General features: G+C 41.7%; 1 protein-coding gene and 1 pseudogene across 6 annotated transcripts; both read left to right on the forward strand.

Annotated features, from left to right (window-relative positions):
- Nucleotides 1-33,831: 33,831 nt before the first annotated feature.
- Nucleotides 33,832-58,133, forward strand: LOC147436992 (uncharacterized). Of its 6 annotated transcripts, none has more exons than XM_086486397.1 (8): nt 33,832-34,138; nt 34,212-34,738; nt 34,992-35,139; nt 35,219-35,308; nt 35,395-35,449; nt 57,346-57,468; nt 57,556-57,612; nt 57,699-58,087. In XM_086486397.1, the coding sequence occupies exons 2-8, from the start codon at nt 34,233-34,235 to the stop codon at nt 57,848-57,850; spliced, it is 1,131 nt and encodes a 376-aa protein (XP_086342523.1). In that variant the 5' UTR covers nt 33,832-34,138; nt 34,212-34,232; the 3' UTR covers nt 57,851-58,087. The 6 variants fall into 6 exon arrangements, with proteins under 6 accessions (XP_086342523.1, XP_086342520.1, XP_086342518.1 ...); XM_086486394.1 differs by having other exon boundaries at nt 33,861-34,138; nt 57,343-57,468; nt 57,699-58,133; XM_086486392.1 differs by having other exon boundaries at nt 34,049-34,738; nt 57,343-57,468; nt 57,699-58,133.
- On the forward strand, nt 52,067-53,070 carry LOC147436993 (uncharacterized; annotated as a pseudogene).
- Nucleotides 58,134-71,706: the final 13,573 nt, after the last annotated feature.

Raw genomic sequence — 71,706 nt, forward strand, 5'->3', positions numbered from 1 at the left:
GTGCATCCAATTTACTGTCACGCAAAGTGTGCACCATCCATTTTGGCATACCTCTAGCCTGCTCATTTTCAGCCCTTTCCTCATCAAATACATCATGTACATCTGCATCAGTAATAGACTGATCTGTAACATTTTCAGAAACCCCCATAGGTTGTACATTTGCCTCATTGGAAATTACATTCGTATTTCCACCACTGAAAAGAGGCAACAAAGTGTCATAAATGTCCTATGAGCTTACATTACTGTCTCTAGTACATGACAGCAAGGGCTGAACAAAATCTTCCACAAACACTACATCCCATGAAACCAGAATATGCTTTGTTTGCGGCACCAAAGCATATGCCAAACAGCCACGAACACGCATGTGCTCAATAGAAGGCTTTCTATCATGCCATGCTTCATATGGAGTAATAGACTACAAAGCTTTCGTAGGACACCTATTAAGTACATAAGTGGCACACATGATGGCCTCAAGCCAAAAAGAATGCGGCAAAGCTTGACTTTTGACCATACATCGTGCCATTTCCATAAGTGACCTATTTTTCCTCTCAGCAACACCATTTTGCTAAGGTGTATAAGGCACTGTATATTGGTGTTTTATCCCACAACTAGCCAGAAATGCATTAAATTCATGAGACATATACTCCCCCCCTCGATCGGAACGGAGGGTGCCCATAGTACATTTCGATACATTTTCAGCCATAGCCAGAAATTGTTTGAAGCACATAAAAACTTCGGACTTCGCTTTAAGTGGAAATACCCATGCATGCCCGGAGTAATCATCATTGAAAGTCACGAAGTACTGGTAATTGCCCAAGGACGGAGTTTGCATGGGCCCACAAACATCACTATGCACAAGCTGCAACCTGCATGTGGCCCTGACTGAACCATCCTTTGGAAACTTAGAACGCTGCATTTTACCCAAAATACATCCTTCACAAACATGTTTGACAGGTGCTTCAAGAGGCGGCAAAGAAGCAACCATATCAGATTTCTACAAACGCAGCACATTGGAAAACTTTGCATATGAAATAGCCCTTGAATCTGCAACAGCATTTGCAAAATTTTGTCCACACTTGTCATACAAAGTGAGCTTATACATCCCACGGCACAAAAGGCTAGATGCAACAATTTCATCACCAAAACTGAGATCATGAACTGTACATCTGTCATCCACAAATTTGACTACAAGTCCAAGTCTAGCAAGTGCGGATACAGACAACAGATTCTTGTTGATCCCAGGTACATAAAGTGCATCAACAAGTGTGAAAGAACTTCCATTTGCAGCAGTAAGCACAATCTTTTCAACAGGCATTGTTGGCACAAGTGACTGAATTATCATGAGGGACAGACTCGAGAAAGGTGAACAATTCACGATGTGAGGTAATGTGCTTTGTGGCACCACTGTCGAAATACCACACATGTGAATCTGCAGCAACTGACAAGCATACATCATGGATAGCAGGATTGTAAGTGCACTTGCAACAGAACCATAAGAAGTGGCCGCATTGCTGTTACCACCCTTTCTTTGAGAAGCAATAAAAGACTGTTCAACTGCACGCTGCCTAGTCCTGTTTTTTCTAGAAAGTGACTCTTGCAACAGCAATGTGCATAATGCATCAAACTTGACAACTTCAGGATTTCCTTGGGTCATCAGTCTCCAAGTACTAACAAAAGTCTGGTAGGAATCTGGTAAGGCATAAAGAACAATCTGCACAAAGGAACTGTCTGAAATGACTCAACCTACAGAAATAAGTTGCTCATTGATATCCTTGACACCAGCAAGGAAAGTGTCCATATCATCTTCCTCATGCATAATCTTCGACTCCAGCTCTTTACGTAGCAAAGCAATTTTAACCTCATTGCGACTTGCATAAAGACCAGCCAATATATCCCAAGCTTGTTTTGTAGATTTTTCTGATTGGAGGTGAGGAACAATGGTGCGCTTCACAGAAAACACAATCAATGCATGAGCCTGCGCATCCTTTACATCCCAACGAGCTTGTTCTGTCGTAGGCAAAACAACTCTAATAGCAGCAATCCTTGCAGCAAGACTTGCAACATCCTCAACATCGCCTACATCCTCAAAACAAGGACGTACATCAATGCCCTACACAATATTCTAGACACCCTTTGGCACAAGAACATGTTGCATCATATAAGCCCACATAGGGTAATTGTTCCCATCCAACCTGTCCTCAGCAGCAAACATCTTGAACACATCTGTGTTGTTGTTGTCAGCCATGGTAAATGTTGCACCTGATGTGAAAACTGCCTAAAAATAGGAGAAATAGAGTGGGAACAACACGTGCTATATAGCGCAAACCGTAGAAGACTATAAGGCACCTGTTATGCAAAAAACGGCACTGACAGAAATTTTGCACAAAATGACAAAATAGCATGTGCAGTACTGCCTGTAGTGGAAACGGAGGCCAAATGAGCCCGCATCAAAAAAAATTGTTGACCTGTGAATGCTTGCCAAAGCTCACTGAAATCAGAGAAAGTGATCAGGCGTGTGCTGGAGCAGCTGGTGACTAAGTCCGGGAGGACGCAACCTGCTCTGATACCAATTGTTGGAATTAGGATTGCAGAGAAACGCACACAGCTTGGAGAAGACGAAGGAAGCTCAAGGCATACGATAGAGAGTGTGTTACTTAGTGTGCAATGGAAAGATAGATAGCCCTAGAGTGATGGGCGTATATACAATGCTCGAGGGAAAAAACCTCCTAAAGAGGGAAAAAATGCCCCGGCGGTCCTAGTGTATTTAGACACATCACTACCACATGTATATGATGTATATGGTAACATTTCTTGCAAACGATGCCAAAGGCAAAGTTCTTACTGAATGGAGAAGCTTAAAGCTGTCTCCCTACGAATCTATCCACAAGTATGTGGACAAGTTTTGGGATTTACATCTCAAAGCTATTATCTACCAAAAGATAGACTTTGGAAAATAAAAACAACAATTTTGTGTTGTACTATTTGAAGACATGGCATAGTATGTCAACTCTCAAAGGCCTAGGACCATTACTAAATTCATACATCATACCATGGTAGCTTCACAAATTAATTTCCAACAAGGGGCTAAGAGGAATTCTAAGCCCATGGAAACAAAAGACCAAAATGAGCCTAGAGGGAAGAACAATGCTCAAAATTCTGCAATTCTAGCAACAACAACAACAAAGATAAGGAGAAATGAGTTTACAAAGGTAAGAATAAACTCTCTCAAGAAGAGTTATAGCATTTTGCAAAGACAACAAATGCTTCAAGTGCATGGAGCAAGGACATGGCTACCGCACTTGCCCCAAAAGAAATGCATGCAATGAGCCACCTAGGGCTTCTATGGTTGAAGCTCCAAAAGAGGATATTCATTGCAAAGGATCACCCCTTTCCTATGCTTGGGAAAAGGCGAGAGAACATGATGGCTTTATCCTTTTCTACCCTGGCTCCACTCACACCTTCATACCGACGGAGTTGGCCACTAAATTAGGCATACAAGCTCATGAGATGGGAGACACTATGAATTCTGATGGAGCTTTCAAGGGGCAAGAAGGTGCAGTTACTCCCTTGATTGAGAAATTGAGGCTTCATGTCCAAAATTATGTCGACAAAGAGAACTTCTTCATCTCCCCTCTCAAGCATGAAGATGTTATCTTAGGGGCACCATGGTTTAATTGCATGGCTGCCAATATGAAGTTCCTTGAAAGGAGAATATACTTCAAGTACATGAAAAAAACATGTACATAGATGCTAGTGAGTCGGGTCGTACCATACCCCTTGTAAATACACCCGCTTTTGATAAGTCAATGAAAAGCTCAACTTTTGCGTACATGATTTTTGTTAAAGAGTCCATAAATGATCCTAATGTTTTACAAAATAAAAATGGTAGGAATCAAGAGGAATTAGAGTCGCTTAGTTTTATAAATATATTCTAAGATTTTTTTGTCGATGATATCCCTAGAGAGCTACCTCCAAAATGAGGAGATGATGAGCATGCAATAGAGCTTCTACACGGAATCTCACCGCCTAATAAGCCTCCTTATTGAGAAGCCTCCTTATCGAGTTTCACAAGCTCAACAAGAGGAGATCATGAGGCAAGTGTATGAATTGGTAAATAAAGGGATGGTGAGGCTTAGCTCTTCTCCATTCTGTTCACCAGTCCTTCTAGTACAAAAGAAAGACAACACATACCGCATGTGTGTCAATTATAGAGCACTAAATAGGATCGCTATCAAAAATAGATTTCCCGTGCTGCAGGTAGAAGATCTATCGGATAAATTACAAGGGTCCACCAACTTCAGTAGGATTTACCTTAACAGGGGTTATCACCAAAAAAGGATAGTCAATGAAGATGTTGTAAAGACCACTTTTTGCACAACGTTTGGTCTTTATGAATATCGTGTCATGCCTTTTGGATTGACAAATGCTCCAATCACATTCAACCGCTTAATGGAGAAAAATTTTAGGTCCCAATGCAAGTTTATAGGAGTGTTCTTTGATGATATTATTATCTACCCCAATTGGCTTGAGGAGCATAAGCAACATCTCTAGGTAGTTATGAGAGAGAATAAGATTTTCATTAACAAAAAGAAGAGTGAATGTTTCTTACAAGATATCCAATACTTAGGTCACATTATCTCTCAGGATGGCATCTGTATGGATCCACCAAAGTTAGAGGTAATAAAAGGATGGCCTAATCCAGGGAACTACATGAGCTACAAAGATTTATTGGTATGTGTGCATAGTATAGACGCTTCATAGAAAATTATTGCTAATAGCAGGACCTTCATATGACTTAAGGAAATAGAACGTTAAGTATACATAGATTACAAAAGTGCAAGATGCTTTTGACAAGCTCAAAGAGAAGCTTATCTCTCAACTTGTGCTTACAACACTGGATCTCCCAAAGCCATTTGAGGTCCAATGTGTGCTTGTGGTGATTGCCTTGGAGCAATTTTTCTTCAAGAAGAGCAATTTTACTACATACGCTTCATAGAAAATTCTTGTTAATAGCAAGACCTTCATATGACTTAAGGAAATAGAACATTAAGTATACATGGACTGCACAAGTGCAAGATGCTTTTGACAAGCTCAAAGAGAAGCTCATCTCTCAACTTGTGCTTACACCATTGGATCTCCCAAAGCCATTTGAGGTCCAATGTGTGCTTGTGGTGATTGCTTTGGAGCAATTTTGCTTCAAGAAGGGCATTCCATAGCAAACGAGGGTCGAAGATTCAAGTCCAATGAGGCGAGAGTCCAAGACTCAAGTCCAATGAGCGAGTATTGGGTATATACAAAAAGTAGCTACTAGTTGTTCTACACGCCCTAGACTCATGAAAGCACTATCTTTTGGGGACTCCATTCATCCTACGAATAGATCACCAAAGCCTCAAGTACTTCATGACGCAAACCAAAATGCAAACCAATCTCTTTGACAAAAAAAATGAGGTCGGTAAATTTTCTTTTCGTAATTTCATTTTCATATTGCTCACATTGCTGGCAAACACAGTCAAGTGGCCGATGCACTATTACGATGGCCAAGAGAAAATGCAGTATCTATAGAAACTCAGAATGATCTATCTTCAATGATAGATGATTATGCTATTGATCCCAATTCCAAGGATGTGATTTTAGCCCTTGCAATAGGAAAGAAAGAGGAATCATTCACCTTGCTGGATGGTTATCTTCAAGCTCGCAAGATCCATTCCTCCATTGCATCCCTCTCTCAAGCTCCATCCCTCTCTCAACTTTAAAGCTCCATCCCTCCATCGGACATCCCTCTCTCTCGAGTTTCAAGTCTCAAGCATCAAGCCTCAAGCGCCATCAATTTGGCACAAGCTTCCGCATCACATGAAGGTCCCTTGATTGTTAAGAGAGGAAATAAGGATGAGCCTTCATGGTGGGATAAGGTGCATTCCAAAGTCTTGGGCAAAGAAAGTGGTGAAAGATCATGGACGTGCAAAGTATGTCGCTTTCATCGCAAATCCGAGACAAGCAAGGTTCGAGCACACCTCCTTCACATAGTGGGGGAGCAAGTGAATCATTGCAAGAATGTGACGGCAAGAAGAAGAAGGAGCTTGAGATCAAGGATGCCATTATGAGAGCCAAAGCAAATGATCGACCCGAGCCATAAGCCATTGACCACAATCACCTGGTTTTCCTTCTTCTACCACTCATTCACAAGCTTTCATTGGAGGTAGCAGTGTGGCAGCTCAAACATCATTTCAAACGATTTCATCCTCTCTTCACACCCATCGTCAACGAAATCTAGATGCGTCATGGGATCCAAAAAAGAAGGATGATGTGGATGTCTCCGTTGCCCGCTTTTTTAATCATGACCATATCCCTTTCAAAGGCTCGGTAAGTTCCAAGCTCTCAATGCTCATACATATTATGACCATACTTAGCATGTCCATTGTCCATTCAACATTTTCTTGACTCTTGACCTTTGTGACATGTACAGTGTATAGGTCGGACTACTTCAAGGCCATGTGCACAAGGATTGGGGATTACGGACCACGTTACGTGCCACCCACTTCAAAGGACCTAAGTATTACTCTTCTTGATAGAGAGAAGACCGTTGTGGAGATGGCAGCCGTAAACATGAAACGACAATGGGCCAAGTATGGAGTGGCACTCATTGCAGATGGATGGAGCAACACAAGAGGAAATCCATTCATGGGCTTGTGGTTTATTGCAAGGGAGAGGTGTACTTTGCCCACTCACATGATGCCATAGAAACAAGGTAATCCACCGGTGTGCTTGTAGGAGAGTGGGCATCTGCCATAAAGATCATTGTCCCAAAGGTGGTGTTGTAACTTGTCAGGGATGGGGAGGGATCAAACAAGGCAATCGGTGCCATTTTGGAGGGCATATATCCCCGCATCAACGTGTCATTTTTTATGGCACATTGCCTTAACAACCTTTTAAAGGATATAGGGTGCCTACCTTGGATTGAGACACTCATTACAGATGCGTCCAAGCTAGTGTCCTTCATCGACAATCACAATCTCCTTCGTGCTACATTCTTGAAGTGGTCAAGGGGCAAGGTTCTCTTGAAGTATTGTGAGACCCGCTTTGCCTACAACTACCTAATGGTTCATCACCTACACAAATGTCAGAGTGCATCGCGGAAGACCCTCATCAGTATGGAGTACACTTCCTCATCCTACGCAGGTTCAATCACAGGGATGTTATGTGCAGGCAAGTCAGAGGATCCACAGTTTTGGGAGTCATTGAAGACTATAGACAAAATGGTGCAGCCTGTACTCCACTTGCTTCAAGTAGTTGATGGCATGCAACCTTGCATTGGTAAGGTTTATCCGGCCATGGATCGCATGGAGGAGGCCCTCCAAACACTTGAGCTAGATGCAGACAGGTTTGAGGAGATTAGCCAGCTTTGTCAGAGCAGAAGGACTCCTATGCTTTCCCTTTCCATGGGACGGCTTTTGTGTTGAATCAAGAGTTTGAAGATGTAGGATACGAGCATGATGGGGAGGTGACCAAGCAATGGAACGAGATCTTGAGCAATTTTCCATGATCGAGAAGAACGCTGCAAAATCAAGGATCAGCTTGCTATGTACACGGGTATATGAGGATCATTTGGGCTTGCCGATGCCCAAGTTGATCACACCAAGATCTCCTCAGTTTTGTGGTGGCAGGACTATGGCTTAGATACGTCAGAGCTTCAACAACTCGCTATACGCATCCTCAGCCAAGCGGTTAGCTCCTCTTGCTTGGAGCAATTGTGGAGTGTTTACAGCCACGTTGCATCCAGGAAGACAAACCAACTTGCTGTGGAGGAGAAAGCAAATAATCTTGTATTTGTGAGTGCAAACTTACGTATGCTTGCAAGTCAGCATTCAAAGTATAAAATCCCTTTCGACTGTGGGAGATGGAGGCAGAGGTGGAGATACTTGGGGAGGGAGACGGATCTACAAAAGTTTTGCATAAAGTGGATGATGCAGACGAGCCTGTTAGGGATGAGGATTGGAATGACATCCATGATCTCCACACCACCACTACAGACTGATAGACTAGTGGCTCTTCTGGTCCTTCACCCTTTAACATGTTTCCATTTTGGCAATTTGGCATCTATGTATTGAGCTCTTGAGTCCCTAGTGGCTAGTCTTGACTCTTGAGCCTCGACTCTTATCTTTCTCTGAGTTCTCAATGCTTACCTTTTTGTAGCGCCTTGGCTAGCCTTAGTATAGTCATGGTCTTTTTACTCTATCTTTTTGTCTATTGAGCTCTTTGAGCTTTGCACTTCCTAGATAATGTTATTTGTGATGCGCTTAGTATGCTATGAGGTGTCTCATTACAATTTACATCCGTAACACTAACACTCACAACAAGCGACAACTAAAACATGCATGAACATGATTCTAATTGTCAAACTAGATGTTAGAAGCTTTGATTATAGTTGTTTACTAACTTATAGACTGTTTTAAGGCTAATTTCATCGTTTTTTTGTGGACCGTTCCGGCATTCCCGTTCCGGTCCCCGCCTCTCCATTCTGGTACCATTTTGGAGCCCCCCCATTCCCGTTCCCCATTCCCGCTCTAAGTAACTTTGGATGGCACATGCCTTCATGAGGAAAGCATGGTGATTTCAATTGGAGAGATTCCCTTGCTTTACATCAGCTGAAAACACCCCAGGCTTCTTAGCCCTACCACGTTTGGCATACGTGTCAACCAAGGAAATGCCGAGCATAATGTTTTCTCGATAGCTGCTGACTAATGCTATCATCATGAGTTCTATTGCCAATCTTCCAAATTTCCACATGCCTTCAAGATGCAAGTATAGATGATTGCATTTGGGGAGATGTGCTTGCTTCGCATCAGCTGAAAACAGTCCACAACTTCTTGTATGGAATGTTGACCGAGGTAATGCCAAGCACGACTCCTTTAGTCAGCAGCCCTTGATTGACAATATCCTCGTGAATTTTGTTGCGCACATTAGCTTCTTGCGTAGTGCAACATGTCTTAAAGATGAAAGCATATGTGATTGCATATGGAGCAATGTCCTCACTTTGCACTCGCTTTGCATATGCTAAAAACAGCCCAGGGCTTCCTGGCCTACCCCATTTGGCATACATGTCGACCAAGGCAGTGCCAAGCATAATTTTTTCTTTTTTACATTCCCTGACTAACAATATCATCACGAATTCTTTTGCCCATGTCAGCATCTTCCAAATTGCATGGAGGTCTCTTGGCTCCACTCCTCCAAAAACACCACAGCCTGTGAGCGGCCCCCCACTACCCTCGTAGGCCGCTCCCAAAACACCACCGTCTGCCACACCCATATATCCAACACAATGGTGATAGCATGAGGTCTTGCACTCAACGAAGGGAGAGGAACTAGAGCCTGTGGTGTCAAGACCCCTCAATTATTGCCATTCTCTTCTTTAGGCATTCGGCAAATGTTTCCTGCTTCTCACTGTTCTGGGTAAGGTTGTTGTTGCTTTTCAACGTGCTGTGCATAATTAATGCGTTGTTGGCTTTTTCAACATTGGACACTTAAGGTTGTCCAATTTGAGTGAAAGGCAATGGCCTAGATCATGCCAAGCGGCCGCATGTAATCTCAAGGAACCCCAAGAACATATTAGGCTTACCAAGTAAAGATGACATTTTAAACAGAAAGCATATCAAGAACTTTATGTGCTCTTGTAAGGGCACCACATTTTCTCAAAGCATTGCCTAGCACGACATGTTCCTCCAGCAGAGCTTGATCTCATCGTGCATTCTCTTACCGATGTGATGGTCATGGATAAGGTCACATGCCTTTAAGGTTCAAGCATAGGCGATTTCATTTGGCAAAAGGCCTTCCCTTTGCATTCGGTTGAAAGAGCCAAAGCTTCTTTCCCATAGCCATGTTGGGCATATCATGCCATTGACCTGTTCAACAAGATGACATTTTGGACAAAAATCTCATAAAGAACTCTATGTGCTTTCACGAGGGCACCACATTTGATATACATATTCATGAAAGCATAGCAAACATAGCATGCTTGTCCATCGCATCAAGTATCCTATCACCCATGTAAGGGTTTTGGATAATGCCACCTGCCTTCAAGCTTCAAACATGGTAAAAATTCTTTCCTTTTAAAAATAGCCCAAAGCTTTCTTCCCACAGCCATGTTTGGCATATCCTGCAATCAACGTGTTCCAAAAGATGAAATTTTGAATAGAACTCTCATCAATGACTTAATGTGCTTTTGTATGGGCACCTCATTTTGATATACATATAGACCAAAGCATTGTGAAGCACACCATGTTTCTCCAGCAACCCTCAATCTCAATGTGAATTATGTCACCCATGTGAGGGCCTTGCATAAAGCGACACGCCTTCAAGGTGCAAGCATGGGCGATTGCATTTGGCAAAAGGCATTTGCTTCACATACGGTTGAAATAGCCCATAGCTTTCTTCCCATGTGTTGGGTGTATCTTGCAATTGATGCATTGCCAAGCACAACATGTTTCTGTAGCAGATCCTGATCTCATCGCCAAGCATGACATCTGTCTCCAATAGATTGTGATTAGCAATCTCACCGTGAAGATGTCAATGCCTTGTGTAAGGCCATGATTACATTTGGAGAAAAGCCTTTCCTTTGCATCCAATGTGCTTCATTGCCAGAGCCATGTTGAGCATATCATGCAATCAAGGCGTTTGAAGTGATGACATTCCAGATAGGAAGCCCCATCAAGTACTTCTTGCATCTTGCAAAAGAGAGGGATCGATACCACAACCTAATGCGGATGCCAATAATCATTGCGAATGAGAGAGAGGGACTAGTGCACTGATCCTATGAACCGAACCTGCTCAACAAATGCACAGCACGCGGCCCCTTCTCGGGTCAGCTAGTGCCCATGACCAGCCCACGCAAGGCGCCGATGAAAAGCAGCCCGCGCCGACATCCAGCAAGGGGCTCTGATCTGAGTGCACGTGCGTGCTCCTGATTTCCAGAACGCAGGTTACGTCACATAAAATTGAGCTTTGCAGCGTTGTTGATTCAACACCATTGATTTGGACAAATGCCAAGCGGGCTCAAGAAACCACCAAGGCACATTAAGCTCACCAAGTAGACAAGGGCAATAGCCTAAATCATGCCAAGCGGCCACTTGTGGGCTCAAGAAACCACCAAGGCACATTAAGCTCACCAACTAGACAACCTCCTTCATAATAAAAAAATTCTCCACCATCCATGCTATTCTTCCCTCTAAAAGCAAGACCGGAAACAAGGAGAAACACAAATGTGAAGTTTCAAATTCAGGCTTCTCTAGGCTTTCTATCCTTGATGATGTAGGGAGAATCAACGCTTTGCAAAAGGAGCTTGATCATGATGCTAAGTAGAAAGAAGAGCAACAACATGGATCATGGCTACTTCTTGCAGCTTGTGGTCTTTCATGATTAAAAGGAAGGGATTGTGCATATATTGCAAATTGCCACACGTATGATCAAGGCACATGACTTAAGGTTGTTCCCATGTTTAGAAATAAAATATGTAATGGAAATGGTCTATGAACTTTGAAAATAGCGGAATTAGGAGAATTAAAGAGAGCTTTTTTGTGAGACTACTTTGAGAACATAGAGGGTGAACTTCATTGATGGTAGCAACATAATCATAGTACTTAATTAACTTGGCATGAACAATACTTTTGCAAGAGAGAGAGTTTAGAGAACTTGACAGCAATTGAGGACCGGATTTATGTGGAGTCGGTCCCCCCTCCAATAGGCTTTTGTATTATAGATTCTCCATCAAGAGAGACTTGGTACAATACAATCTTTGTGTTCCTTGTGACATAGGTGATGCAATGAAAATGGAAAGCTCCATCCATCACGAGCATAACATAGACTTTGTAAAAAACATTAACCATCCCAGACTCGGTCCCAAGACCTCAAACACCTTCAAAGGTGGAGAGAGCTAGAAGGGAATGAGGGTAGGGAAGAGGAAGAAGAAACAATCATGGAAGAAAGAAGTAGCTCCTCACTTATCATCACTCTTCTTGCCAGCATACATAATAGTATAGTAATGAACTTGGTGAAGATGGCAAGCTTAAGCATTGAATAATGGCTCTTGGTTGGCTTTGCATTCCATAGCCAAGAGTGTTGGTGTAGGCTATCAACTTCTCTACTAGCTTGGAGAAGGAGATGGAGCTCTGCACTTCACACAATGAGAGAGAGAGAGAGAGTGTGTGTGTGTGTGTGTTGTGTGTGTGCGCGCGCTACAGCCGGAAGCATGGAGTTCCTTGCAAAATACCTGAAATAGCATACTACAAACCATAGAATAGACTAATCGACATACCTGGCAACCACATAGACGCATAATCGACGATATACAGGAACAAAGAGAGATAGAGAGCGGGAGAGAGTGACAGAACGCGTGTAGGCGCACCTCCTAGAGCGGAGTGCTACGCCGGCACGGCGAGAGAGAAGAGGGGAGAGGAGAGAAGAAGTACACAGACACTGGGTGCAATCTCCCCCCGTGCAAGAGTGGCCATTTCCCTCTTGCACGTATTTCATTTATAGTTTTCTTGAATGGTCAAATTGGTTACAAACTGGCCGGTCGGTCATAAATGGCCAAAGTTCATATAGAGCACTTGAATAATCAAATATACATAAAATATAATATCCTTCTGTATAATCCATTATCTGCTAATGCTTTTGCCACCTGTCGGCTATAATAAATGGATAAATGTCAATTCCATAACATACCTCTCCTTTGGAAAGCAATTGTCCTCAGTTGTTGCGAAGATAAAATCTACAAACAATACTTGTCAAAAACAATGATTAGAAATTTGTATCAAATAGTAACAAGATTCATAAAATTAGACAATATTGCTTATGCCTGCCGTCATCCACATACTACCTATTCTAGTGTCCCATACCACTAGAATAAGCAGTATACGTCATACCCTGATGAATCAAGATATCATTGGTCACACTCATCATCAATTGCATAATGTCAAGTCTCATCACATAAACACTGCCGTGATAAAGTAACCATCAGATACCAATTCCCAATCCAATTCCAATTCCACAATATAAGTCCAAATCCAAATCACTTTCATTATGTACCGGGGTAACAAAATCATACCAGTTACAGTGGTGTCCAGCCATTGCAGTATGATCTTATGATCGGTGTTGCCTCAACCGGCGAGTCTACACCAATAAGGCGTGCTGCCTAAATCGGCGAATCTGCATTTGTATTGTTTAAAAATCGTGAATCTGTAGTTGGTTGTTGTGCTGCCTAAATCAGCGAATCTGCACCAGATGAGCATTGACACACTGCCTAAATCGACGAATCTGTGTGCATGTGACCAATGGACCAGACAAGACATAAAAGGGGAAAAAATTTTAAAATAGCTACTATCTGTTTTGACACCACTTTGGAGTATATCAAAGTACGCACAAAGTTTTGGGATTATTGAAATACCTCAGCTCGTCTGAGTATGGTCATAGCTTAATGTCAAAATGCTCTCCATAGCAATTCAATTTAGTTCAAACTGGATGATGTACTACATTTGAAATATATACTAGTTTGTGCGCGGGAAGAGAGGTATAAGTAGGAGAAAGCTGAAACTATCAAACTTACACCAAATTATAGTTAAAAAATTCAAAATGTGTTAATTTTGTTTGACTGATTTGTCATGAACTAAAAGAATATGCCATCCTGATTAAGGTATGATAAGTAAACAATGACTTAACATCTAGAGTGGTACAACTGTATATATAAAAACTCAAAACTATTACACATGGGACGCTTTTATGACTGTTAATATCAAAATTAAAAGGACAAAAGATCATAGACACCTGCAAACGAAGCTTTCGGAGATAGGAATGACTTTCAAATCACTAGAATGAAAATATGAACTTTGTTTTATACAAATTGAAGCTGATACTGAGAGGTGTTAATTTTATAAAAAAAACTCATCACACAAAGTAGCCATATTTTTATTTAATTTCTATATAAAGTAATTATCCTTAATATTAAGTGCCGACATGAGAGATTAAGTAGTCATGGTGTGTGATAGACATAATAAAATAGAAGGAACGTGAATTTGAAACGGTCTATTTGTAACTATTTTAGAGGTAGCAGGTAGAAGAGGAAAAAGTAGTAAAAATGAAGTAGTACGTCAGGAGAATTTATAAAGAGAAAGTACCACCTTACCCAAAAATAAAATAAATCAATGATTTGTTTATTTATCATCCTCCAAAATACTATAAAAGGTTGACACTCTAAGCATGAGTACTAAAATTTTGTTGTATGTTGTACTTTGAAGCCATGTGATTTCCATTTTGCGAGTTTGACACCATGAAAAGTACTCCAATGAATCCTCTCTACAGCCTTCGAGATTATCTGAGATGGTTGAAATCAATAGGACTCGGCTCACCCCTCAAAATCAAGTGGATACGCAAGCCTTTAAGCAAGGAAGAGTGTAGAAGAGCTAATGAGATGCTAAGGCTATTGTTGACGACCATCTCTTTTGCAATGAGTAACTCCATATGACTGTCATACTCAATAGTTACATTGCCTTCAGCTGCCTCCTAGCAAAGGATAGTCTATTGTAGAGGGAGAGCGAGAGAGTTACTGGTTGATTGAGATCCGGGAGAGGGAGGGGGGATGGATGGTTCATGTGCTAGAGGGGGAGGTTTGGCAGTGCACATGAGCGTGGTAATCTGTATGATGTAGGTCGAAGAAGTGGGCGCCAGGCCAGCTTTACTACGGTGCATTGCACAGTACATATGCACATTCCAGTGGTTGGGGATCTACTGGTTAGTGTATCCTGGCGAAGATGCTGCATGACAACAAAGGGCCATGTTCCAAAACTAATGACGCTTTGGATGCGATTGGCCATCCATACTATGTCAAAGTTCACTAACAATTTATTTTTGGGTACAGTGAGGAACCTAATGGTCGTGACTCTAATGCAACAAACCAATTAGAATTTATGCCTAACAAGACGCAAAAAACTATACTATTTTTATCATAAAACTTTAATTTTCTTTTCGTAATTATTACACACATGATTCTGCTTCTTGCTAATGCATAGCACCTTGCTCGATAACGGCCTGGATCTCCATATCACATTCCTGTAGCAGTCATATTATGTATCTACTAATGACATACACTGTAAGAAATAGGAGATGTGCCTTATATGTTAGACTCGTAGTATATATCTAAGGGAAATTCGAGGTATAGGACACGGAAGATGAAGAAGAAGCGAACTTTTACGTAGTAGGGACAATCCCAATAGACCTTGTAGACATGCGCAACAAATCTCATAACTTTCGACCACTTCCTCGAGAAGGAATTGAAATAATCAAGACCATTGTACAAGGAGAACAACTACGCAATTTTCCACTTAGTGGGAAAGCACCCACGCTGTACACTTAAGCCAACTTTTTGTTTTATTTTCCACTCTCTTGTGTCGAGCTGCAAGAATAGCGCCTATAGAGCCGTCTGACCTACTGATTGTCACTACATTATCAAGAACACGAGCTGGCCAATCTTCCTTCCACCATCGCCAACAATCTTGTACTGGCCCGGTCTTGGAGTGGCCAAGTTTAAGGCTTATACTTGATTAGGCAGAAGCTCATAGAAGCATCAGAGACATTGATTTTAGCTTGGACTCTGCTGAGGGAGAGAGATTTGGTTGGCGTGACCAAGCTCGTGATGTAGCTATTGAACTTATATGTGCAGAACTCAGCTTGTTAGTGTTATAGAGCATATCTATTTTGAGAGCGAGGACCGAGTTGTCATACACCTCTATACGATTCCATGAGTAAGCATGGTGTAGCGTCAGCTTCCACAGAGAAAGATAAAAATTGCAAGAGAATCATCTTATACTGAGGGTGTTCCAAAGTACATTTCGAATGGCAAAAGTCTCTCTGTTTATAAATTCAGTCTCATCTGATGACAAAAACAATAACCGATAATTTGTGGTCGATCTCTTGTGACTCGAAGTTAAGAAGCCTTACAAATAAGGTCAAAAAGCATTACCTGCTTTCTTATTTGTTAGTGTCATGCATTACATCACTCGAAGAAATTTTTAGCAGAGCTGCGTCATTAGGCTTTTCGATCGTGTGGTCAGGGATTAGCATGCTAGTGATGTCTAGCAGCCAATGCATGGTGGTGACAACTGAAGAGAGCCAGAAAGAAGTGTTTCTGGTTGGCGAACTGAGAACTGGGGCGACGACTGCGAGAGAGAGAGTGGGTTGGTGGGTGGTATACCACCAAGGGGTGGCTGCCAACTAAAGGGAGAGGGAGAAAGAGACGGCGTCCATGAGAGAGAGAGAGAGAGAGAGAGAGAGAGAGAGAGAGAGAGAGAGAGAGAGTTCAACTGATTTTGTGTGTGTGTGGGAGAGAGAGTGACTGCGATAGTGGATATTAATAGAGAGAGAGCGCCAACGAAGAGAGAGATTCTGACTGTGTGTTGTTGGCACAAGGAGGGAGAGAGAGTTGGTATGGAGCCGCTGATTGTGATAAACGCCTTGAGATGCTACGAGATGTGCATGCAATGATGCAAGCCGTAGAACTGCATGAAGGCGGTGGTTGGTTGGAGAGAGAGAAAGAGAGAGAAAAGAAAAACAGGTACTACCCGCCTGTAGGAGAGAGAGAGAGAGAGAGAGAGAGAGAGTTCAGTGGGTGGGTGCATGCACAGACCACCCCCACTGCAGTTGTACTCAGTGGATTGCGGCTTTCAGCGGATTGCGGCTGGTGTACTTGCGTAAGGCAGCAAGCTGCCGCTCACAATTAGTGGCAGCCATCTGATGAGAGAGAGAGAGAGAGATTCTAATGACGTGTGGATCACTGGTTGCAGTGAGGCGGGGGGGGGGGCTAGAATCCGATGCAGAACCTGTTGCACCATGAGGCAGTTGCACCGATCTGTGTGTGCAGATAGCTCTGTTTTGTTTAGTTTTGTTTTGTTTTTGTTTTTGTTTTTGCTATAGAATAAGATAAACATAGGATAGGTTCTCATGTTGACTCAAGGCTGTCGAGAGGTCATCTTTGAACTAAGTGTGCGTGAAATCACTCTCGAGCATCTTGACGGGAGTACTCTTATGGCCTTAAGTCTTCTCTACTACTACGACCACTTCTTCTTCTTCTCTTTCTGTACTTACTCTATTACAGAATTCGATTATACTTCCTATTTACAGAGTTACATCATAGGTAAATACATTTTTTGTTGCTATTTTTGTGTCTACATTCACAGTCTAATCCACGTTATAATCTCTCATCATGCGAGTATAAATAGCCTTAAACATTAAAATCCACTTATACTTTACTAAAATAGTTGCGTTATGTTTAGCGGTTAACCAAATCAAAAAGCCACTAACTATCTAATGCGTTTAGCACTAATTTTATTTTTAACAAGTTTAATCAATTAAACGCATGTGCAAGCAAAAAAATATCAAAAGGAATGAAATACTTAGCTTTTGATTATCAAGATCCTCAATCTTTGTAGCGTAGCCTGGCTCTGATACCATTGTTACAGCCGGAAGCATGGAGTTCCTTGCAAAATACCCGAAATAGCATACTACAAACCATAGCATAGACTAATCGACATACCTGGCAACCACATAGATGCATAATCGACGATATACAGGAACAAAGAGAGATAGAGAGCGGGAGAGAGTGACAGAACGCGTGTAGGCGCACCTCCTAGAGCGGAGTGCTACGCCGGCATGGCGAGAGAGAAGAGGGGAGAGGAGAGAAGAAGTACATAGACACTGGGTGCAATCTCCCCCCGTGCAAGAGTGACCATTTTCCTCTTGCACGTATTTCATTTATAGTTTTCTTGAATGGTCAAATTGGTTACAAACTGGCCGGTCGGTCATAAATGGCCAAAGTTCATATAGAGCACTTGAATAATCAAATATACATAAAATATAATATCCTTCTGTATAATCCATTATCTGCTAATGCTTTTGCCACCTGTCAGCTGTAATAAATGGATAAATGTCAATTCCGTAACAGTGTGTGTGTGCGTGTGTGTATATGTGGGAGAGTATACACCCAAACATAGCTCCCTTCTTGCTTTGGTCAACCCCCTCTTCTAGCACTCTCTAGCATTTGATTGGACCTCCTCAAGCTTGGCCAATCACAGGCCTAGTGCATATCAAGCAAGCATGCTAGCTTTGGGACAAGTGTCTCCCTTTCCCCTTTGAGAGAGAGGACTTGATAAATGTAAAAATAATTAATTTAATTAGCTAATTCCTCACTGGACCTCTCTAGGGATCAACAATAGGATTTGGACACTCCTTGAGGGCAACCTAGCTAGGGCCTTGACATGTGTCCTACTTGCCTCTTGAGCAAGGGGAGCCCTTTGGGAGAGAGAGAAATCATCCAACCACTCCCCCTACTTGCATGGCTCGCCCCCCTTCTTGTAGGGATCTTGTTGACTTTTGTGACACCTCAAGACCTTCAACCTTGGGCCCAATTCCCACTACAAGCTTGGCCCTTAAGCCCCTCAAGCTTGGGTTGGGTTCCCACCTCAAGTACAACCCAAGCATGACAAGCACCTCAAGCATCTCAATCATCAAGCACCTCAAGCACCACAAGCATTTCAGTCATCAAGAAGGACAAGCACCTCAAGCTTGGGCCGGGTTCCCATGTCATAAAATCTAATATCTAATATCTAACCAACCCAAATGATTTTTTCATATTATACTGATCACTTAATGTGGGAGAATAAACGGGAACAAGGGTTAAGATATAGATATGTGCTTATAGATCTATCTCAACACGGGGCCAATGCCCAAATGAGAGATGGTCTATCAAAGAGCAAGGCGCGAACCAATGGAGCATAAGACCTTAGGGTTAGCTTCATTGAAGACCTCCAATAATGTGTGTAAAAGTCCTTTGACCTTAGGTAAGCTAGGGCTGAGCTTGAGGCGCAAGAACCCGACCCAACTCGAGGTGCTTGTCCTGCTTGTAATTCTTGATGACTAAGGTGCTTGAGCTGCAAGGTGCTTGATGATTGAGATGCTTGAGGTGCTTGACATGCTCGAGATGCTAGGGTTGCACTTGAGGTGAGAACCCAACCCAAGCTTAAAGTGCTTAAGGGCCAAGCTTGTGGTGGGAACTGGGCCTATGCATTAGGGCTTGAGGTGTCAAAAAGTCAAATATTCAATCCCTACAAGGAGGGGGCGAGCCCTACATGAGGGGGGATGAGAGAGAACACCCACACACTCACACAAGGGGTGCATGGTACAAAGAAAGCAAAAGGGACACTTGTCAAGTTCCTCCTCATGTTGCCCTCATGGTGTGCCTGAAGCCTATTGGTTGGCCACCCAAGGGGTCCAATGATAATTTAGGAGATTTAATTAATTGATTTTGCATTTATCAAGCCCTCTCTCTCAAAGGGGAAAGGGGGACACTTGTCCCAAGGCTACCCTTGTTGCTTGTAATGCCTCCTGCTTGTGATTGGCTAGGCCTGGAGGGGTCCAATGAGCTACAAGGGGGGGTCGACCCAAGCAAGCTAGGGGGTTGCTTAGGGGGTATACTCACCCACACGCTCTCACAAACACTCTCATTGTGTGCTATGCAAAGTACAAGAGCTCCCTCTCCTTCTCCAAGCAAGTAGGGGTTGAGAGCCTACACTAACACTCTTGGCTATGGAGTGCAAATCCAACCAAGAGCCATGCTTCAATGCTTAAGATTGCCATCTCCTTCTTCTTCATTACTATGCTATTATGTATGCTAGCAACAAGAGCTATGATAAGTGAGGAACTAATTCTTTCTCCTATGAAATGTTTCTTCTTCCTCTTCCCTACCCTCATTCCCTGCTAGCTCTCTCCACCTTCGAAGGTGTTTGAGGTCTTGGGACTGAGGCTTGGGATAGTTAAAGGTTTCTTCAAGTTTATGTTATGTTTGTGATGCATGAAGCTTTCCCATCTTCATTGCATCACCTAGGTCACAAGGAGCACAAAGATTGTATTGTAACAAGTCTCTCTTAATGGGAGAAATCATAATACAAATGCCTATTGGAGGGGGGACCGGCTCCACATAAATCCGGTCCTCAATTGTTGTCATGTTCTCTAAATTCTCTCTCTTGCAAAAGTATTGTTCATGCCAAGTTAACTAATTGTTATGATTATGTTGCTATCTTCAATTATGTTCACCCGCTATGCTCACAAAGTCATTTCTCAAAAGTACTCTCATTAATTTCTGCTACTCTCAAGTTAAATAGGCCAATTCCATTACATTGGTATCAGAGCATTTGGTTTCTCTTTTCTTGCTTAAGAAGAGAGGTCCTTAAGTAGCCTATAAATGGTTGATGTTGTTAATTATATTAGGTTTAGTGGAACTGGGATCTATTATTGGTTTTGTTGAGCCCACTATGTGGGATATGGTGCACACCTCGGGAGCTTTGGACTTAATAATGGAGTCTTTTTAGACTTGCCTACGACTTTACCATTATTGAGCCATAAGAAGTCCGAAAGGAGCTAACCCTCGGCAACTCTGCTATGTTAGACCTACTCCACTACTCTCTATAATTAACCACTTCGAGCCGTGGGTGTAGATACTTAAGAGCCAATTTTCAAAGGCTAAGAGGAGTGGCAACTAAGGTTTTAAATTTCCAAATCATACACTAAGTACATACATAAATTTTGTTAACATGGCTGACAATAATCAAGAGAGTAGAATGAACATTGATAACTTTGATTTTGCACATGAAGGTGCTAATGATGATGCTCCCATGTTTGTGAATTATCTCGTTACTAGGTTGCAGCAATCTATGGGCAACCCTGCTTTGCAAGCCGAAGTTACTCAACAACTTCGTGCTTATGGAATTTACCTTCCTCTCCAAGAGGAGAGAGAGCTTAGGAGGCCTCTTGAAGAGACCCCCAAAAGAAGACTCTCTCCCATTCGAGAGGAGGAATCCAAAGAGCAAGAAAGCAATGAAAGTTTAAGTTCCTCTGAAGATGTGGCTCCACGAAGACGGCGGTCTAGACGATCCCCCACTCCTCCCAAGAGGAAAATATCAACACATAGTCCTTCTCCTCGTCACTCCAAAAGGGAAGAGAGGAAACAAAGGAAGAAAAGGGTTAGGAAGAGGTCACCCTCTTCTCCTTCTTCTTCACCTTCCTCCTCTTCCGACGAAAGCTATGGCTATTCTCCTAGAGAATACAAGAGGGGAGAACATCGCAAATCATTTCCTGCATGACGAAGGTCACAAAAGCTAAAGAAGTTCAAGGAGGGAGGAAAGAGTATATCTTTTCTCACCTATGATGGCACCTTTGGTGCTACCGACAAAGTGTTGGCCTTCATCCAGCAAGTTGATGCGGCCTTTGGAGATGAGGGCTTCACAAAGTCCTCCAAGCTACGCCATGTAGCTATGCACTTCCAAAAATCAGCTCGTCAATGGTGGGCTAGACTTCGTGGAAATGGTGAAGCCCCAAAGCATTGAAAAATCTACGAGTTTCCATCATGAAGCAATTCCTTGCAAGCGATGCAAAGAACAAAGTGCTTACCGAATGGCGCAGCTTGAAGCTTCTCTCTCATGAGTCTATCCACAAGTACGTAGACAAGTTTTGGGATTTACATCTCAAGGCTACTGTCTTTTAAAAGATAGACTTTGCCGAGAAAAGGCAGCAATTCTGTGCAGGATTACCTGAAGAGATGGCCGAATACATTGTTAGTGCTTGGTCTCTCAGGGCATTCAGGATATTATATTTTGAACTGTAACTAAGACCTTTAACTTTTGAACCTTAGGGATATGTGGACATTGAATACCTGTTAGGGCTATGTGCCCCTAACATTTGGCGATCCTGTTGTGCGTGTCCTAATCGACATGGGAGCAAATTATAGTAATCTCAAAGCAAAACGATGAGTCGGTTATGATGCCAAGTTTCTTTCTCGTGCTCTAACCGCCACTTTCTCTCTGAAGCGGTTCTTGCAAATGGTTTGAATTCAGCCTGAAGCATATGGCACTCAAGAATTCAAGAGGTTCTTGACATGTTAGTCGACCTCGACCACCTGTAGGAATTCTTGAATTGTGTAACCCTGCAGAAATTGTCTGAGGAACATACATCAAAGTTATTGGAGGATTTCTTCTCGAATCTGCCAAGGGAAATCAAAATTACAATTGTTGACAAGTTGCAAGTGTTTATAGGGGTTCTTGACAGTTTTTGTGCAGTTTTTGTGCAGTCTGCAGTTTGCATTTTGCAGTTTGCAGTTCAACTGTTTACATATTGCAAATTATAGCATTCCAGTTTGCAATATGCAGTTTCAATTTTTCAGTTTGCAGAATGCAGTTTCAGTCTTTCAGTTTACAGACTACAGTTTCAGGTATTTCAGTTTGCAATACAGTTTAAGCAGTTTCAGGGTTTAAAGAGGTACAAATGCTCTCTATTCTTTTGATGGGTGATTAATGGCAAAGAAGAAGAAGAATAAAAAGTGTGCTATTTGTCAAAAAGATGGGCACTGTGCAAAGCAATGTCCTTACATGTGCAAGCCATGTCAAAAGGAAGATGTATGTGTCAAATATTGTATGCATAAACTGTGCAAGAAGTTGTATCGAATTGTCGGATCTTTTCGAGATGCATCAGATCATGAGGAACTATGTGATGCACAAGAGGATTTGGATGATTTTCCTAATCTGCTTGACAAGGCGGAAGACTGGCATGAAGGTCATGGAGGAAAAAGAAGAAAGTCATGCTCTAGTATGCGCAGGATACAGGTGTTACAAGAAGCAGTTGAAGGCTTGACAGAGAAGTATGAAGATCAGTTTCAGGAGGAAGATGAAAGTGATGATGAGTGGGGAGTTACAACACCAATGTTTCCCTTGGTTGGGAAAAATCAGGTACAATCATGTTTAACTTCTCCAAATGCACTTGGTGTAAGTTCGAAATCAATGAAAGAAGCTCAAGCACAAAGCCAACCTGAAGAAGTTAAGAAGGTGATGTTGGAAAGGGCAGAAGAAAAGGAGCATCCTGAGAGCCAAAGAAGCCAAAAGGATCACTTAGTATCCCAAAACCACACTCCAGATAGACTCAAGGGTTTGCACAATGTTGAAGTACCAATAATTTTTCAGGCACCTACAGTTTCAAAAACTGAAGTTTCAAAGCTTGAATTTCAATTTTCAGTACCTGAAGTTTTTCAACCTGATTTTGATGTTCTTGAATATGGGATCAAAGTTGTAGATACTCAGATTATTGAAGAAAAGAAGTTGATTCAGGAAGGAGAGTTTGTTCAATGCAAGGGAAATATAGTCCAAAAGATGATGAAGGAAGAAGGAGGAAGCCAGGAGCAACTCATGAGCCAAAGGAGCCAAGAGGATTGCCAGCTATCCCCAAACCTCACATCGAAGAGACTCTCCTCTTTGCAGGAAGAGAAGACGAGTTGCCCAAAAGAAGAATTACTGATTGAGAAGAAGGGAATACAAGTGGGAGTGAGCGAGAGAAGCCACCAATATCCCATACAAACCCATATACCAACATTTGGCATCAATCTTGAAGAGGTTGAAATTCAGGGAGACATCAGATTTCAGCGTAATGCAATGGAAGAGCTGAAGATACATAAAGACATAATGTGTGCTACTGATGAGGATGATGTGATGAATCAATTTTTCATGAATCTTGATGAGGAGTATTCGACAGGTGACAGTCCGGAAGGTGTTTGTGTTGATGGAGAAGTGTTTTTTAGTGTTTTGAAGACTGAAAGCCAATTTCCAAGAGCGGATATGAATTATTCAGGTTGTGAAGACAAGGATCTTCAATTTCAGGTCCCTGAATTACAAGTTTTGATACCGAAGGTTCTCGATTTGCAGAGTTTCAGAATTCAGGTCCCCGATCCGCAAAAAACTGATTTGCAAAGGAGTTCAGTACCTGAATTTGCTGAATATTGAAGTCTTGCTATTTCTCAAGCGGAGATGATCAACAATCTCTCATTAGAGTTGGATAATGAGAGGCATTCAAGTATGGTTACGGCAAATGAAGCGCTTTTCAAAATCATTCAACTTCAAGAAGAGAAGGCATCATTGATGGTGGAGATTTCTCAAGTTCAAACTGAAGCCGACTTGCATATTTCTTACTGTTATGAAGTTCATGTTGCTCTTAAGCAAGTTGTTTTGAACAAGGATAATCAAATTGAGGACTTGAAGCTTCAACTTACTCAAATCAAGAATGTGGAGTTTTCTTCAAATCTTGATGTTACAGAAGGTTTCTTGAATGATGATGTTGTTATCAATGATCTGTATGATGTTGGTTCTTTTACAAATTCAGTCAAGGATATTGGAAGTTCATCTGTTTTCAAGGAAGTTCACTTTCTTGATGATATTCTTGATAATTAATACCAAGTTTCTGATGTCAATGGTTTTTTTGATGCTGAGGAGATGGTTTTGACTGATGATTATGCAAGTATTTTGCAAGTTCCCGATGATGGTGAAGTTGGTTTTCCTGAAGATGGTTCTACATTTCTATGTGATGTTGTTGATGAAGGAGATGATGTTGATATTCTTATATCTCATTGGTTTTATGTCTTCATGCTTGATGACATAAGGGAAGTTTTTCAAGGAGCAAAAGTCAAAAGTTTTCAGTTTCAGGGAGATATCACTGATTGGACAGTTTTGCAGCTACAAAGTGGATTTCTTTCTATTTTCAAGGACAAATGTGAACAAGCCATCTTGGTGGTGTTTTCTATGTGTAAAGAAGAGTTCACTTTGTTATTTTTAAGCCTTGAATCAGATCAGTTTGATGAAGAAGCAGATCAATTTTGGTTTTTTCTGAATCAAGATTTTCAGGGAAATCAATTGTTTTGGCATGCAGAGTCTAAATCAGGTCTTCGAGTGTTGCATCTACATGCAGAGACATTGGATGTGTTCAAGAGACAGTGTCTAATGGTTGCAAAGTTTACGTCCTACCTTGAATCTTTCTTCATTCTTCTTGAAGGGAAAACTGACCCTGAACCTAAACCTGAACCTGAACTTGCTACTGAATTTGGATATGTATTTGAATATGAAAATGGGCCTAAAGACCTAAAATCACTTGAAGAAGAGGAGATTTTTCTACTCTGTAGAAGGTATCTCAATTCAACAGATGTGGAGAAAATGAAGACTGAAGTGATGGAGTACATGAAGGGAGTTTGGGAGAAAATGAAAGTCGTGGTGTATGATGTGGTGAGTAAACCATATCAGATGTTTGCAGAGGAGGAGATGAAGAAGGAAAACTTGTTTATGGAGAAGCAAAATGCTGAACTGAAGCAGCAGTATACTGACCTGAAAGAGAAGTTTGAGGAACTGAAGATGCAGTTGCAGCAACAAGGAGGCCAACAATCTGAGTAGGTGTTTGTTCATAAAAATTATGAAGTGTTTGCAGGAACTGATGTGGCAGCAGGAGTTCAAAAGCATATTACTGAAGACACAGGGAAAGGTGCAGCTGCTGCAGGACAGGCTAAAGATGTTGCAGAGGAGGACATAGAAGCTGCAAGAGGAATTCACAACTTAAATGATCCAGTGCAAATGATTGTGGATGAGAAACTCTGTCAGGAGACTGAAAGTACTAATAAGGTAGTTACAGTTCAGGTGGATGCAAAAGTTGAAGAACTTAACAGGGAAACTTCAACTGCAGTAGCAACCTCACAACAGACTGAATTCAAGGATCAGCTGGTGGATGAATTTTTTGATCAAGGGATGGGTTCTCACAATGTTTGAGAAACATTGCCCACCAGGTGTGCCAAGTGTTAGTGCTTGGTCTCTCAGGGCATTTAGGATATTATATTTTGAACTGTAACTAAGACCTTTAACTTTTGAACCTTAGGGATATGTGGACATTGAATACCTGTTAGGGCTGTGTGTCCCTAACATACATCAACTCTCAACAGCCTAGTACTATTAGCAAAGTAATCCATCATACCATGGTTGCTTCACTCATCAATTTCCATCAAGGGGCTAGACGTAATGTCAAGCCCATGGAAAACAAAGACAAAAATGATGCAAAGGGGGAAACCAATGTTCAAAATTCTTCCCAAGTCACTTCCAACAACAACAACAATTGGTCCAAGGAGAAGGGAGTTTACAAAGGTAAAAACAAACTCTCTCCTGAAGAGCTTGAAGCTTTTCGCAAGGACCATAAGTGTTTCAAGTGTGGGGAGCAAGGACATGGCTATCGTTCTTGCCCCAAGAAGAATACTCGCAATGAGACTCCTAGGGCTTCCACCATCGAAGCTCCAAAAGAGGATGCTCATTGCAAAGGATCATCACTTTCCTATGCTTGGGGAAAGGTAAGAGAGCATGATGCCTTCATCTTGTTTGACTTTGGCTCTACTCACAACTTCATATCAATGGAGTTGGCCACCAAGTTGGGCATTCAAGCTTTTGAGATGGGAGATATGGTAATGGCTGACAAAGCTTTCAAGGGACAGCAAGCCTCCGTTACTCCCTTGATTGGGAAGTTGAGGCTTCATGTCCAAAGCTATGTCGACAAAGAAGACTTCTTCATCTCTCCTCTCCAACATGAGGATGCTATCCTAGGGGCTCCATGGTTTGATCGCATGGCTGCCAACATGAAGTTCACTAAAAGGAGAATCCACTTCACCTACAAGGGAAATAACATGTATATAGATGCTAGTGAGCGTGGTCGCACTATTCCACTTGTAAATCCTCTTGCTTTTGATAAGTCAATGAAGAGCTCAGTTTCTGCATACATGATTTTTGTTAAAGAGTCTCTAAAAGATACTAATGTTTCATCAAATGTAAATGGTAGGAATCAAGAAGAGTTAGACTTGTCTAATTTTCTAAAAGGATTCCAACATGTGTTCATCGATGATATCCCTATGGACTTACCTCCAACACGAGGGGATGATGACCATCGCATTGAACTCCTTCCAGGTAGCTCACCGCCTAACAAACCTCCTTATCGAGTCTCACAAGCTCAACAAGAGGAGATCATGAGGCAAGTACAGAAATTGGTAGACAAAGGGATGGTGAGGCCTAGTTCCTCTCCCTTTTGTTCTCCAGTCCTTTTAGTGCAAAAGAAAGATAGTACATACCGTATGTGTGTGGACTATCGAGCACTAAACCATATCACTATCAAAAACAGATTTCCCATGCCTCGGGTAGAAGATCTGTTTGATAAGCTACAAGGCTCTACCTACTTCAGTAGGATTGACCTTAAAAGTGGCTATCATCAAATAAGGATAGTGGATGATAGCCACTTTTAAGGTCAATCCTACTGAAGTAGATAATGATATCATCAAAGAATACTCCAGTGAATTTGCGATAAGGTCTAAAATTTTTCTCCATCAGACGATTGAACGTAGCTGGTGCATTAGTCAAGCCCAAAAGCATGACTAGATATTCATAAAGACCAAATGTTGTACGAAACGCGGTCTTTAGGAGATCCTTATTTGATGATAGTCACTTTTAAGGCAAAAGAAAGATAGTACATACTGTATGTGTGTGGACTATCGAACACTAAACCATATCACTATCAAAAATAGATTTCCCGTGCCTCGGGTAGAAGATCTGTTTGATAAGCTACAAGGCTCTACCTACTTCAATAGGATTGACCTTAAAAGTGGCTATCATCAAATAAGCCAAGGCAATAGTACTTTGACCGTCACAATAAAAGAACTGGTGTACACTGCTCCAATCCAAGATCTTTCACTAGGCGAGCAAGCCAAATAGCTTCTTTGCATGCTTCACTCAATGCAACATACTCTGCCTCTGTGGTAGAAATGGATGTACAATCTTGAAGAACAGATCTCCAAGAAATAGTAGAACCAGCAAATGTGTAAATCCAACATGTTGTTGATTTACGACTGTCAACACAGCCTGCATAGTCACTGTCTACAAATCCCTAAATAAATGACTCTCCATGACCATAGCATAATTGTCTATCTGCAGTGCCACTCAAGTATCTGAGAATTGACTTGATAGCATCCCAATGCTTTTTACCAGGGTTAGACATAAATCTGCTGACAACTCCCACTGTATGTGCAATGTCAGGTCTTGTAGCCACCATGGCATACATGAGACTACCACAAGTTGAAGCATAAGGAATTTTAGCCATCGCAGCTTTTTCCTCAACAGATTTGGGACAATCGTTCTTGCTGAGTTTCAAATATGCAGGCAATGGAGTACTCAAGGCCTTCCCCTTCTGCATGTTGAAACAATCAAGAACCTTGTGCACATACTCTTTTTGAGAAAGGTACAACAACCTCTTCTTACAATCACGAGTAATGCGCATACCAAAAATGTGATTGGCTTCACCCAAATCTTTCATGTTGAATTGACTTTTCAGCTTGGTTTTCAAGTCAGCAATGTCCTTCTTAGAATGACCAACAATAAGCATGTCATCTACATAAAGGATAAGCATAATAAGCTGTCCATTTGGTTATCTTTTCATGTAAAGACATGGATCCTCATTACTGCGCTTATAGCCTAGGGAATGCATAAATACATCAAACTTTTGATACCATTGTCTGGACGATTGCTTCAAGCCATAGAGACTTTTTAGAAGCTTACAGACCAAATGTTCCTTGCCCTTGAGCACAAACCCTTCAGGTTGCTGCATGTAAATCTCTTTCTCAAGATCACCATGTAAGAAAGCTGTAATGACATCCATTTGATCAAGCTCCATATCTTCAGTGGCAACCAAATCAAGCAACATTCTTAGCGTTGTCATCTTGACCACTAAAGAAAATATTTCCTGGAAATATATACCATATTCTTGCTTGAAACCTTTGGCCACTAAACGAGCTTTGTAATTCTCAACATTGGATGCAATCTTCTTCTTGTAAACCCATTTACAAGGCAAAGCTTTCCTACCTTTTGGCAATGGAACAAGTTCCCATGTTTTGTTCTTTGCAATACTGGATAGCTCCCTCTTCATAGCATGTTCCCACTGAACCTTATCATTGGCTAGCATAGCCTCTTTGTAACAAGAAGGCTCACCACTATCTGTCAGCAACACAAAGTCCACGCTTGGAACAAACCGTTCTGGCGGATGTGATACTCTTTGAGATCTCCTCGGCTGATCAGAGCTTGTACTAGCCTGTGTTGTAATTGGCTCTGGAGCTATATGTGCAGGAGGTGATACATCGAAAAATGTCACTTTCCAGAATTCAACCTCTTTCGTTGGCTGCCTATGCATCTTGGTCTCATTGAAGACAACATCACTGCTACGGATTACTGATCGAATTTCCGGATCCCATAAACGATAGCCAAATTGACCATCTACACCATAGCTAATAAAGATGCATTTCTTGGACTTAGGGTCAAGCTTAGCATGCAACTCCTTGGGTACATGTGAATAAGCTTCGCAGCCAAATGTACGGAGTTTTTCATAAGACAACTTATGTCCTGACTATAACTCCAAAGGTACACGAAACTATAATGAAGCATGCGGTGATCTATTGATCAAATACACAGTAGTGTATAATGGTTCAGCCCAAAACGCTTGCGGTAAATTAGCCTGTGATAGCATACACATAATCCTCTCTTGGATGGTCCTATTCATTCATTCAACAACACCATTTTGTGCAGGGGTATAAGGAGCTGTAAGCTCGCGCTTAATTCCCCTACTTGAACAGAAGTCTGCAAACTCTTTGGAGACATATTCTCCACCATTGTCTGAGCGTAAAGCTTTCAACTTATGTTCAGACTGAGTTTCCACACTAGTTAAGAACTTTTTCAAACAAAAAAAAGTCTCATCTTTAGACTTCATGGCATAAACCCAAACATGTCGTGTTGCATCGTCAATGAATGTAACATAATAAGACGCACCACCATGGGATTTAGAAGGCATAGGCCCACATAGATCACTATGCACAAGCTCTAAGGGCTTTCTTTCTTTGTCAAAAGACTGTGTACGATGTGCTCGTGTTTGCTTACCATATTGACAGTGTTCACAAAAGGGAAAATCAGAAAATGATAAAGACGGTAAGTAGCCCAAACGAGAAAGAGTTTCCATTCCCTTCTTTGACATATGACCTAACAGGCTATGCCACAAAGCAACAATTGGTAGCTCGGTTACAGAAAGAACATTGTTCTTGTCAGATACATAAAGAGGATAAAGTGTACCAACTTTAGAACCATGGGCTAAAATAAGATGACCTTTCGCGATACGCCAAGACTGCTGATGAAAAGTGACTTTGTAACCCAAGTCATCAAGACGTCCAACCGAAATCAAATTTCGTGTCAAAGCTGGAACATGACGCACATTATGTATGGTAAACCTCACCCCATTTGCATAACCATAGCAATATCACCTATGCCCACAATGTCACAAGAGTAGTTGTCACCTAGCGTAACAGTGCCAATGGTTTCCTCATATGTAGTAAACGAATGCCTATGAGGTGTGACATGCAACGAAGCGTCCGAATCAAGAATCCATGTATGGGACACCTCACCACTAACAAGTAGCTCTGCTTGCATAGAACTCTACAAAGATAGAGTTTCTTGTGCATCATAAAATACATCATTATTTTCAGTCAACATATGATGTCTTGTGCATCACAATCATCTTGCACTATGTTCAGTTCTTCAATCTTAACCGAACTCTTTGGTTTCTCCTCTTTATCATCATTGTCTTTGCCTTTGCCTTTACCTTTGTCACGCTTCCAAGCATAACAATCCTTCTTTATGTGACCAAACTTATCACAATAATGGCATTGAACATTGTGACGACCAGGAGACTTTGATCTACCCTTTGAAGCATCTCTATTGCCCTCTTTTTTGGATTCACGATTCCAAGAACGACCTTTACGTTGTTTTCCATCCTTTTCCACATAATGAGCTTCGCCATGATGCGAGCTATCCATAGCCTTGCGGCGCATTTCCTCTGACAAAAGAGAACTAGTGACATCAATGTACACTAGCGTACCATTAGGAGCTGAGTTAGTGACAGTTGTGTAAAAGATATCCCATGAGGGCGGCAACGAACAAAGCAAGAAGATTGCTTTCATCTCGTCATCAATATTGATCCATTGTGCACGAATCTGGGCAAATAGAGAATCAAAGTCATTGATATGACTGGAAACACTGGTTGACTCCTTCATGCAAAGGTTACACAGTTTTCGCATCATGAAAACCTTATTACTTGCCGTATCCTTCTCATAAGTGTTGCATAACTTTTGCCATAAAGCATAGGTAGATTCACATTCTAGCACTGAAAAGTACACTGACCCAGCAAGGTGCAATCTAATAGTAGATCTGCATAGCTCATCAAGCTCCTCCCAATGAAACTGAGTCAAATTCATCTCTTCAGACCGTGTCACATAAATAATAGGCAATTTCTGTTTCTTTTGGACAAGCACATCTTGCATCTGATTCTTCCAAAGCTGAAAATTAGTGCCATCAAACTTCTTTATGTCATAAATGTCACGGTCTTTGCTAGTAGACATGGTGACAAAACTACCAAAAGATTGGGAAAATTTCGGCAGAGTCTCCTTTGTATTTGAGACTATGTCAACCAAAATACGAGACAAAATGACCAAGTATGTCACTCACAAAGCATAGAAGAGAGCAATGCCTCTCAAAAGCACACTATATAGAGACCAACTGAAGCGCATAAACAGTCAAACTGGCCATAGACCGCCAAGTCGGCGTCAAAAGCACCTATACCACTCTATACATGTCCTGTCGTACTAGCCAAAAGATGGCTCCACAAAAGCGTACAATGGCAGTATCCACAAAGACGTATAAGTTTGTCAAGACGCTCAAACAAGTGTCAAAAGCATGTGCCTGCAACTAAACATCCCTGCGGGGAGTCAATTCGCTCTCAAAAGAGCTCAAACACTGTCAAAAGTGTCAACATATGCATGTACACATAAACAACTGCTCCCACTGGAACCATAATATCGCAAGCACTGAAACCTGTACCTGTAGTCAAAGAAGACAATGCTCTCAAGCTCTCACTCTATGTGTGTGTATGAGGCCACTCCGAAAGAGGCTACACACTCCCGAATGAGCCATGGGCTCTCGTAGATGGAAGAGACTGCAACAATGGTACCTGTAACTGGCTATGGAAGCACTGCAACACAAACTACCACTAGAGGGCTGAAAATTTCAGCTCTTGAATCGTAGCTCGAATGGGGTTTCTGATGGCTCGAATGGCTCCGAAAGGGGGGTAAAACCCAAGGACACCTGATGGAAACGCTTCCGGGAAGCTGAACTTGCCAATGGCGAAATCGGAATCCTGTTTGCACTCTTGAAAGTGCGTGCATGCGCGGAAACGATTTCGAGAATGAAACCGCTCTGATACCAGATGATGGGGAAGAGCTGGGAGCACAACGGAAGAAGAATACGCACGCACACACTCACACACACACACCACCATAGCCACACACAGGTTGAAGGGGGAGAGCCAACGTACTGTATGCCCCCTTTCTTTCTTCTCTTATCTTATGCACTAAGGCACGATACACATTGTACTTAGTGTTAGTGGCTCACACAAGTGTATACCTGTACACTTAGGGTTAGTGGCAGTTAGTAATGGACGATCGGCCACATGGCCATTAAACCTAACATCACCTAGTTCACAAGGAACACAAAGATTGTGTTGTAACAAGTCTCTCTTAATGGGAGAAATCATAATACAAATGCCTATTGGAGGGGGGACCGGCTCCACATAAATCCGGTCCTCAATTGTTGTCATGTTCTCTAAATTCTCTCTCTTGCAAAAGTATCGTTCATGCCAGGTTAACTAATTGCTATGATTATGTTTCTATCTTCAATTATGTTCGCCCGCTATGCTCACAAAATCATTTCTAAAAAGTACTCTCATTAATTTCTGCTACTCTCAAGTTAAATAGGCCAATTCCATTATATCCCACCTCAAGCATAGCCCTAACTTGCTTAAAGTCAAAGGACTTTTAACACTAACCATTGGAGGTCTTTAATGAAGTTAACCCTAAGGTCTTTTAAGCTCCTTTAGCTAGCCTTGCTCTTTGACAGACCATCTCTCATTTAGACCCCTTTACCATTGTCCCTGTGTTGAGATAGACCGTAAGCATGTCTACATTCTAATCCTTGTTCCCATTTATTATCCCACATTAAATGATCAATTTAATATGAGAAAATCATTTGGATTGGTTAGATATTAGATTTTATGACAAAATTAGCCTTTGCATGAAGGAAGTAGACCAAAAGATAGGGCAAGATCATCTATTGATGACAAGAAGCTCGTTGGATGAGGAATTCGATCCCTCTTTTATAAATCAGCCTTCCAATAGGTTGCAAAGGTCTTTATGGAATTATCATCATAGGCTAGGATGAAAATGGATTTTCTAGCTGACCATTGAAGAGAAGAAGTTCACTTGAGAGATGGGAAGCAAGGAAAACCGTAGGTTACACATTTTCTAACAGAAGCAAAGGTATAAAAAATGTTGGAAGAAATGATTCCAAGGCCCTAAGAAGAACATCAAAATCAAATGGACAATTTTTGTGAATGATTTTTCCTCCAATTTTGCGCTAGGTCACATACATGACCCATGACCTATACTTTCTTTACAATCAAGACAAGCTTTGCAAATAAAAAATGAGAGCGTTTAGAAATCAACAGACAAAACCGTGCTTCAACACATCACAAAGGTTTTTTATCTGCATCCAAAACTCTATGTCTATGTGTTTGCTTGAAACACAACTTCCGTTCCTTATAATTTTTGGGGAGACACAATTCCAACTCTTCACCATAATTATGTATGGCACTCTGTATGATGTACACTATACATAGTTTATAGTTGTGTCATTTTCTCATTGCATATGACGAAAAGTTTAACTACTTGCAACAACATTCGCTGCCTTGCAAACTCGATTAGCATATCAGTAGTTCATTTTAATTTTGATCTAATATCTAATATATATGTACATACAAACTACTAAACCCAGCCAGGCCAACCTATCATCCTCTGTGCACGGGAAGCCCATCGACTCGGAGTTACGTTGGTAGAGCTCCGGAAGCCCACCATCAAGGGTTGACCGGTAGACATAACAGGGGCGTCGTGTCCCACATAGTTCGACCACCACGCCAGCAGGTTCGCTATCAAAACCAGCATAATGAGGCAGGTCATGCCGAAAATTTGGTCTTTTCAGGGTCTCTTTGGCAGTACGCAAGGTGCCTCTCAAGGCGATCTTCTGTTTATGCATCTGAACAGTATGCATCAATTACAAAGTTCTGTATTTTGAGCCAGGTATTTGCTTTACCGCCCATTGTAACTTGGTTGAGTTGCGACAATGCTCATTGCTAAATCGATGTTCTCTCAGAACGCACATTTCCTGAGTAGGATGGCACCCCCCAAGAGCTTCCCTAAAGTGGGGTTGACTCCCAAGGGCTCCTTTGGTGGCTGTAACCAGCCAGGTTCTGTCACACAATCTGGAGTAAATTATAACTCAGGAAGTGCTGTGGCATCCCTGTCATCTGATTCCGTGAAATTGTCATTACAAGATGAGGATTTTCCACCATTGGGAAAGGAGGACACTTCATCAGGAGCAAAGGTTGTAAATAATTCTCAAAAAACCATGATTCGAGGGTCCCCTCCCAGAATTCAAACACAGGATGTACCCCACTCTTCATCAAGACCATGGAATTCTGCCTCAAGCTCTAGACAAATTCACCGTGGTGCAGATGAGGATGATGATTGGTTTCCAGGAGCAGATGCAGAAGACCTTGCTCCAAGAAATTCTTCAAGGAGCAAGAAAAAGGCTTTCATCAGAAAAAAACCAACTGATGTGGGTGCAGGAGAGAGGGCCTCTTCAAGTCAAGATCGCATATACTTCCTGGGTAGACTCTTGTAAGCTCTTATGTCCTTCCATAGTTTGAAACATACTCGCGTGTTTGAGTTCTAGATGTTTGCAAATGCCATCTTGACAGTATATGGTTTTGCGAGGATTACTGTTTTTCTGGTGACTTGGTTTCTGCGTGCTACCTTATTGCTGTATATTGCTATAATCTTGGCAGCTGTAGGTTTGTGAGGATAACTATTTGGAATGTTTCTATCTATTTGAAATGTTTCTTCTCTTGCTCTGTGATACTGTTTTTGGCAGAACAAGTATTCTGAGACACAGGGCAGTTGATATGAATCTGGAAGTTCGTAGTGATGGATATATAGTCGTGAATGATCTTCTCAAACTGCCCATTAAAACCAGAACTGGAATTCCTTTGAGTGTTTACACTGTGGATGACATATTGAAGGTCCTTTATGTCTTTCATGCTGTTCTTAGTGTTTGATTGAAATTTTGTGTTGGAAATAAGGCTGGACATTTGCATGCAGGCGGTAGAACGAGACAACAAGCAACGATTCACTCTAGTGACAGAAAAAGGTGTTCTGCTGATTAGGGCTAATCAAGGACACAGTATCAAAGTAAGCCAATTTTCTCTCCTATCTATGGTATCTTTCATGCTATTTCTTTGCTGGAGTGTGAATTCTTTTTCACCTTCTTGGTTCAGACTATTGAATCTGAGAAGTTGCTGAAACCTATCCTTTCTTCGGAGGAGATTTCAGGTGCCTTTCTTTGGTTCCACTCTTAGTGTATTGAGTGCATATCTGTGCTTGTGATGTCAAAGTCGACGATGCGGAAGCGTAGAGACCAAGGGGGGAGAGAAATGGAATGAAATGTAATATTAATGTCTTCAAGAGGCCAAAATGACCTATGAGACCAAAAGGTTACATGTGGTGAATCTAATACCAGGTCTGGGTACAAAAAGTACAAAGAGCTGAAAAGAAAATAGTGGGTAGGGGTGGGGTGAAAGCTAATACAAGGGGAATACAAAGGGGGGGGGGGGAGTGAGCTGATACAATGGAGCTCTCTGACAGTCGAGGCATCGTATACATATACATCAATATACAAGAGGCTATAGAGATTCAATGTCCTCCAAGGTATGCATTTTGGTGAGACGGCTCCTATGTCGTGCCAATATGTATGGATCCTCTGTCGCAGTCTGCGTCGATGTCGAGAGGGCCCCCTCATCCGTGGGCGACGGGACCGTCCCAAATCTATTGCCCGATCAAGCAGTATGCCTCTGGTGTTGTTATGCTGTCGTGGTTGCTTGGACTCCTCTGTCTGCGACTGAAAGAAATCTGTAATCTTCCGTTGTTGCTGGATCTCTCTCATTGTGCCCCTCTTCGAGAGGTCCTCTCTGTGTTTGCGAATCTCTAGTAAGTATAATCCGAGGCATCTCTAAACTTGGTATCTCACTATTCTAGAAAGTGGCCCAAAACCCTCTCTGAATAGACAGTGAAAGCGGCCTCGTATCTCATAGTATACTGGGCAGTGACATGTAATGTAGCTCTGTCTCTAGCCTATCTGGCACACCTGACAAATCCTGGACTCCAGCGAGTACTCTAAATCTGCTTGTCTCGATCTCTAGCTGATGTGAGGATATGCGTATCTGACCAATAGCACATCGGATTCCGTGGGATAGATGAGTGTCCATGTATCCTGGTCTGATCACAAAACCATCCTCCGTGAGTTGGAGAAGATGCTCTCTATAGAGACTATCTTTGTACCTAGTTCATGTGCAGGTTGTATCCATGTCCTCTTCGTATCCAGCTGAATCAAGTCTTGTCTGATGAGCCTAGTAATCTCTGCCCTAGTGAGGGAGATGGAGGGCGCATTCAGAGAGTACTGAAATGGGGGTGGCCGATCCATACTAAAGCCATGTAACTGAAACCAAGATGCCATCTCTGCATATCAACATGATCTATCTCCCTGCAATGCCAAGTGTCGCGAAGATTCTAGTGCTAATCGAGTATATCTGTCTCTGGGGAGAGCCCAAGTGCTATGCATAAATGAAACTAATAGATAGATAGATAGAGAGAGAGAGAGAGAGAGAGAGAGAGAGAGAGAGAGAGAGAGAGAGAGAGAGAGAGAGAGAGAGAGAGAGAGAGAGAGAGAGAGTCCTGAACCAATCAACCTTGGCAATGAATAACTGATGTACAGTACAATGGTGGTTGAGGGTTGCTTATATACCAACCTTAGTAAATTGCCCTACCTAGACTTTGACAAATAAGTAAAATAAATACCTAAAAGGCAAACTAAATAATGGGATCACATAGGGCAGTTCACTTGAGATGCCTGTTCCGTGTTTCTAAGGTACTCTAGCTGTTCCCTTTGCTAATATAAGTTGTGCAACCAATGTATTGTCTGCCTGTATAGTTTGGCATTGCTATGTGTACATGGACCTTTGCATTCATGTGCATATATCTAAATGCTCGTGATGCCAAATACCCACCAAAGTGTTACTGTCACGGGGACGTGGCAACTGTTAACTATGTCACAAAGATGTGGCAATTGCTAACCTTGGTCGTTGGTTTCTTTCCAATGGGGTTTTGTTTTATTTTGTTTGAGACCCTCTTTTTGAAGTAGCAAATGGTCGGACATTGCATGGCCAATGTGAACGGTAGTTTCACCCACAGATGGGTAGTGGTCAGCATTGGAATTCGTATGGTAAGAGGATGTCTAGGCTCAGAGCAAGATCATATAGGTACCCCCGTCGCACTTAGCAGGTTGGTGGATACTAGGGAGTGAACTCAATTAAGGCGTAATGTAACAGACTTGGACACTCTAAGTCAAAAATCAATCGCGACAGCACCAAATAACCACTTCAAAACAATTAACAGATCACAATAGATTTGCACTGGGGCCCGGCGGAGTTCCGTGCCTAGAGATATTGGCCCCAAAGACTGGCGCCCCTTTCGGTATTTCTTTTTGTATTAATCAATCATCAAAGTACAAGAGAGTGGCTCGGGGTTCACTCTCAGACTCTGCGTCTAGATACCGTGAGAAGTGAGGCCCTCACCACTAATTTAAAGGTTACAAGGGATGCTCAAAAGCAGAGCCCCAAAAGCTTCAAATCAAAAGCAATTGCTTTCTCTCTCACAGAGAGTCAAAACTTGAAAGCAAAAGCATTCTCTCTCTCTTTCTCATTAAGTAGAGAAAATGCGAAATTTGTGTCGCTCATCATTTTCATTTAAAAAAAAGCCTCCGCGATTTCCGGAAATTAGGGTTTTTGGCAGAAATTAGGGTTTGCAGGAATTTTAGGGTTTCTGTTGTCCGCCACGTCATCACTTTGTGACATACCCCCCTCTTGAAAGCATTGTAATCGACCGCGATTACGCCTGCAAAACCGACAAAAGCCATAAACCGTCTTAGCAGACACTGACTGTTAGTACCTACGTACTAGGAACGCACATCTAGCACATGTACAAAATCGACAGTCACATCACACGACATCACAGGACATCACCAGACATTACAGGACATCACATGACATTCAACATTCATTCGGATCTTAGACCATGATTTATCGGCAATGTAGCTAGCAATCACATCTAGGTCCAATCGGGACCATCGATGTCCGATTGACTAACCCCTATTGCAACCATGTCTATTCGAGATCAATCAGACCAAAATGCTGCAGTCATTTCGGCTATCAGTTCTTGCACTCACAAGAAGTCAAGAACAAATCAGTATCATAATCAGGAATTCCATTTCATAAAGTCATCCAGCAGAATACTGTCAGCTCTCAGTATCTCTGAAGCTCAAAGAGACATCAGTGACTTTAGTATCAAAATCAAGGCATCTGTTGACAAAGGAGCGGAGTAACTCCCCTCTTGTGCATCCCACTGCACCAGATCTTCGGCCAAGCTGAGTTTCTGGGTTCCGTTTGGAGTAGACTATGCTAAACCAAAAGATCAAGGTAAAGTTTCACAATCCGAGGAGTATCTGCTAGGTCCTCCTCCTCCATCCACTTCGCATAAAATGCAGGAAAGTTCTTGAACTAAACCAAGAACCGCCTTCGGACTTTACCTTTCTTCGTGTCGTTATGTGCCAAAATCTGTTCAGGAACAAGGATCTCCTCGTTTTCTTCCACTTCGGGTTGCTCATCAGGCTCCCCATCATCAAGCACATCACCCTTAACAGGTTTCAAGAGATTCACATGCAATGCATTGTGAATCCTCCAAATATCTGGCAGCTTCAATCGGAAGGAGACATCATTTATCTTTTCAGTTATCTGGAAAGGTCCGTAGTATTGCATACTAAGCTTTGGAAAAAGCCTCTCCTTTCCCTTTTTCTTTCGTAGGCGTGCCTTCTCAAAACGTAAGAGCACCCAATCATCCTCTTTCATTTCGAGTCGCGACGATGGCGATCCGCTGCCTTTTTCTGTCGTTCTTGAGACTCCTGCAAAGTCTCGCGAACCTTGGCAAAAGCCGTATCCAAATCTCGCGAATATTCATCCGCTTCAAATATCTAATCTTTCGTGCTCAGGAAGGATGGAACCTTTGCAGCACTTTCAACAATCTCACATGGCGTCTTCCCCGTCGAAGAGTGTATCGTGTTATTGTAGGCAAATTCCACCAAAGGTAAGTTCTTTTCCCATTGAGTCTTCTGATCCGAGATACAAGACTTCAATAAATCTAAAATCATTGAATTGGCAATCTCAAATTGCCCGTCAGTCTGCAAGTGGAACGATGACGAGAATTGCAACTGCGTGCCAATGTTCTCCCAAATTGCCTTCCAAAACAAACTCATAAATCTGGGGTCTCTGTCAGAGACAATCATCTCAGACGTGCCATGTATCGGAAAATCATCGTGATCATTCTGTGTTCTCGGGAGATCAAAAATGAAATCCATTTCAATACTTTTCCAGGGGCGGTGGGTATGGGTAAAGGGTGTAACAATCCTTGTTCCTTATGCCTGTCAAACTTGACCTTCTGGCATACTGTGCACAACTCTTCCTCGTCCTTTTTGAGTCACGGCCAAAAGAAGTATCTCTCTACCCCTTTCATGGTGGTAGCAATGCCGCGGTGACCCGTAAAAGGTGGACAGTGGCATTCAGTCATAACCTTTTCCCTCAACGGCTGTGTAACGCACAACATAGTCTTTTTGATCAAGTAGCCTTCCCGAAGGGAGTATCCAGCTACTGTCTCCCCATCCCGTATCCGTGTGAAAATATCTGCAAAATCTGTATCTGTGGCATACTGATCAACCATATCCTCGAAGCTCCTATGATGTATCGCGGAAACAGCCAGAACCAACGGTTTCCGAGACAAAGCATCTGCCACCACATTCTTCTGTCCCTGCACATGGACAATCTGGAAGTGGAACTGCGACAAGATGTTCGCCCACCGCATCTGCTTTTCCGAAAGCTGCTTTTGTGACAAGAAGTAGCGCAAACTCTGATGGTCTGTAAAGACAGTAAAATCCGCTCCGAGTAGGTAATGCCGCCACTGAGTAAGAGCATGGATAACCGCCAAAAGCTCTTTCTCATAGATCTGTGTTGTCATCTCCGGCCTAGAGAACCAACGGCTCTCGTAAGCTATGACATGGCCTTCTTGCATCAAGACCGCACCCAAACTACGACCACAAGCATCACAATATACTTCAAATGGCTTCTGCAAGTCCGGCAAAGTCAAATCTGGTCTTGTAGTCAATTTCTCTTTCAATGTCCGAAAGGCAGTCACCTCTGTGGGTCCCCACGAAAAAGGTACTCCTTTCTGTGTCAAGGTATGCAAAGGGGAAGCAACCTCTGCAAACTTTCATATGAACCGCCTGTAGTACGAACACAGTCCCAAGAAGCTTCTAACTTCATGGACATTCCTCAAATCGGGCCAATCACGGATAGTCTCTATCTTGGCCGGGTCCATTTGCACTCCTGTTGTGTTGACACAATGTGTCCCAAAAAGTGTCTCTCTGGTAGGAAAAAATCACTTTTCTTTGCATTAATCAATAACGTGTGATATCGTAATGCCTGAAAGACTTGAAGCAGATGATCTCTGTGTTTTGCCTCATTCTTGGAGAAAACAATGATGTCGTCAAAGAAAGTGCCAACAAATACCTTGTACTCTCGAAAAATCCTGTCCATCATCCTGTTAAATGTCGCAGGAGCATTGGTTAAGCCAAAAGGCATCACCAAAAACTCAAATAACCCAAAAGTCGTCCGAAAAGTTGTCTAGTAGACATCTCCTGGCGCTATCCTGATCTGATGATATCCACTCTTCAAGTCAATCTTGCTAAAGCACGAGGATCCCTGTAACTTGTCGAGTATATCATCGATCCTAGGAATCGGAAATCTGTTCTTGATGGTGATTTCGTTGAGTGCTATAATCGATGCACATTCTCCAAGATCCGTCTTTCTTCAAAACCAACAACACTGGAGAGCAATACGGTGAAGTACTAGGCTGGACAAGACCCTTTTCCAAGAGGTCTTTCACTCGGCCCATAATCTTTTCATTCTATACTTGGCTCACACAGTAAGGTGGCCGATTCGGTGGTGTGCTTCCAGGTATCAGATCAATGGTTTGATCTTCAGGCCCTCTGAAAAGCAATCGGCATGAGTGTGGAGAAAAATCTTGGCGTTCTTTTGATCAGGTCAAAACATATTCAAACTTTATTCAGCGTTCAGTTCTCTCCCAAAAGAATGAGTAAGAAACTGAAGTTCATCAAGTACAATCTCTAAGCCCTTCATTTATCAAAGTCGCTCTCTCTGCCCGGTAGTCAACCACGGCGTAGTTCTTGTGGTACCAAGGGATCCTGAGTAGAACGTCACTCGCGTGCCCTGAACACCCCTGTCATTGCAAACAAAGTTTGCCAATGCTCGGTGTAATGGCAACATCCCATCCGGGTGCCAGTCGAACTACCTCTGCCTGTGGCGCCAGTCTGTCGGGCGCAATTCCAAATCGAGCCGCCAATTCCAAGTGAAAAGAAGTTGGCCTTGGCTCCTTCAAAAGAGCTTCCTGATCCTTCACTTTGCCCCAAAAAGCGGCAAAGGTTGTACTTCCATTCATTTGATTCAGTGCAAGTCCCACGCCATGTGGTACCAGTTCTGCTTTTCTATCTGCCTTTTCTGCCACATTCCTCAGCTGCTCTCGAACTCTCAGGCCTGTTGTCGTCTTTATCATTCTGTTCTTTCTGTGCCTTATTAGGGCACTTCGCGGAGATACGTCCATGTTCCCCGCAACCAAAGCACTTACCCTCTCTGATGAAGCGAGCTCTCTCCTCAGGAGTAAGCTTGGGTCGTGCATCCTTTTTCTCTGGGTTGCTCTTTTTCTTTCTACTTTCATTCCCGTAAGTCTGTTCGGCTCGTTGTGTCATGGCCTCATCTGTGGGGTAGGTCAAACTGCCAGAGTGAATGGCAAAGCCCTGCTTCGCATGACTCATCAACTCCTAAATAGAAGCTGACTTCTATTCCAAGCAGTGATCTCGGATCTCTGTAGGTAGACCCAAGGTAAACCGCTCAATCTGTTCTCTGAACGAGATCTTCTTGAATGAAGAGGCGGGTAGAAAAGAGCTCCAAAATCTTTCACAATAAGCATTGATTGTATCTTTCTTGGTCATCCGAAGATGGTTCCAAGCAACTCGTACATCTCGTTCTTATTCTTGCGTCAACCAAGAAGAAATAAAAAGCTTTTTAAATTTCAGCCATTTAACTGGTGCAGTCTTGTTTAAAAGAAGCGTGGACCACCAAGCACGAGCATTCCTCTTAGAGTAAGAGGCAGCTCTCCGAATCTTGGAGTGCTCTGAATAGCGTCCTCCCGCGAAAGCGATGTCAAACTGTTGTATAAAAGACAAAGCCTTCGAAGCATCTGAGTATCCTGAAAAAGTATCAAACTTGATCGAGTGGCCACCTTCCTTAAACTCTCGGACTTTCTTGCTTTTATCTTCGAGAAAGTCATACTGGTTAGCTTTGTAAAAAAAAATTCTTCTTGTTCGCATAAAAGTTTCCGTCATCGGAATCTGAGCTGTCTGTAGACGAGTCGTCGTAGAACTGTCAGTCTCTGGGCGAGATGTAGCCTTCTTTGCCTTTTTCTTGCCCTTTCCGAAGCTTTGTTTCTTGCTTCGCTTTTTACCTTTTCTGTCTTCTTCGCTCGAATCCAAGGAGCTAGAAGAACTATCAGAAGAAGAAGAAGAAGAAGAAGAAGAAGAACTGGGTACTCCTTCAAATCGAACACGCTTCTTCTGTTTCTTTGCCTTGTCGAATGTCGACCGACGACCCAAATATCCCGGGAAGTTAGTGCCTTTCTTCTGCTTTTTGCCGTGCTTTTTGCCTTGCTTTTTGCCTTTCTTTTGCGCGTCAAAAAGCTGAGCAATCCGTGCATCAACCACGTTCTCCAGTTCCTTCTCTGTATATTTTCTTGGAGGCAGAAGGTTTCTTGAGAGTGGGTTTCGAGAGTGGTGTTGTGGTTCTCTGCCACTCCATCTGTACCTCTTTCAAAGAGGTCTGGTTCATATATTTTGCCATCTTCGGGTCCTTGGCAAAATTGAGCATCATCTTTGTTGCATCGCCGATCAACTGGCGACGCTCCGCCTGAGTAGGCCAAGCCGGGCCATACTCTCTGTTGGAATCTTCGTTGTGATCCCAGCCCGCATCTCCAGATGCAGATGGAGTCGACTGATCATTGCCTGAAGTCATAGGTGCTGCGGAAAAAAAAGATTCGCGACAGCACCAAATAACCACTTCAAAACAATTCACAGATCACAATAGATTTGCACTGGCGCGGCGGAGTTCCGTGCCTAGAGATATTGGCCCCAAAGACTGGCGCCCCTTTCGGTATTTCTTTTTGTATTAATCAATCAGCAAAGTAAAAGAGAGTGGCTCGGGGTTCACTCTCAGACTCTGCGTCCATATGCCCTGAGAAGTGAGGCCCTCACCACTAATTTAAAGGTTACAAGGGATGCTCAAAAGCAGAGCCCCAAAAGCTTCAAATCAAAACCAATTGCTCTCTCTCTCACAGAGAGTCAAAACTTGAAAGCAAAAGCATTCTCTCTCTCTTTCTCATTAAGTAGAGAAAAAGCGAAATTTGCGTCGCTCATCATTTTCATTAAAAAAAAAAAAAAGCCTCCGCGATTTCTGGAAATTAGGATTTTTGGCAGAAATTAGGGTTTGCAGGAATTATAGGGTTTCTGCTGTCCGCCACTGTGACACGTAAAGTCAAGGTGGGACTACCAACAAAAAGTATTCGACAGTTGGGCCACATTGCACTTTTGGATGCGGTCCCAATGAGGATAGATGGTCAGAAGACCAGTGGGAGCCCAACGGAAGCATCTCCTAAAATTTAGGGAACTGCTATTTTGGGCCGTGAAATGTGTTCGCGTCATTACCTCCGGTATGACTAGGGGAACATTTTACAACTGTGCCGCGAAGTCAACTGGGCAACCGGTCAGGATATTTTTAAGCGGCGAACCCGAAACGGGAAAATGATTGAAAATGCGCCAAGTGGCAAATCCTCATGCACTTGCCTCTTGCAGAAAAATGGGCGCTGATTTTTAAGCTGGGAGAGGCCTCATTATGCAATCTGTCATAGGTTAAGAGCTATGGAGTGCTTCCTTTCCCTCTTATGTACAGTGCGGTGCCAGGAGTGATGCTCTGCACGCTACGCACTGCCCTCTCTCTCCCCTACGAGCAGTATGCTATGCCCCACTAGTGGGCTTTTCATTTGACCAATGTACAGTTATGTGGGTTCATGCGCGATTGCCGAGGCAAGAGCCTCTTGCATAGGTACTGGATTAGCTAGCGGCTAATCCCCCGCAGGTACAGGTGAATTCGGAGAGGTTTCACGCCAGAAATCTCGTCCGATTCAAAGGGCAAGTAGCCCTACAGGTGCGGGAGCTCGAGGTCTTGCTTCTGATGCGACCGGCACACGAAACGGAGCCCAAAACAGGGAATTACAGCCTGCTGTGTATTTTTGATGGTTTAGGGTTTCGGCCCTAAACGGACCCTAATACCCCCAGGAGGTTCGGGGACGCAAGGGGACCACTGTACAGGTGAACTGACGCATTTTTGGGGCAGAAAACAGAGAATTCAGCGTGCTGCAGATTCTTGCCAGGTTTTGCAAAGTGTCCGTATGCGTCGGGAAAGTCACCTATTGCGTGGGGATACTGACTGTGAAGCGTCCTAGTACAGTTATGCTGCCGAAATCGGGCCAGAACAGGTGTTTCTTAGCCTAGATTGTGCGGGGCAGCTTGTGGGAGATCACAGGTTTTATTCCCTTTGATAAAGAATAAAGAAATACCGAAAGGGGCGCCAATTTTGGGGCCTACAGGTTGTCGGTGTCTGCTCGGAGCATTCTAGCTTCCGAGCCGTGTGTGTGATTAAGTGTTAATTCCCGCTACAGGTCTCCTTTGCGAAGTGCTCTGTGTGTGTGTCTAAAGTAAAGAATTACGGGTGAAAGCCAACGCCTACCGCCCCCACGGGCCGGTGTCATGGTTCCATCGCCGAGACATCAATCACTTTTTCCTTAAAGAGTGAGCCTGGATTGTTTTGGGATAAAGACACAGAGTGCAGGAACGCGGGGATTACACTATGGCCGACAAGGGGAAGGGAATATTGGAAGAGGGTTCCTCTTCAAAGGACAGGCAGGAGATCCTTATGGTTTTTGAGATTGGCGAGAGCTCACGGCCGCGTCAGTCTGTACCTCCTGTCAATGTGAATGTCCATCCAGTAGTACAGGGCTTTATGACAGGGCAACTTGAGGATGATGCATTCAAGACTCAGTTAGTTGCCGCGGTGAATGTCTTTTCGCAGTTGGTGCAAAATCCGAGGTTTATGGAATTCTTGCAAGCGCCACCAGTGCAACAACAAAATAGGCAACCTACGCCGCGTACGGAGCTTGTTGATGCTCAAGCCCAGGTACTTCATGTGGCGCAAGAGGAAAGGGAACACTCGCATGTTGCGGAGTCGGGGGCTCCAAAGCAGGTTCCTCCCGTGCTTGAACATGTGGCTAGAACGCCTATTCCACAGGTTATGCCAGTTCAGCCCGCCACCTTTCAGAGCCAGCATGCTGTTTTGAATGGACAGGGAGTTGGATACCAGGCAATGCACTCAGTTTTTCCACCACCCACGGTACATCTTGGGTATTTCGGGGGTGGATCAGTGTTCCAAAGTATGGCTGGTTATGCGCCTGGAAGTCAGCCGTACATGCCAGGAACAGTGTTCGGGGGTATGCAAGGCATCATGCCAAACCCCATGTATGGTAGTATCAGCATGCAGCAAGGTTTTCATTGCAACCAGGGCCAGTTTGGGGTGCCACAGGGTCATTTTGGCATGGCTGGTTTTTCTGGACAGCAGCCAGATATCGCACCTCTGACGCAAAATGTGAATTGCCAACACGTGCCGATCATGCCTACTACAGTGCCCATGTTGCAGACCATTCCGTATGACAACTTGGGGGCACTAGAGAAGCCGAAGGCTTACAAAGAAGATGGTGCAGCAGTAAAGTTCAGTACCTTCAGTGGTTTCGAGGATAAGACAAAGGCACTCACTTTCCTCCAGCAGTTTGATACAGCTTATGCGGGAGGGAATTTTACAAAGGCCTCGAAGGTCAGGAAAGCTGCCACTTTCTGAAAGGACAATGCCCTTACATGGTGGACGACATTGTTAATGCAAGGACAGGCACCCGCCACTTGGGTTTACTTCAAGCAAATGTTTGCATCTGCCTGGCTATCAAATGAATTTGAAGCCGATGTCATGACAGATTGGACCAGCTTACTTCAGCTTCGTGCAAGAGCTTGATGGAGTACAATAGGAGGTTTTGTAAAGCATTACTCTCAGTGACCTCCTACAGATTTGTGCCACTGACAGAGCAGATAGAGAAGTACTGTTGTGGGCTGCCTAAAGGGCTTCGCGATTACTGTACAAAGAACAGAGTGGCTACTCTTACTCAGCTTATGGAAGTTGCGAACACTGGTCTTGCCTTGTTGAAAGGAGAGGACAGTGGATTTCCGAGTAGTGACAAAGGAGGGCAGCAAAAGCAAAATTCAGCGAAGAAGCCCTTTGTGAAAACGGCTCCTGATGCGTCACAGGGGTCAGAAAAGGCCACCAAAGACAAGGATTCAGTCAGGACTTCTGGAGCGCAGGCAAAGAAACAGAAAAGGAAGCCTTTTGTGCGCAAGTCGCTCAAGGAAAAGAAGGTCCTAATGGCTGAGAACAAATGCTTTATATGCGAGCAGCCTGGTCACTTTTCTATCAATTGTCCACAAAGGAAAAGGCCAGCTGACTCATAGGATAAAGAAGACCAGAAAGGCAAGAAGCCAAAACCCACAGCAGGTTTAGTGCCAGACATGGTGGGTGACAGGCCCAACACAGATGCCAGTGAGTTATGCAGGGCATGGGGTAAAGTTAGGGATCAGACGGCACTCATCTTCTTTGATCCAGGTGCCAAAGCCAACTTTATCTCACCAGAGTTAGCTATGAAGCTGGGCATGAGAGCTGAGGAGATGGGGTACACAGCAGAGGCAAGGTTGGCATGTCCTGGCCACTCAGAGTGTGTTACTCCCATCATTGGAAAACTGCGTCTGCATATTCAGTCGTATGTGGACACTGAAGAATTTTACATCATGCCGCTGGAAGGTTGTGACGCCTTGTTGGGGATCCCATGGATGTTGTGAGTGCATGGAGTCTTGGATGCCTACAACAAAAAGATCACTGTACAGCATAGGGGCAAAACTCACATCTTGGATGTAAAGCTTAAAGGAGAGTCAGTCCCTATTGTATCTGCTTCTGCTATCACTTCTGTAATAAAGAATCATCTTTCTGTGTACTTGATTTTTGCACGTGATGTCTCAGATAGTGATCTGTCAAAGTTATCTGTGTTAGATAAAGAAAGGTCAGCATTTTTGCTAAAGTTTAGTGACTGTTTTTCTGATTCATTACCGTCGCAATTGCCGCCAGAGAGACCTGAGGACCATCGGATAAATTTGGTGCAAGGGTGTAGCCCACCAAATAGACCTCCCTACAGGGTTAGTGCGGCGCAGCAGAAAGAGATTATGGGTCAGGTTGAGGAGTTATTAGAGAAGGGGCTGATTCAGCCTAGTTCTTCACCCTTTTGCTCCCCAGTGCTCCTAGTGTAGAAGAAGGATGGCTCATGGCGCATGTGTATTGATTACCGTGCGTTGAATAAGAATACCATCAAGAATAGGTTCCCTATTCCTAGAATTGATGATATTCTCGATCGTTTAGAGGGTGCTGCAATTTTCAGCAGGATAGACCTTAATAGTGGGTACCATCAGATTCGTATAAGGCCAGAGGATGTGCACAAGACTGCGTTTAGAACGACATTTGGTCTTTATGAGTTTCTAGTGATGCCGTTTGGGCTAACAAATGCTCCTGCCACGTTCAACAGAATGATGGACCGGATTTTCCGCTTGCATCAACAGTTTGTTGGAACGTTCTTCGATGACATGATAGTGTATTCGAAGAATGAAGAGGAGCATAGGCGTCACTTGACCATTGTGTTCGAAGAGCTGCGCAGTCACAGGTTACTTGTCAATCCTAAGAAAAGTGAATTCTTCCTCGAAGAGATCCACTTTCTGGGCCACATAGTCTCAAAGGATGGTGTTAGAATGGATCCCGCAAAGGTCGAAGCTATCAAGACATGGCCAGACTTGAAGACTGTGCACGATGTCAGAAGCTTCTTGGGATTGTGTTCCTGCTATAGAAGGTTTATCAGAAATTTTGCAGAGATAGCATCGCCTCTTCACGCATTGCAAAAGGAAGAGGTCACTTTCAGATGGACCCAAAAAGAGATTTCAGCTTTTAGTCTCCTAAAGGAAAAGTTGACTTCAGATCCAGTTATTGTTTTGCCAGATCTCAGGAAGTCATTTGTGGTCCAGTGTGACGCGTGTGGCAGTAGCATCGGAGCAGTGCTAATGCAAGACGGACGGGTAGTAGCTTATGAAAGCCGAATTTTGCAAGGGCCAGAGAGGACTATGCAAGTCTATGAGAAAGAGCTCTTGGCCGTGATTCATGCGCTTTCTAGCTGGAAGCACTACCTCTTAGGTGCTGATTTTGTTGTCCAAACAGATCATCAGACCTTGCGATACTTCTTGACACAATCAAAGTTATCCGAAAAGAATATGCGATGGGCAAACATTCTTTCCATGTTCCACTTCCAGATTATGCATGTGGAAGGCAAGAAGAATGTTGTGGCTGATGGGTTATCAAGAAAGCCACAAATTTCAGCTGTGTCAATTCCTTATCATCATGAGTTAGATGACATGAAGGAACAATATACTGCTGATGAAGATTTTGCAAGGATCTTTGAACAGTTACAAGAGGGGCAACATCACGAGCACTACCTCCTCAGAGATGGTTTTATGATGATGCATGGCAGACTTTGTGTCACTAGGCCACTGCGACATCAGGTCATGGAAGAGAGTCATGTCCCACCGTATGCAAGGCATCGTGGCATTGATGCGACAGTTAAGCGGTAGAGACGCTCTTCTATTGGCCCACCTTGAGGAGAGATGTGGATGCCTTTGTGCGAGCATGCATAGTTTGCCAAAAGGTCAAGTTTGACAGGCAAAAGGCACCAGGGTTGTTACAACCACTGTCGATTCCGGATAAGCCATGGGAAAGCATTGCTATGGACTTTATCTTTGATCTTCCAAGGACGCCAACAGGGAATGATGGTATATGGACCATTATCTGTAGGTTCAGCAAGCAGGCCCATTTTATCCCTGTCAGGAAGAAGATAAAATCTGATCAGATGACACGCTTGTTCATGCACAATGTGTTTAAGTACCATGGTATGCCACAATCGATTATCAGTGATCGTGATCCTCACATGACCAGTTTGTTCTGGAGAGGATTGTTTGAAAACATGGGCACTACGCTCAAGTTTTCGTCTTCGTTTCATCCACAAACTGATGGGCAGTCAGAAGAGGCTAATTCTACTGTCTTAGATCTACTGAAATGCTATGTGTTAGATAATAAGGGCAAGTGGGAACAGTATTTGCCTATGCTTGAGTATGCGTACAATAATACGATGCATTCGTCTACTGGCAAAGCACCTTTTGAGATTGTTGAAGGCGGCAAAAAGGTTCCTCGCATTTTGCATACAAAGGACAAGATCTTTGAGGCAGATCGATATGTTGAGAACATGGATGAGATGTATAAGAAGATTAAAGTTGCCTTGGAGATGACTCAGGCAAAACACAAAAAGGCTGCTGATCGTCACTGTCGTGAATTGCTACTATCACCTCGCGATTGGGTTCTGTTAAGGTTCGAAAAGGCAAGGTTAAAGAAGATGAAGGGCAAGGAACGGCTGTTTCCTAAGCTCAGCATGCGTTACTATGGGCCTTTTCAAGTGCTTGACAAAATCAGCGATGTGGCATACAGGCTGAAATTGCCTGATGCATGGAAGATTCATAATGCGTTTCACGCGAGTCTTCTAAGACCCTTCGTGGGTGATGTGCCAGAAGATATGCTAGATGAGGATCAGCCAGAAGTTGAAGAACTTGATGAGATCCTGGTACTTGAGCAAGTTTTGGCACATAAGTACAGAAAAGTTAAAGGACAAGTTGCAAGACGCTATTTGGTGAAGTTCAAGAACTATCTGCCTATGGATGCAAAGTGGATGGAAGAGCATGAACTGTCAGAGTCACCAAATGTATTGCAGCTTTACCTTGAAGCCTTTGGGTTACAGCCTACTTATGCCCCAACCCAACGTGTGCAAAAGAGGGATAATTATAGAGCTAGTACATCAAATGTACATATGAATTCAGTGCCATAGATGGAAATGGCAAAAGTATGAAGGTCTCATTAAGTCATTTGTATCTATGTATGTTACGACCTTTCTTGCGGATATATGCGATGATAAAAGAGTGTTGATAGCACAAGATCATCAGTGGCGTGTATTTATGGTATGCAATCGAGGGCGTTTGCGATTTCAAGAGGGGGGTATGTCACGGGGACGTGGCAACTGTTAACTATGTCACAAAGATGTGGCAACTGCTAACCTTGGTTGTTGGTTTCTTTCCAATGGGGTTTTGTTTTATTTTGTTTGAGACCCTCTTTTTGAAGTAGCAAACGGTCGGACATTGCATGGCCAATGTGAACGGTAGTTTCACCCGCAGATGGGTAGTGGTCGGCACTGGAATTCGTATGGTAAGAGGATGTCTAGGCTCAGAGCAAGATCATATAGGTCCCCCCGTCGCACTTAGCAAGTTGGTGGATACTAGGGAGTGAACTCAATTAAGGCGCAAAGTCAAGGTGGGACTACCAACAAAAAGTATCCGATAGTTGGGCCACATTGCACTTTTGGATGCGGTCCCAATGAGGATAGATGGTCAGAAGACCAGTGGGAGCCCAACGGAAGCATCTCCTAAAATTTAGGGAACTGCTATTTTGGGCCGTGAAATGTGTTCGCGTCATTACCTCCGGTATGACTAGGGGAACATTTTACAACTCTGCCGCGAAGTCAACTGGGCAACCGGTCAGGATATTTTTAAGCGGCGAACCCGAAACGGGAAAATGCTTGAAAATGCGCCAAGTGGCAAATTCTCATGCACTTGCCTCTTGCAGAAAAATGGGCGCTGATTTTTAAGCTGGTAGAGGCCTTATTATGCAATCTGTCACACAGTTTAAGAGCTATGGAGTGCTTCCTTTCCCTCTTATGTACAGTGCGGTGCCAGGAGTGATGCCCTGCACGCTACGCACTGCCCTCTCTCTCCCCTACGAGCAGTATGTTATGCCCCACTAGTGGGCTTTTCATTTGACCAATGTACAGTTATGTGGGTTCATGCGCGATTGCCGAGGCAAGAGCCTCTTGCACAAGTACTAGATTAGCTAGCGGCTAATCCCCCGCAGGTACAGGTGAATTCGGAGAGGTTTCACGCTAGAAATCTCGTCCGATTCAAAGGGCAAGTAGCCCTACAGGTGCGGGAGCTCGAGGTCTTGCTTCTGATGCGACCGGCACGCGAAACGGAGCCCAAAACAGGGAATTATTATCGGGGCAGAAAATAGAGAATTCAGCGTGCTGCAGATTCTTGCCAGGTTTTGCAAAGTGTCCGTATGCGTCGGGAAAGTCACCTATTGCGTGGGGATATTGACTGTGAAGCGTCCTAGTACAGTTATGTTGCCGAAATCGGGCCAGAACAGGTGTTTCTTAGCCTAGATTGTGCGGGGCAGCTTGTGGGAGATCACAGGTTTTATTCCCTTTGATAAAGAATAAAGAAATACCGAAAGGTACGCCAATTTTGGGGCCTACAGGTTGTCGGTGTCTGCTCGGAGCATTCTAGCTTCCGAGCCGTGTGTGTGATTAAGTGTTAATTCCCGCTACAGGTCTCCTTTGCGAAGTGCTCTGTGTGTGTGTCTAAAGTAAAGAATTACGGGTGAAAGCCAACGCCTACCGCCCCCACGGGCCGGTTTCAGTTACACCAACCATCAAATACATGTACCGACTATTTATGCAAGAGGGTTCCAAAACTACAAATGACTATACGGTGGGCTAGTTTGGTCATGCAATCTTTGCATCATATTTTGGATGGAGTTTCTTTTGGATAATCTATATATAACCATCGGTGACTCTCTTCAAGCAAAAAGTTGGTATCCCAATGGGCACCAATTGTGTTGTTTTTCTTGCCAATTTCTATCTTTTACGTATGAGTTTGATTTTATGGAGTGTCTTGTCCTTGCTAACTCTTGCCCAATATTTTTGCACAAGTTATGCAATGTAAGACACTTTGTAGATGACCGTTTTGTTTCTGATGTTCCTTCTTTTCAAGATTTTATGTACTTGGATTTGAGTTTTGAAGGTGGAGGAATTTATTGTAAGGAATTTTGTGAACTTAATTGTACCACAAATAGTGATTGTTGTGTCTTTGTAGACCTTAAGATATTTCAAATTCCCTTGGGTTGGAAGTAGAATCTAGATATCTATGATAAACGCCTTGAATTGGAATATGCCAATCTAAATATCATCCGTATGCCTCACATTGCTTCAAACATCTCTCTTTTGGTTAAATATGGTGTCATTTGTTCTCAACTATTTAGATTTTCTGGTCTTTGTTCTAGTAAACATTCTTTTGTTGTTCAGTCGTGCCATCTTATTTCTTTACTTATTAAGAAAGATTACTCATTCAAAAGAATCATGAAAAATGTTTGCTTATTTCTGCATCATGGTAAGTTTATTTTCAATGTTCGTTTCTTTGGAATGTTAAAGATAATCAGTAGTGAATTCAATAAAATTGGAAAGCTTAAGAGCCCACTTGTTGTTTGACTTAGTAACACACTATTTCGCTCTTTAGATCTTTACTGCTCTTAGTATATTTTTGCTTTCACTTGACAAATGCTAGCCTTTATCATGGCTAAGTATGCCCATCACCTCCGGAGGGTGAAAGAAACTCAGTTCGTTGGTTTTATAGAGTAAGTTGAGAGCATGAAGAACCTCTATACAAACTTGTACCTACTCTTGGGCACCCAGGACGTGAGTAGGGATGTCGTAGGTGTTGTCCAGGCTATATCTCCAGAGTTAGCCTTTGGAACTCTGTGATGTATGTGGCCAAGGAACCTGTGTGGCTCAAGCGGCGAAGAGAGGACTGGGCATGAAAATTTGCATTAGCAGGTTCGAACGCCTTGCGAATAGCACGTTGGAATTTATCCCAAGAAGGTGTGTGTTTACCATCAGTAAACCGTCGTTGCAACCAAAGAAATGCTGTGTCCTTGAGCAAAGAAATAGCAAGTGCAACTTGTTTACTCTGTGTTCAATAAGTAAACCTCCATTTTGAACAGCCATTGGTTCAACACGCGCTTGTCGCGGCGACCATTATACGGTTCCGGCAGTTTAACATCAAGCTTCTTCTTCTGTGCAACATTAAAATTTTTGTAAAGTAATTGAAGTTCGCGATTGTCTACCTCTTTAGTTGGATCTGGTTCGTTCGGTTCGTCCAGTGAAGCTTCAGAAGAAGGTGTGGAGGATGCTGCATTAGTTGTCCGAGAAGTCGTAGGATGAGTCTGAGAAGTATTTTGCATCTGCATCTCATCCAGGCGAATGTGAAGTGATTGGAGGCTTGTGGAAAGTGTGGCCATCTGCTCCTTAATAAGAGTAAGGGCATCGTCAGATTGGCCACCTCCGTCCTGAGAATTCGTCATGGTTACGCCTCAAAGGGAACTCTCGAACAGGTGTAAATTCTCGGAACAAGTTTTGGCACGGGTACTGGAGGAGCGGAAATTGTCTTTGGAATAAGTTCGCGCTCTGGAGTCGGGGAGTCTTGAATGAACTACCACTTCGGGTGCAAAGTGTTTTTTTTTGGTAAAGTTAGTTTATTTGGGGGTTTATATGATCAAGTGAGTGAGTTCACATTGGGTTTAAAAATTTGGGGGCACTTGACCGGCCACTTGAGTTTTTATTAAATTTGGGCTATCTTTTTAAAGTTTTAATAAGCCACGCTGCCTTGATTTTTACGTAAGGAAATTTCAGCGCCAAAAGTCACTTGCAGCATCGCAGCCCAGCCAACGAAGAGTTTTTTGGCTTTTACGAAGGGGCAGCCAGCAACTGGCGAAATGTCTCAGCGAAGACAATTTTCAGCCAACGTTAAGCAAAGAGACAGCCCAACTCAAATTTAGCCCTGCGCAAAGTGTAGTTGCCGGAAGGGATGCAAGCCGGGTGAAGGGTTGCCAGGCAGTGCTCTTTCACATGAATGGGTACGAGCACTGAAGCGTGAAAGGGTGCAACCCAATGAAAGGGTGCAGGGCTACTCCGGGTACGCCGCACACACCCATCTGTATTGTTGTCCTGTCCTGTATGTATATAATTGGAACATAATAAATTTAAGTTACCTCATATACGTAGTAGAAGTTACCTCATATTGTTGTCCTGTCCTGTATGTATATAATTGGAACATAATAAATTTAAGTTACCTCATATACGTAGTAGAAGTACACGACCTTTCCTCTTTGGCCATACAACACACTAGGTGAGTGTCGCGGGTAGGGTCAACAACGGCGAGGCTAGGTAGACGCCAAGTCCAAAGGCCCAGGAAAAAATCTGCTCTGATACCACTGCAAGGATTCTAGGTACTAATCCTTAATTAAGTACTTAAAACTCATGATTAAGACTTGAGAAACTTAAATTGAACTCAGAAACAAGACTTAGAAGACTCTGTGTTGATTGATTGAATGTGTGATACAAGGGCTCCTTATATAGGAGACGAATAGACACAAATGAAAAGACACGTCTCATGGTGAAGAGACGCGACTTTAGACGTAAAGACGTATGCTTTCGGCGAAGAGCTGCAACCATTGGGCGAAGAGTGGCAAGCGTAGAGCGAAGGGGTGTGACCAGTCGAAGGAGTGTGGCTTTTGGCGAAGAGGCACATCTCTTGGGCGAAGGGGTGTGACCATCCAAGCGCAGGGGTCCTTCTTGGCATGGCACTTCGCGTATTTGCAACTAGGAGTAGATGCAATGTTGTTAACATAGTCACAATCGTGACACTTATAGTTCGTAAGTTCAGAATTTTCCAACCTTATGACGGTATATATATGCAGTCTTTGTGATTAGGCCACCCAAACTAATTCCCTTGGACTTTGGAGACAAACCTTGGCTCCAAAGACTTAGTAGTAGCATGTCCACATGGGACACAGAGCCATGTGCAAGCGACCTCCCCTTTTGCTTAAGGTCAGGTATGGATACGGAACTCCATGCATACCACAAGACGGTCTTCAATAAATGGCCTTGCAGATGATGCTCTTCATGGCTGGATCACGTGGAAATGTCCAAGTGACATGGATGGGGATGATGCGTTTGCTTGCAAGCAAGGGATTGCAATGTGGATCAACGATTCCCTTGTTGGCTATTGGCAAACAATAACCTTTGCTACCCCTCGGATGGTGTGAACCTTAATGCAAAACCGGTTGGTTGTGCGTAGTACGGATGGATGGGTATGCAAACGTTGAAGTCGACGAAGGTTACAGACAAGCCTATGTCACCCCTATGTGGCAAGGTTGGTGCAAGGCTGCATTAGTATGTACATACGTACGTACTGTTCCGTACAATATGGTACATCCGCATGGCACGGTTGAGTACATACAAAAAGGTGTCATACATCCATTTTATAAAAATAATCTTTTTTGGAGGTTGTCTCCAGCATATGTGTACATATAAGATAGGCAAGGGTTTTTGTGAGTCCTATGGGCTAATTGGTCTTCTTTAGGGATTGCAGACTTCTTGGTTATTTATAAAGAGCATAAAGTTTTTGTGAGGACTTACAGAGCAAGTGCTAGGTACTGTATTTCTATGGGGTTTATCTATTGACTCTTTTTCCCAAGTTGCAAATTTCAGTATCACGTTTCTCATGTCTTGCAATTGGAATTTATCTCTAACTATTTAGTGTTCATCTCGATTTTGAGGTGATATGCACCTTGTAGATTGGTATCAATGTAATGTAGCATGCTTCTTGTCTTGTGCTAGTGTTCACTATTCAGTGCTAATGATAGAAGTAGATTCATCACAGGCAGGGTGTAATGGATACATGATTAATATGTTTGTGAAAATGCTGAATTTATGATTACTTCTAAGTTTTAAAAAAATGTTACGTACTGATACGTACCTTAAAATTATATCAGCACAGAGGTACATACCGTATTTATTCCTTAACGTATACTACGTACCTTTCCACTTTATTTCTCATGAATATCTACTTGCAAACCCAAATAAATTTCAAGCACCTCTAAATCTAAGAAAGAGCAACAAATTGTACTATCCAATTTATGAAATTCCTTAGGATAAGTCCCTCCACCTAGAGAGCTTGAATTGAGGTGCATAAAGTCTTGAAAAGAAGGGAATCTCGGAAACAAAAAGGCCATTTACAAAGAGCCTTACATTACTATAGCTTGTGCAAATAAAAAGAGCAAAAATATAAAGTAACCTGTGGTCATATTGTCAGAATTTCGATGGGTCATGTCGTAGGGATTAAGTAGTTCTTTGCGGCTGAACCCAGCGTTGTGAGGCTAGTTCTTTTCAAATAGAACATGATTCTAGGTCTAGGTAAAGGTGTCTGTTAGTACATGCACTAGTAATAGTATAAACTTTAAAGCCACCGATGCCCCAAAAGTAGCACAATGTGACATGGGTGGAGTGGCTACATGGAAAGATGCGTAGACTTCCCACGTGTGGAGACAGCAGTTAAAGCCGTTCTTGCAGCAATTTCTTACTTTTGAGGTTAGGTGGGTACTGCTATGGAGACCCCTTTTTTTTCAACTCAATTTCAGAAAATTACTGCTGTGTTTGGCTTTAAGATACCTCAAAAAATTACTGTCGGATTGAGATCCCTCACTCTCTGTTTTGCCTGAGTCGTTTCTGAGTAGTTGTTTGGTTTTGTATGTTAAACAAATAAACCTAGTTTTAGGTTAGTCTTGCTCATAAGTGTTTGTGTCTATGAAAGTATGTACTCTTACATGCATTCATCTAGTAGGTTGTTATTCAATTTTTGCTACATTCTGGAGGTGTTAAAAGTGTGCCTTTAATCCAATCATGTCATATGTACTGACTGGTTGGTCATGTTGCTATTATGCTATATGTAGCCCTTAAAAATGGCTTTCAAGGAAAATTTGACACGATTGTTTCTATTTACATATGAAAATGAACTAAAGCTACTACTCTTTTTTTTTATTTTCAAGTAGTTTGTGTACATGGTACGCTTATGAGCAATCTCAACTCCATACTGAAGACTGGGCTGAAGAAGATGGGAAGAAATCATGTGCATTTTGCTTCTGGTTTACCAAGGGAAGATGGAGTCATAAGTGGTAAGAGCTCCTTCTAGTAAGATGATGATATGGCTTGCGTAAACTTGTGGCCACAACTTTTTGTGTGTGGTGTCTAATGCTTTTTAGGTATGAGGCACACAAGTGAGGTGCTTATTTATTTGGATGCAAAGAAAGCCTTGCAAGGTTTGTGGTTTTCAAACGTGAGCCAAAAAAAATCGCATTGCTGTCAGTTGAAAGCTGAGCCAGTCTGTTTTTTGTTTCGGCTGTAGATGGGATGAAGCTGTATTTATCCGATAATGGTGTGATCTTGACGGAAGGATTCGACGGTGTGGTACCTCCAGAATATTTTGCAAAGATTGCAAGATGGAAGAATGGGAAGATCACCCCTCTGCCATTAAATGTCAAGTCAGAATCCGCCTAAACTAATCATTGGTGAGATCAGCCTAGATTGGCACGGCAATGGTGCACTCTCTACTCTTGATAATGTTTACGCTTCAAGTATCTTAGTTGCCACAAAGATTGTTAATTATGTACCAGTTACCATACAAATGACTACTTGAAGTCCTACACAAAAACGTGCCAGCATAGTGACCTAAAACACTCTTTGCTTTTTCGTTTTGTCTAGTTCTGATAATGTACTTGGGACATGAACAGTGTACATATGTGTGGGCTTATAAATCAATCTGCTCTCTTGGGATGTGTTCTATTGAGCGCTTTTTTTTTGGGTATCTTTGAACACATGGATCACATCGACAACTTGTACATGGTTTTGTCTCATAGGCAAGTTCTCTTTGGCCTCTACAAGACGTTGATAAAATCTCTCTCTCTCTCTCTCTCTCTCTCTCCCCATTTCCCCCCCAACATCAACATATGGATCTTGTAGTGTGTAGTCTTGAGTTCTAGGATGAAGTCTTTGTGATGTGACGTTTTACCCTTGTCGTGATTGTTTAAAATTGAGTACTTGTTTCAAAGTTTCAGTCCTCCTCTTATCTTATTTTGCCTATGCCTTTTCTAGAAGCTTTTTGGGCGGAAGTAATGGTTTGTTTTGCTCTGTTTTTTTAAAGAAACAAATAAGGCAATTTAGTTTTTCTTTATCTGTTTTCTTGTGTGCCTTGCGTTTGTTTTGGTGTTTATGTGAGTGGTTTAGCCTCTCTTATAATTTGGAAGTTTAGACTTTTTTGAGCTCATGGAAGTATATTTATGAATGTGTGTGCGCCACATGCCAGGGGGACCTTAGGGAAATGGCCAATATTGTCAATTAGACTTTAGTTTGAGATAGGGGGGGAGGTAGCCATATGATGAGAGCAAGCTCTGTAGAGTATGTCTATTAGACAGTCTTAGGAGCACTTCATGGGCAGATAATCAGTCCTAGAAATCAGGGGCTGGTATCTCTGCTTCGTCAGAGAGAGTTTTGGTCCACTTTGAAGAGGGGGATATCCTAATCAAGTTAGCTGAGCCGGTCCTCATGGAGGGATTGATGACAGCTTAGGCAGCAATCATAGAGGTGTGTTTGACTGAGGTTGCTGTGATACTACCTACAATTACTACTGTGTGCAGTCATCAAAGGACCGGCTACCAAAGGTTGTGACATCAAAACTAGGGAAACAAAATGCCCATCCTAGATGGGAGCTTGGGTGTAGGGCAAAGTAAAGTGACATGTCAAGGAAGTTCTAATCAACACTAGTTCTGTAATTGGACAGTAAAGTGTCCCGAGACACTAAATTGTCCCGTTTTCCAACGAAATTTTGGCAATTTATTTGTAAAGCTAAAAAGAAGTTTTTTACACCTTGCTTCTACCATAGGTTGGTTATGAGGGAAAGAAAATTTCTCCATGTCAAAATATGAACCTTATGGAGAGAATTATGGTAATCTCTTAGTTGTAATTTCTTGTAAAATTTCAAGTGGTTTTTCCAAAAAAATAATAAAATTCTTATATTTTTTGTAGAGATGAGCTTTTTTGTCTTTTTAAAAGCCAAGTGCTAGTACTTAGTGTTACAAAACAATGGAATGGCTTTCAAGGAATAGTTTCAAATTTAATGGCAAGTTATAAACATAATTTAATACTTGAGCACGTGTTAAGAGTATTGCATAATTTTGACCTTTCAAAGGTCCTCTCATGGAAATGGGGCTATTTTAGTGCAATTGGACATCATCAAATGATTTTACATGTTAACACCAAGAATCTACGTATTTTTTCGGTTCCCTAACTTACTTAAATCTTGTCGTTTACATCTTATCTTGAAATTTTGATTGCGCAAAAACTCTTGAAAATCTTGAGTCCTCCACATTAACATTGAAACCAAGGATTTAGGTATCCCATTTGTATTTCATATCATGCACTTTGATACATTTATTTGATATGCGTGCAAAGTTTGAAGTTATTTGAGGTTTAGAATACTTATGTCTCAAGAATCAAAATATCAAAATTTTTGCATGCGCAGTTTTAAATATTAAAATGATCCAAAGATTGTTTCTTACCAAAGCACTTTTACTTTTGCCACCTTGAGTCCTCATTGGATAGGGTAAGCAATGTATCGCTTAATAAAACTCAAAAACATATCACAAACATATTTTTTCTATGTATACAACGATATGCTTGAAATGGCCATTTCAAGCACGTAGAACTTCCCATTATTTTATATGAAGTAAATTTTTTTGCACATGAAATTTGCAATTATCTATAACACAATTGTAGAAAAGTTACGTACAATTTTCTATAAGGTTGTTTCATTTTTTCTTGAGCTTATAAAGTTGATATCTTCAAAGCATCAATCGCAATCTTATGAGGGTCCACTTGATGAGTATATTTCTTGATCATGATAGCTTCTAAAATGCAAGGTTATATTTTTCAAATACCCTGTAGCTAACATATTTAAGTACATCAAGAGGGTTTTCTTAAATACACCATCTGATGGAAGTAGAATTTAATCTATATTTATAAAAAAAAGACACTTAAGTGTCTTGTTTTGGTACCAAACTAGTGTTAAGCATTCATGGCCATTGTGAATATTGTAGACGCTTCATCTACATGTATCCATTAATGGCTTTGAGCTCATCTTGCCTCTAAATATTGTAGTAAGGTTTGGGTCTTGGAATATGTACATTACTTGTATATTACTGAGAGTGTGCATGCACAACATGAGGAGGGGCCATCCATAGCCTACATCAAATGTTAAGGCATGTAGTATTACTCTAGTCTGGCAATGGATTGGGAACTACTTGCATTCAGTAGATGCAAGACATCAAACCTTGACGATGGAAGAAGTTACATGACAAAAGATTGAGTTGGACCATCAACAAAGCTATAGGAGGAGAATTAAGCGTGACAAGGAAGGGTGTATAACGAAAGGATATGAAAGGTGCAAAAGGGATGTGGGTGGTCTTTGTTGGGTAAAGGATCTTTTTTGGCCCTTGTGCTCGAGCCGAACATGGCCAATCACCTGCTAACCTCACTAACCATTCTATTATTCTTATTTTTACATAAGTGATTAAGGAGCACATAGTGTAGCCTAACTGCAATCGTTGAAGGAGTGAAGGCCTACCCTGCATCTGTGTGTGTGTGTGTGTGTGTGCGTGTATGCGCGAGCGTATGCATTGCAAGTGCATAAGTGGTATCAGAGTCGTGGTTGTTGGTAAGGATCACCAAAGCTTGGGAGCTTTGCAGTAATGAAATGGAGGCTCAAGAACTCAATTGAGAGATGTTTGCTCTATGGAAGCTCAATCTAGAGTGTAGTAGAGAGCGTGCAAGTGCATGTGAGCTAAAAATTGTGTGCGTGCAGTGGTGATAGGTGCTGTTTTGTAGGCCAAATTTATCATGGTAGGATGCAGTTCTGAGAATTCTGCATGGCACCCCTCTCCCGTTTAGATGAGATTCACAACTTTGTAAAAGGAAGCTTTTTGGTGCATTTGGGCGAAGAAGAAGCAAGTAGACTACAAAACACAATTTTTTGCCCCCGCCCCCCCCCCCCCCCCCCCCCCCCCCCCCCCCCCCTCTCTCTCTCTCTCTCTCTCTCTCTCTCCCTCCAAACATATTAGTGATGCCACATTTTTGAAATTTTGTATATTTTCTAGGAGCCGATGGTCGCTTAGAATGATGACATGTGAATGCCCATATTGAAGAGCATTGTGTACATTGAAATTTGGACATGTAAATGATATTTTGATACTTTTTGAAAGATGTTATCAAAGCCTTTCAACAAGGCCTCACAAGTTGTCACCTCTTTGAGAAGGTTTTTCAATATCAAAGATAGGTGCTCAGGTCTCACAGTGCACTTGTGTGTGAGTGTTGGACTCTACGCCGTTCCATGAATAACTTAAAGAGTAGACTTTGAATTTGATGCTCACCTATTCTAGCATGAGCGACACATTACATAGCTCAACACTTCTGGCTTGAGCATATGATTATAACCTTAGCAAAACGTTTATCGAACTTGAAAGATTTGGGATTAACACTTTGCTCATTTAGTGGTTCAACTACCCAATTTTGACTACATCAAAGGGTTCTCTTTTGAATTTTGGCGACTTGACTTTAGTGCAAAGATCTTTTACGATGCAGTAAATTTTGAAGTAATTGAGCCCCAAGTTTAATATTTTATGTAGAAGGGTGGCAAATATATCTTTATAGGTCTATTTTAGTCTTTAGTGGTGAAATCTCCATGTTTTTCTGAGATTGTTGCGTTTGGCTTTGGGTTGATTGATAACCAAATATGCTTATGGACTTGTTTGTAGTAGGTGATTCTTGGACATCCACTTTTTGATTGTGTTGTTGTGGATCTTGGTGTGCCTTAGAAGCAACTGTAGCTCTGCTTTTCATGGTATACTTTGGATGCTTCCACCTAAATGGTTGTAACTTTTGCCTACGTTTGGATCTTGGTTGCCGCTTTGCATGGTTGGAATGCACTTCGTAGCCTGAGATATGTGGAATCGATAGCCACAAGCCTCTTTGACCTGCATAGATCAGAACCCTTGTGTAACTTTTGCCTATGTTTGGATCTTGGTTGCCGCTTTGCAAGGTTGGACTGCACTTTGTAGCCCAAGATATGTGGAATTGGTAGCCACAAACCTCTTCGACCTACTTAGAACAGAACCCTTGAGTAGCTAATGAATAGTGAGTAATGAGCCATCTTTTTGACACATTCTCTTTGTTTCATGGCTTCTATCCATCTACATTCATAAATTTCACTTCACTTGTGCACATTGACTAGTGCTTTTTGCACAAGAACTTGTGTTAATTCTCTAAGTGAGGTGTTTTGGTTGATATACCTTTAATACTTGTTTGAGGCTAGTTATACCAAGTTGTTTCTTGAATGTATTAACAAAGCTCTCATTGCAATGGCATCCGATGTAAATTTGCTCTTGGATTAGACTTTATAGAAGCATATGGAATGTTGAGGGACCTATAGCACATGCGTTCAAGAGGTATTTATAAAGCCCCTCTACACACTTACTTCACCATAAATTAAAAGTCTCCTTTCCTTTCATAAACCTATAAATTTTTAATAAACTTTTATTTTTTAATCCCCTCTTGTACATGTGACTTAGGAGTACACAAGTCTTGTAGGCCACAAGATTTGATTTATACCCTTCATCCAATAAGATTGAGCATAGGCATTGAACCCATAGGTCTCCTTTAGACTAACTTGTAGGCTAGTGGGGAGGGTTGAGATTTCACCTTGCTCCTCCGTTGATTGTAGAGTATTTTGCATCTCTTCAAGGGTTCTTGGTGGCAATTTGTGGAGTTTCTCCTTGATTCTCTTGAGCCTCTTGAGTTTCACTTTTCTCACTTATCATACAAGATTTAGCATCTTCTTCTCTAGAGGTAGGTTTTGAGAGGTTAGAGACATCTTTTTGCGTCAAAAGTGAATCTCTTGAATTAGTTGCAAATTTTGGCACGATAGAATTCTTGATGCACGATTCAATTTAGCATTGGTTTCTTGTTCCTCCATCATCTCAAATCTAAGAAGATCCATTGTCTCTTTGGCGGTGATTTATTAGGTAAGCTAGGGGGTGATGATATAGGAAATACCTTAGGGCTAGGTTACTCTTTATTTGACCCTAAGTTTACTTGGTAAAACATAATACTAGATTTTGCAAAGCCATGTGATTGCATTGAACTACATGCTAAGAGAGCAGTTGTACCAAAATTTGTAAGGAATAGATTGTCTCCATAACTTGACAACATACTCCAAATAAGAGATTCATAATATAAGTAAAAGCAACGAGACCATGACATAATCATGCGACGAAACTTGAAGAGAAAGGAAAAGAGAGATGACATACAATCATGATACATCAACTTGCTCATAAGGTGGCCTTTTCATCATGCCAACATAATGACCTTCTCTGATCAAGCCAACAATTTCAAACTTCTCTGATTGGAAACTTAGACTCACAGAGTCCTTTCTTTGAAGAAACGTAATCTGTTTCCTTCTTTGATATCTCTAACTCCTCCTATAGAAGCATCACAAAAATACACAAAACTCTTCAAAACATCGCGTATGTTTCTCTTTAGAAGAGTTTTACTTATAGAGTTTCTTAGAGACTGGCGAGCAAATATGTTGTTACAAAAACTAGAAGACATGATGAAAACATGAAAAATCTACCATAGATGTGTAGAGCTCAAAGAGAGCCATATCAGAGCATAGTAGTTATAGAGATATTTGTGGGAGAGAGAGACGAGTGAGACTTATGAGAGGGAGAAGCCTTGCTTTATAGGTTGTGAATAGCCTCATGTGCATGAGTACTAATTCGTGTTTTCCACCCTCTTACATCCTCTACTCGAAAAGTTTTCCAACATGAAAGTTGTAGATTCATTTTAATCTTGTTAGAGCACATTTGATTCCGGAAAGAATTCCATTGACACTTCTAAAGGTGACATCATCTTTTTTAGCAATCTAAGTTCTTGAGATGCACCTTAAACTAAATGGATTGGCACTCTTGAATGTTGCTTCACCCTTTTGGTACTTAGAGGCCAAAAACACACCTTACAACCATCTTCATAATTTTGGTCCTTCCAATCTTTTTATTTTCTCTCTTTGAAATGCCCAATTCTAGAGAGAGAAAATTATTTAAGTAAGACAAAATTACATTGGGTGACATCACTTCTCCCATGAAATCATAGTTGTTCTTGACTATGCACATAAACAAGAGAATGTGAATTAGGTCCATTGATATTTAGCTTAGCACATTGACACCATTTTGTAGTAGATAACGACTCTACTCAGTGTTTAAAAGGCAAGGATGTCGTGAGCATGTCTACACCATTCTTCATTAGATAGCAAGTGTATTTAGTACTTGGGAGACATAGTTGCCGCAAGTGTGTGGCTTTTTTGTTTGGAACATTTAAAATATAAGTGAAGAGCATTTAAAAAGAAAAATCAAACAAGAGAATTTTTTTTCTTAATTATTTTTTTGCAAATTTTACATTGATTACTTTTCATGCAATTCACTGTAAGCATTAACTAGATACATTTAATTCTTCAACTTAAACTAGCTTTAAATCACATAGATATATTCTTAATGTCTTTTGAATGCTCCAAAAACATATAGCTCATCTAGAATTCAACATGACCATTCCCAATATATTTGCACCTCCAATTTTGGTTTCATGGAGTATTTTCTCCCTCTAGCCAAAAGAGAGAGAACCATGTTATAAGTCTCAAACTTTATTTTAATTTCTTTGAAACATTGCAAGATGTTAGAAAATGAATTTCCATCATAAAACTTTGATGGGGCTCTTACCAAAATATAATTTCGGTGACATTACCTTGCCCTTACATTAATTATAATTGTCATTGACTATAAGTCATTTTAAGGAAAATAGGGATGTGGTGCTCGTGGATCCTCATTTGAGTAACAACACCATTCCACATTAGGTGTCTACTCTACTCGGTGCTTGAGAGACATAGTCTGCCGCAAGCGTGTTTCAATACATTTAACCTATACACCTTCTCGCACTAGATGGCTAGTCTACATGGCGCTTGAGAGGCATAGTCCGTCACAAGTGTGTTGTCTTGCATGCAAATCTTTAAAAAATTAGAATTTTAATGAATACATAAGAGCAATGAAGATAAAGTGTTGCTTCTTTAAAATCATTTTACCTAGCAAAAGTCATTAGTTTTTTTGCAATTCACTACCTAGCAAAAGTCATCATTTTTTTTTCCCTTTCGACAAATATACACAGAGATTCGTTCCTTATCTTTAGGTGGTAGCTTATCTAGGTACTTAAGAAACCTTGGTAGTTGGAAATTTCCTCAAGCTACTCAAACTTATTCTTGAATAATACATGTCTCCATAAGAGAAAGTCATATGTTTACTTGAAAGGCATAACTTTTAGCCAAATAGTTGACAAATTGAGCCTATAAGCCAATCATTACCATTTTCATAAACTAGAAAACTTTCCTTGTGACCATTTTAGTAACTTTGCATGAAGTTGGTGATGTATCCATTTCTCATGTTGTAGTCTTTGCTCGTGTTTACTCATTTACAAGCCTTATTGGATGTGGCACAACAACCATTTATTGAATGCATCTTAAAAGCACTTTGATGCACTATCCAAAGATTTTATCCTTGGTATCATGTAGTAGCATTTCCAATATCTATCATGCTAGGCAGTTAATGAAATATCCTACTAAAATGATTTATTTTCTTTGTGCATTATGAGAAAGCATAATTTACATAGCTTTGCTTGAAAAAATTCAAGTAACATGAGAAATCAAATACATAATAAAAATAAGTGTACCTTATTTGATGGAAGCAAGTATCTCCCCCCACTATTTCCTTCTTTAAAAGAAGAGCAAGTATGATTGCTTAAATTGTCTCCTTTATTTTAATCTTCGTGCATAGAGAACATCCAACTCTTTGTGAGAAATTCAATGATGAGATGCTCAAGTTGATACTTATGGTTCTCTTCTTTGTATTCCATCTTGCGAGTCTGAATGCTTTGCCTCACATTTTGTAGGTGTTATTCTAGTATGTTGAATACTTCAACACAACATTCAAAGACGACATGCATGTGCTTTTTGAGAATAGATTCATGACATGTATGGTGTGAATTTCTTTCCTTGCTTCATAAAACAACTCTTGATAATATCAAGAGGATTTATTTCCTCACTTTGAGAGAAATCCATATGCATTCTTTAAGAGACTCATGCTATTTAGATTGCTTCAATGGACCTTGCAGAGGTAGAGGTGGAGCGAGATTTCTTTAGTGAGACACATTAGGTGTCATTAGAGTCTGTGTGGACAAAGTTAGAGTAGGTTTTCTCCTTAGAGGCATAGGAAGAGATAACAAACATGGAGTTCTTTGATATGCTCATGCTAAGGGCCTGACCTACAAGTGTCGAGGCCTGACCTAGTAGCTATACGGGAGCATTTGCAATAGGGATTGTCAGTTATATGATGGATGACACTAGCATGATGCATTGTGGATCTATGCAGACCATACAAATATTTCTACAGAATTACCTATTAGCTATAGAGGGAGCATTTGCAGTATGGATTGTCAATTGTATGATGGTTGACACTAGCATGATGCATTGTGGAGCTATGCATACCATACAAAGATGTCTACGGAATTTGCATGTAGGCTCTAGCATGGAGACAATACGTTTTCATGTAGATCAAGTGAGCAAACTAGTGGGCATATGTTGAGTATTTTCTTGTACATACTAGCATTTTAGCTATTAGAACTCACTTATTGGTATGTTTGCCTTTTATTTGTGAAGTTGTTGGGGTTAAAGGTGGATGTACCTTTACCTCAGGCCAGACCCTGTATCTGGCTTCCGAATCTTCTACTTATCCATTGTACATATACAAGGAATAAGGAGCACTGGCATACACTTTTGCTGAGAGGTTGCTCCATCCACTCTGTGTGTTCTATCTCTGCTTTTCCTTCTCCGCACACGCACTGCGTTCGTGCACCCTTCAAGCTTTAGATTTGCATGTGTGGATAATAAGACCTTGGCTCTCATTCCCACCTTTTGGTTAGCCATACTACCCACTTTTGGAGGATTTTGAAATCCATTTTGAACCCTTTTTGATTCATAATAACTTGTTTTTGTCTCAAAAGATCCCGATTGAATCCTTATTGAATTTCCTTTGGAAATTATATACAATGCATTTCCCTTTTGGAACTCTCAAGTTTTAGAATACATTCTACTAACCATTTTACATAATTAGTCCTTTTACTATTTTCTATTTTTTCTCACTAGAATGGCCAATTCTCAAGAGATAAAATCACTTTAATATACCAAAAATGAAAATTGGTGACACCAAAGTGTGCATTCAATAAGCCAAAGAAGGGTATCTATCTTTCAATAAATGTGCAATGAGAAATGTCATCTAAAAAGAGATATCTTGCCCAAAAAAATTGCTTCCATGAGAAACACAACATATGACATATGTCAACTCGACTTGGTCTCTACATAAGAGCAATGCACAAGTCGCATCAACTACCATGTCAAGTCTCTTGCACATCTCAGCTCACATATGTGGCATCAAACATCACATACATCACCACCAAAAAGGCAAAAAAATGTCTTTAAATCAGTAACCAAGGGGATCACCACTTTCACGATGTGCAGGTATGCTCTCTACATGTGTGCATTTGAAAGCAATGTACAGTCTGCTTGGAAATAAAATTTGTCAAAAGAACTAGAGAAAATTTTGTTTTGCAAAGTTGTACACCACCTTGAATTGGTTCCTTACAAGAAACATGCTAAAAGCTAATTCTCACAAAGAGACATTTCAGCTTTAAAAAATGACTTTGTAACCAAAAATTTGCAAGCTAAAATGGATTTTTTGAAAATATTTCTTCTACAACAATTAAGACCACATTAAAACAAGTGAATGAGCTACCAAAATCCTCAAATTCACTTTCTACAAGGAGAAAAGTCTTTTGGAAAATAGACCTAACGTTTTTTCAACTCAATGCTATCAATGCCAAGGTTGCTCTCCTATGTAGGTAATGATTGAGATATCATGGCTTGGATACCACTTGTTGTGCCTACAATGCATGCATGCAGAGAGAGAGAGAGAGAGAGAGAGAGAGAGAGAGAGAGAGAGAGAGAGAGAGAGAGAGAGAGAGAAGGGCCCATTGATTAGGGTGGAGCTTCCTGTAGAGCAACCCATGCAGATCCCTTTTTCCTTGTATATTGATAATAATGAATGGAAAAGTTATGTTAATACGTGGATTGTTACACACAAGATGCCCAACCACAACATGCTGGTTGTTTACCCAACTCTTAGGTCTTTAGGGGAAAAGTCTTAATTATGACTCCAAGGCAGGAGAGGTCATTAGTGGGGGTCATTGGAAGAGTTGCCCCAAGCATTGAATATGTTCAAAAGTTTAGGTCTTGGATTAGCTATTTCTAGAAAAAAACAATATGTTATTATCTATGTGTACATATATATTTCAAAAATCAATTACCACTTCTAGATTTTTATTAATCCTAATGTTGGTCTACATGCTTTTGTACCATGTCATGGTCACAAGACATGCTCATATACATTCAAAAGGACAATCTTAGAGCCTCCTTCAATGAAACACATGCAGTCTTTGGGTACAAGGGCAACCAATGCTGGGTCAGCTCCAGAACCTTTCCTCCCAAGAAAATTCTACTTCCAAAGATTCCACCACACAGGGATGAAAAGGTAGGTACTAGTATTTTACCACCTGAATTCTTTTCTAGCAATGTCTGTAATGTTATTCTACTTTGAGATTGAGAAAATTGGGCATTGCAAATGAAAACATGGCTAAAGAAGATAAGAAAAACAAGGAGAACAAAGAAGATTATTTATTTGATGATGAGAATTGTGTACTGAAGTCATTTCCAAGAGACAAGCCATTTCTAAGTCCTCTTTCTCAAAGACGATTATTTTTATCATGTATTGATGGCATTTGTAGAGTCAAAAGTTGGACCAAATGAGGCTAGAAAGATCCCAAGGGCATCTAGAAAGAAGAGAGGAGCAATTCCCACTACTCAAAGTGCTTGTGATGCTTCATAAACTCCACACATTGACATTTTTATTATTATTTTTTCGTGGGTGAGGAAATTGCAAGCCTCATGCATGCTCTCTCTCTCTCTCTCTCTCTCTCTCTCTCTCTCTCTCTCTCTCTCTCCTTCTCCTTATGCTGCTTTGATCTCTTTGTGTCTCTCCCTATGCTGCTTTCTTTAGAATTATTCCTTAACTGCCTTGCACCCTCTCGTAGCCAATTGACCCTCTCCATTAGCTACCTTGCACCCTCTCTTAGCCAATTGACCCTGTTTCCATAGATCCCTCCTTGCCATTAAGATCTTGAAGCAGCAATATGAGCAATACGTGTCTATGGGAGCATTGGTAACGTTTTTTTCTAATAGAAAAAAAGAGCCTTTGCACTTTGTGCAATGTGTTACTTCCTCAATATTCCTAGAAATTTTGACAAAGAAGGGCAATCAAAATTTTTTGTTAGGTTTTTGAGATATCAACTACTCTAGGAAATTGTGCATCAAACATTGTGTCATAATTAGAGGGTTTTAAAGTGAGCTATAGAGAGCATAAAGCAATCCTGAGTCAAAGGCATGGAAAGTGCAAATAAGCTAGCTGCTGCAAAAGTTCAACAATTTGCATGGTCATGGTCACTAACAATATCACATCAAAGAAACAATACAATGATAGGAGATAATGCTTGGTATCCAACCAAAATTTTTAAAGCAAGCATCACACTAATGTGGTTGCTAAATACTTCAAATGGATGGGTGAAGGTTCTCCAAAGATGAGATGATAAGTTCATTGATGAAGAGGTTGTTTGCTATGGGGATTTATTTTTTGCAAACTTCGTGTTTTGTGCTTTTGCAATTAGTACTTTTTTTTTTTGGCAATGCAACATGGCCTAAATGAGCTTGTCCAAGAAAAAATTTGCACACAACTATAGGCTAAAAGTAAACAAATATGAATTTAAAACTAAACTTCCAAGTACATATAACCAAAACAAAGTTCTAGAGTTTCCTTCATTTTACCTTTAAAAATTTCAAAAAGTACCTCTCCACCTTTATCACAAAGGCCTCTGTAAGAGATTAAGGACGTTCAAAAAATGAAAAGGTTAACAAAAAACCCTTTAAATTAGTAAGTTTGTACTACTTTTCTGTTCCTTTGCAATGCAACATGGCCTAAATGAGCTTGTTGAAGACAAAACTTGTGCACAAATGATAGGCCAAAAGTAAACAATATGAATCCAAAACCAAATTTCCAAGTACAAATAAACAAAAAAAATTGCAAGAGTTTTCTTCCTTTTAGCTTAAAAATTCCAAAAAGTACCTCTTCACCTTTATCACAAAGGCCTCTGTAAGAGATTAAGGACGTTTAAAACAATGAAAAGACTAACAAAAAACCCTTCAAATAAAACTTTGTTAGCTACCAACTAGAGAAAAAGTATGCTCTTAAAAAAGGAATTGAATGTATGACAGGTAGTCTCACAAGGTGGTCTTAAATATTTCTCAAACCAACATAGAGACATGCCAAACATAGTGACATCAATCATGTAGTCATACATTGTTACCACCCCAAAAAATGTAACAAAGAAGTACATAATTTGTAGATCATAGTAGTAACAAAATCAAATGTATGGATCTTCTCACAACAATCTCTTCTCTCTTAGCTTGGCACGGGTCCACACACTATGGGAGAAAGACACTACTCATAGAGTGCATCATCTAGCTCTAAACACATGCAATGTCTTAGGTCTTCTGCGCTCGCATTCCCAAACCACCACACCTTGCAAACACATCCAAGATATAGTCGCGCAACGCTTTGTGAATGTTGCCAGCAATCACCTGACCATGTCACCAACATAGAAATAAACACCACTACTCTTGCAAGTGGTGGAAACAATGTGCCAAACTTAATTAATACAAGGACCATTCAAATCAGCATCATACAAGATAAGCGACTTATCGAAAAAATACATTGTTTCTCTTTGCACCACCTCTAACAATTTCACCATCAACTTCTGTGAGGAAAATACAATCATCTATTACATAGCTACGGTATGCTGGAAACAACCTCTTTGAAATCTTCTCCCCACTCTCTTTGTCATAGCTCGGCACAACTTGACTGACACGATACCAAAGACACATTGTAAGATCAAGCACCTATTTGAATACACAAACTGTAAATATGATATTACTAGATTAAGAAGCTTACCATAGAATAAATCAAAACAAGATTCACTAAAACATCAGTGACCTTACCGCCTCTCTAGTGACGGGATGTCGATATGCCTTGGAGTCACACATAAGT

Source organism: Adiantum capillus-veneris, chromosome 17 (genome assembly GCF_014529385.1).
Source record: "Adiantum capillus-veneris isolate H3 chromosome 17, ASM1452938v2, whole genome shotgun sequence".
NCBI classification, from domain to species: domain Eukaryota; kingdom Viridiplantae; phylum Streptophyta; class Polypodiopsida; order Polypodiales; family Pteridaceae; genus Adiantum; species Adiantum capillus-veneris.

Excerpts from the sequence above, each read along its gene's own strand:
- LOC147436992 (XM_086486392.1), top strand. The coding sequence starts at position 34,182 with ATGCTCATTGCTAAATCGATGTTCTCTCAGAACGCACATTTCCTGAGT. Across the intron at positions 34,739-34,991 it reads TACTTCCTGGGTAGACTCTT|AACAAGTATTCTGAGACACA; the intron begins GTAAGCTCTTAT and ends TGTTTTTGGCAG. Across the intron at positions 57,613-57,698 it reads TGCAAAGAAAGCCTTGCAAG|ATGGGATGAAGCTGTATTTA; the intron begins GTTTGTGGTTTT and ends TTTCGGCTGTAG.